This window comes from Drosophila elegans, unplaced genomic scaffold (assembly GCF_018152505.1).
Source record: "Drosophila elegans isolate 14027-0461.03 unplaced genomic scaffold, ASM1815250v1 contig_208, whole genome shotgun sequence".
NCBI classification, from domain to species: domain Eukaryota; kingdom Metazoa; phylum Arthropoda; class Insecta; order Diptera; family Drosophilidae; genus Drosophila; species Drosophila elegans.
In genome coordinates, this window is record NW_024545578.1 from 24,158,722 (window position 1) to 24,226,067 (window position 67,346).

General features: G+C 39.6%; 11 protein-coding genes and 1 non-coding gene across 18 annotated transcripts; 6 read left to right on the forward strand and 6 right to left on the reverse strand.

Annotated features, from left to right (window-relative positions):
• Positions 1-1,892: 1,892 nt before the first annotated feature.
• On the forward strand, positions 1,893-11,819 carry LOC108143150 (protein embryonic gonad). Of its 2 annotated transcripts, XM_017267397.2 has the most exons (3): positions 1,893-2,249; positions 8,427-8,504; positions 10,584-11,819. In XM_017267397.2, exons 2-3 carry the CDS (start codon positions 8,427-8,429, stop codon positions 11,637-11,639), a joined length of 1,134 nt encoding a protein of 377 aa, XP_017122886.1. In that variant the 5' UTR covers positions 1,893-2,249; the 3' UTR covers positions 11,640-11,819. The 2 variants fall into 2 exon arrangements, with proteins under 2 accessions (XP_017122886.1, XP_017122887.1); XM_017267398.2 differs by lacking the exons at positions 1,893-2,249; positions 8,427-8,504 and adding an exon at positions 10,333-10,449.
• Positions 11,820-16,848: 5,029 nt separating this feature from the next.
• LOC108143146 (cyclin-H) lies at positions 16,849-18,422 on the forward strand. The gene is made up of 5 exons (XM_017267392.2): positions 16,849-17,242; positions 17,552-17,753; positions 17,809-18,037; positions 18,099-18,210; positions 18,269-18,422. Exons 1-5 carry the CDS (start codon positions 16,929-16,931, stop codon positions 18,384-18,386), a joined length of 975 nt encoding a protein of 324 aa, XP_017122881.1. The 5' UTR covers positions 16,849-16,928; the 3' UTR covers positions 18,387-18,422.
• Positions 18,423-18,898: 476 nt separating this feature from the next.
• Positions 18,899-20,037, forward strand: LOC108143138 (matrix-remodeling-associated protein 7). The gene is made up of 2 exons (XM_017267385.2): positions 18,899-19,119; positions 19,177-20,037. Exons 1-2 carry the CDS (start codon positions 18,988-18,990, stop codon positions 19,549-19,551), a joined length of 507 nt encoding a protein of 168 aa, XP_017122874.1. The 5' UTR covers positions 18,899-18,987; the 3' UTR covers positions 19,552-20,037.
• A 522-nt stretch (positions 20,038-20,559) lies between these two features.
• Positions 20,560-23,709, forward strand: LOC108143255 (eukaryotic translation initiation factor 2A). Of its 2 annotated transcripts, none has more exons than XR_001774328.2 (4): positions 20,560-20,849; positions 21,024-22,188; positions 22,252-22,827; positions 22,887-22,917. XR_001774328.2 is itself a non-coding variant. In XM_017267565.2 (4 exons), the coding sequence occupies exons 1-4, from the start codon at positions 20,810-20,812 to the stop codon at positions 23,336-23,338; spliced, it is 1,938 nt and encodes a 645-aa protein (XP_017123054.1). In that variant the 5' UTR covers positions 20,568-20,809; the 3' UTR covers positions 23,339-23,709. The 2 variants fall into 2 exon arrangements, 1 of the variants encoding a protein (XP_017123054.1); XM_017267565.2 differs by having other exon boundaries at positions 20,568-20,849; positions 22,252-22,532; positions 22,887-23,709.
• LOC108143256 (small integral membrane protein 8) lies at positions 23,609-24,112 on the reverse strand. Its single transcript, XM_017267566.1, has 2 exons — positions 23,918-24,112; positions 23,609-23,855 (listed from the first exon to the last, which is right to left on the reverse strand). The coding sequence occupies exons 1-2, from the start codon at positions 24,014-24,016 to the stop codon at positions 23,697-23,699; spliced, it is 258 nt and encodes an 85-aa protein (XP_017123055.1). The 5' UTR covers positions 24,017-24,112; the 3' UTR covers positions 23,609-23,696.
• A 258-nt stretch (positions 24,113-24,370) lies between these two features.
• LOC108143269 (putative nuclease HARBI1) lies at positions 24,371-27,565 on the forward strand. 2 transcript variants are annotated; one of them, XM_017267584.2, is made up of 3 exons: positions 24,371-24,460; positions 26,309-26,536; positions 26,594-27,565. In XM_017267584.2, the coding sequence occupies exons 2-3, from the start codon at positions 26,322-26,324 to the stop codon at positions 27,432-27,434; spliced, it is 1,056 nt and encodes a 351-aa protein (XP_017123073.1). In that variant the 5' UTR covers positions 24,371-24,460; positions 26,309-26,321; the 3' UTR covers positions 27,435-27,565. The 2 variants fall into 2 exon arrangements, with proteins under 2 accessions (XP_017123073.1, XP_017123072.1); XM_017267583.2 differs by having other exon boundaries at positions 24,374-24,460; positions 26,062-26,536.
• On the reverse strand, positions 27,389-28,558 carry LOC108143271. Its single transcript, XM_017267587.2, has 3 exons — positions 27,967-28,558; positions 27,581-27,912; positions 27,389-27,509 (listed from the first exon to the last, which is right to left on the reverse strand). The coding sequence occupies exons 1-3, from the start codon at positions 28,298-28,300 to the stop codon at positions 27,492-27,494; spliced, it is 684 nt and encodes a 227-aa protein (XP_017123076.1). The 5' UTR covers positions 28,301-28,558; the 3' UTR covers positions 27,389-27,491.
• An 853-nt stretch (positions 28,559-29,411) lies between these two features.
• On the reverse strand, positions 29,412-31,080 carry LOC108143276. Its single transcript, XM_017267592.2, has 3 exons — positions 30,405-31,080; positions 29,643-30,339; positions 29,412-29,579 (listed from the first exon to the last, which is right to left on the reverse strand). Exons 1-3 carry the CDS (start codon positions 30,953-30,955, stop codon positions 29,448-29,450), a joined length of 1,380 nt encoding a protein of 459 aa, XP_017123081.1. The 5' UTR covers positions 30,956-31,080; the 3' UTR covers positions 29,412-29,447.
• Positions 31,081-31,518: 438 nt separating this feature from the next.
• On the forward strand, positions 31,519-35,021 carry LOC108143232 (nucleolar protein dao-5). Of its 3 annotated transcripts, none has more exons than XM_017267528.2 (4): positions 31,519-31,688; positions 31,904-33,361; positions 33,649-33,816; positions 34,640-35,021. In XM_017267528.2, the coding sequence occupies exons 1-4, from the start codon at positions 31,590-31,592 to the stop codon at positions 34,790-34,792; spliced, it is 1,878 nt and encodes a 625-aa protein (XP_017123017.1). In that variant the 5' UTR covers positions 31,519-31,589; the 3' UTR covers positions 34,793-35,021. The 3 variants fall into 3 exon arrangements, with proteins under 3 accessions (XP_017123017.1, XP_017123018.1, XP_017123016.1); XM_017267529.2 differs by having other exon boundaries at positions 34,092-34,754; XM_017267527.2 differs by lacking the exon at positions 33,649-33,816 and having other exon boundaries at positions 34,092-34,754.
• Positions 35,022-36,339: 1,318 nt separating this feature from the next.
• LOC108143233 (delta-1-pyrroline-5-carboxylate dehydrogenase, mitochondrial) lies at positions 36,340-41,082 on the reverse strand. Its single transcript, XM_017267531.2, has 8 exons — positions 40,960-41,082; positions 39,318-39,480; positions 38,634-39,107; positions 38,255-38,426; positions 38,003-38,190; positions 37,713-37,935; positions 37,277-37,644; positions 36,340-37,222 (listed from the first exon to the last, which is right to left on the reverse strand). The coding sequence occupies exons 2-8, from the start codon at positions 39,380-39,382 to the stop codon at positions 36,988-36,990; spliced, it is 1,725 nt and encodes a 574-aa protein (XP_017123020.1). The 5' UTR covers positions 39,383-39,480; positions 40,960-41,082; the 3' UTR covers positions 36,340-36,987.
• Positions 41,083-42,592: 1,510 nt separating this feature from the next.
• Positions 42,593-43,181, reverse strand: LOC108143191 (neuropeptide-like protein 31). Of its 2 annotated transcripts, none has more exons than XM_017267441.1 (2): positions 42,849-43,181; positions 42,593-42,768 (listed from the first exon to the last, which is right to left on the reverse strand). In XM_017267441.1, exons 1-2 carry the CDS (start codon positions 43,147-43,149, stop codon positions 42,698-42,700), a joined length of 372 nt encoding a protein of 123 aa, XP_017122930.1. In that variant the 5' UTR covers positions 43,150-43,181; the 3' UTR covers positions 42,593-42,697. The 2 variants fall into 2 exon arrangements, with proteins under 2 accessions (XP_017122930.1, XP_017122931.1); XM_017267442.2 differs by having other exon boundaries at positions 42,721-42,794.
• A 16,823-nt stretch (positions 43,182-60,004) lies between these two features.
• Trnac-gca lies at positions 60,005-60,076 on the reverse strand. The gene has a single exon. It is a non-coding gene; the product is annotated as a tRNA-Cys (tRNA).
• Positions 60,077-67,346: the final 7,270 nt, after the last annotated feature.

The window sequence follows — 67,346 nt, forward strand, 5'->3', positions numbered from 1 at the left end:
TTAGACATATGGAAACGCGTTGATTGTTCCACTGGCAATTGCAGCTGGTGGAAATTCAATTTAAACAAGGAAATAAGTTAGCTTATGGTTCTGGCTTTGTAAAGAAATGTACGGTTTACGGTGTTAAATTGGTTAAACAATTTTAAAAGTCATAATTAATATTGTTCAGTTCTTAAGGAAAACTTGACTAAAAATAATTTGTATTATATATGAACATAAGTAGTAGAAATTTTTGTGACATGATCTTGAACATTTAATGCTTTCTTTTTATTAGATTTTTTTTTAAAATAAGTCTCTTTAATCTTTATCTCTAACTTTCAGAAAAAGATTCACATTTAAAATCATTCAATAACATACGAGTTATACAAAAGACTCAGGCAACAAACTTGTTTTCACCATTTTGCTAGGCAAGCTACAAATTCCCCCGATGTTTTGTTAGTTTCTCCCAATGTTTATTTACACTGATCGCCGGGCATTAAGTGCCCACCTCTTTGCCACATTAGTCGTCCAATACGAGTTCAAATTGATGCACATGCACAATGAAAACAAAGCAGAGCCAGCACTCTCGCAGCCAATACACTCAAATGATAACAGTACCGTGTGTAAAGTCAAATGGGGGTAAAAAAAAAAACAACAACCAACAGCCAACCGCATTGAGACAATATTCAATGAAAACGAACGAAACGTTTTAAGATCGTGCCGGTGCCAACAGCCAACCACAGTTCAGCACCAGCACCAAGAAGAAGCCCAGCGGTAACATTTCAGAGAGCGGAGAGGTTCGAGCCTCAAGCTGAACTGGAAACCGGCAGCGAACATGTTCGATGGAAAGTCGGTAACAGTGTGCACTTAAAGAAAAATAGGGACTCCTTCGGGACAACATTTCATGCCGAAATCAATATCCTCTCAAACATCTTTTATGAATGTAAGCATGCCTTTGTCGAAAACGGAATTTGACTTAATTTAATTCACTTCTTAGCGTTTAGTACCAATTTAATTATACACCTTTATATTACCATTAAAACTGTTTTTAGTTAATTTACTTCAATTGGAAAATATATGGTATTTAAATCACAGTTTGTTTTATCGTTCCAAAAGTTTGCATTGATTTGAAAATACAATAGTAATGAATAAGTAGCAGCTCGTATCATTAGGATCATTTCCTTATTGGAAGCTTAAACTTATTTTTATGATTTCTTATTTTAACTAGAATTTTGCTTGAGATTATATTTTTCAATATTTTGCAATTCTTTTAGTTCTAAACATTTTTTTTAATACAAGTTTTTGATGATTTTTTAACATATCTACGCTTATTGTAATTCCCAAAGTCTAATAGACAGACAAAATCTTTAAATTACTTTTTAAGCTAAAAGAAAACTTCCTAGCACACTTGTTTAGATAATTTTTGTTTTTAAGTCATATTGATTAAGGAATAGTAAAAAACAAGTTAAGTTGAAAATTTTGTTGGCCTACTATACAGTTAAGTTAACAGCTCATACCAACATAACAGGGCCGCAATGCCGGCAGCATTGAGGTGCACGCAGCAGTTGCCGCAGCAGCTGTTCGCCAAACAGGATTTCCTGCGGCAGCGGCGGCCGATTAACAGTTAAGTTCGCCTTGCCCTGCCACTGTTACAAACGCACACAAACACAATCTTAAGACGCGTGCGCTTTGTTGTCGTTTGGTTGCTGCTGTTGATGTTGCTGCTGCTGTTGGTGTTGCTGCTGTTGGTGCTGCTGCTGTTGGTGTTGCTGCTGTTGCTGCTGCTGTTGGTGCTGCTGCTGCAGATGTTGCTGCTGGGATGAGATGATCTTTGAGGCCAGGGCCAAACCTGGCAGTCCGAGTCTGTTTGGCGCTCAGAACGACGGCGACGATTTAGTCTCGGATGGACGCTACGCTGCCAAGCACCGTCAGTCAGGCTTACGCTGCTCTCCCGCTCTCGCATCGCAATCGCAATCGCATTATATCCGACTGATCGCGAAGTTCTTCGGCATTATGTGCGCCACGTGATTGCTACAATATATTGAAAGCCGTCGCCATATTATCGCCGATCTTTCGGAATTAAGGAGTGGCATGTGAAGAATACATCTGATGTGATCAGTTGATAGTCATGCAGTGAAGCCAGTGTGTGAAGTTCAAAGAAAATACTAAAGATACTTAAAAGTAACATCAAAATAAAAAACAAATACAAGATAGTGCATTTTTTTTAGTTTACTATTTATGAAGTTTTGGAATTTTACATTCTGGAAAAGGTAAGATTATTGCCATTAATATTGATTCAATATATTTGAAATTAGTTTAGTTAAGTTTGAGCTCCAAAAAGTCACATTTGTGCAATGAAATTGTCATACTTAATTTAAAAACTTCCACACTGATTAATCAAAGCTTAAAAAAGGAAATAAATAAATACTAAAGAGGAAACATTTACATAAATAAAACATTTAATTCAATTACAAGCATTTTGCATAATTTGCATAAATTCAATACAACAAAGGCGTTGAGACGACAACAGATGTTGTCAGATTAAATTGTTAAACTAAAAATAGTTATAATGTTTGTAAGTAGATAAATGTATTGAATACAAAACAAGTTATGGACATAAAAGAAACAAAGCTGATTGTAAATACAAAATAAGTTAAATTTATACTGAACAAAGTCAAAACTTTGATATGAAAATTTATTAAATGATTGCTAAAAAAACATTGAAAAATTAAAAAAATAAACAAACACAAATATCAAGTGTTCAAAAGAATTATATGTATGCAAAGAAAATTAGAGAATTTACTTTGTGATCAAGACTCAACCCTAACTCCCAAGAGTTCATACCTACTTAACAATAAGGATGGCCAAGGATAACCAGATAAAGTGTAATAGTGAAGATAAAAGAAGCTCATTGACATGCTCATTAATAATGTTATTGCCTTTTGTGCGATAAGTGTCAAGAAATTACTACAAAGGGGCAAAGAATGGACCAAGTTGAATGATATTCAAACATTTAATTGTCCAACTGCTGTCGGCAATCAAGCAGAAAAGGGCCAGAGGCTGCGATTCGACTGGATCGTGGATCCTCGATCGCGGAGGATGGAGATGGAGGACCGAGGACCGAGGATCGCGGAAGCAGACAATTCAAACTAGAGCGTGTGACTGCTGAGTGGATTTGCATATTGCGAATGTCCGTCTCCAGTGGCTGGCAGGGCTAATAATAAAGCATATTACCGGCAATTGTCTGCCGAGTTCGGAGGAGATTCGGGTCGAAGAAGGGTTTGGATTGCAGATTGTGTCAATGCTCCGGGGTTCACCGGGCTGTGTGCTTGATTCTTGTTCTATTTGGTAGCCGCTTCAAAATATTTGAGACAATCGTGGTTTGCTTGTTTGAACACCTTTTCTCCCTCTGTTGCCTTTATCTGATTTGGCATTGTCCATCATTTTGTTTGCTTTAAAGGACACAATTTTTGTTTTTGGACCCTTGTTTATTATTCTTATTGAGAAAAATCCTACTATTTTTTCCAATTTTTTTAGGTCTGTCAACAGCAACTTGATGAGCTTGTTGAGAATGTAGCTTCGGCCAACTGATCTGGTTCTTATTGTCTAAGCCGCTCTGAACTTGTCCCCCCATCGAGTTCATCTCCAGTTAAACTCGGACTGGCATACAACATTTTGTAGATTTTCAGAGATTAGATCTAAACAATCATGCACTTGGCTTACGATCAAAAAGTATTTTCTGTAGCAGTTTAGGTTTCTAATTAATTGTCTGTTTCAGCTCAATGTGTAACATTAATCTCGACTTAATCGATAAGCCTGTCAGCCAAGATTGTTCCTATGCTGTGATCTGTTCGGTTCGATATACACTCAGAAATGAACAATGGGGATTCTGGTTTTAAATTTGAAAGGAAACGGCACAGGAGAGTCAAATTTTTTGAATTTGCACTACTCTCTGCTATTCATTGTCTTTCCACAATCGAACCAAATAAGCGGCAAGATAACATTCACCTTGTTTAGGGGCTCGGCTCGAGGACTTTTAATTAGCTCGTGGCATGGGAATTATGTCCTCCTTCATGACTTCTGTTCAATAAAATGAAGGGGTAACTGAAGATGCGTTCGGCTACTTTGAATAGTGGCCTTGGTCGCTGTCGTGATAATGCTTAAAGGATTGAGATGCCGCCTCCGGATACAAATCTGCAACTTTATTGCACAAGCGTGCCGTCGAATTGCATTTTCTTTTGGGTTCTCAATAAGGATCGAAATGATTTGGGACTTTTTGTTTATCGCAGGAGATCTAGCGAGATATGCTAAACTCTAAAATCAGATGGCAGATCAGGAAATTTAATAAACATAAATAAATAGTAAATAGTAAAAATAATTTTCTTAAACGTGAGTCGAAAAAGAATACATTCAAAAATAAATAGAATAAACTTTAACGAAATACTTTGCAGAAAAACCATTTATTGATAGTTTTTGGTTGAGATAAGTTTTATAGAAAACATTAAAGTCACAAGTATTTAAATTTAATCACTTGTTGTTAAAGAAAGATTTTTTATTGAGAGCCATTAAAAGTAAAATCCAGTTTGAAAATTTTTCTTAGTCCAAAAAAATATATTTAAAAAGAAATAGGATAACGTTAAAGTTATCTGTATTCTCTTCGTTTTAATACTTCGAAAAAGTTTTTGGTTGTGATAAGTTTTATAGAACACTTTGAAGTCAAAAATATTTAAATTCAATCACCTGTTTTCAAAAATAAGCTTTTATTGAGAGCCATCATCAAATGTAAATAACAATTTTAAAATTTTGTTTACAACTGCCGAAATATCACAAAGTTTATTGATCTAAAAACTGAGATCGACTGGCGATGCTGAAGAGAATATACTTGCCTTGTAGGACTTGCAAACATTTAATTGAATGTTTACAATATAGCCAAGTTTTTATGAAAATAATTTTTGGATAACTGCCCCTATCTCAAGGCGAACTTATCTTTAAGACCATTTGATTTATTGGCCCCTTTGGTCTACTGTTACTATGCTATTATCATCTTGAACTTCCAAAGCACTGTTTCACGCGTTGTTTATTCTAAAAACTCCTCCATTCAGCTGTATTTATTGGTGGCTGCCTACAGTCCAGATTATCAGTGCAGTGCCATCATGAGCTTCGGTTCTGGGTCTTTGAAACTCAGAGACTTTTGTCAGCGATGGAAGGTCTCCTCGGGCTGCAGGTCTGCTTGATGATTTTCCTGCTTTCTGGAAAAGCGCACCGCTGTGCCGAAAATTGTCACGGATTCGCGGTCGCTGGCTCGCTCGCTGTGAAGGTGCAAATTTAATGTTTGCCAATTTAGCAACGCTCTGCTGTCACCTTTGGTGTCCATTAGCGAGCGTTTATATGCAAAGTGCCGGGCATTGGCAGGCCAGCGTCGGATGTGGCAGCCGGCGGGGATCGGATGGGGCTAACCATTATCACAGAAGCAGCATCACGTTGTGGCTCCACCACCTGCTGGGCGCATTTCGCGGAGCAGCTCCCTGCCACTGGCCGCCCTGGCCGGACAATTTCCAGATACGGACACCTCAGTGGAGCACTTAACCTGGCTTTCATGGGAGGGAGTCAAGGCGCTCTCGCAGCTCCGGTTCTGAAGAGTGAGATCAAGACACATTTAAAAAAATAATATGCTACGCTGGCAATACAGCAATTCATTACAGCTTTTGAATAGCACATTTCATGCCAAAAAAATACTTGATTTTGGACGTTTTGTTGTGGAATCCAAAAATTTACTTACCGAAAAAAGGCCTTCGAAAAATCTACGAAGAGCGATGAAAATATATTTATAATGACTTATGTCTTGCCATTCAAATAATCACTTATGTAGTGCCAGGCAGTTACTTATTTTTGTGTTTTAAATTGTGTTTATAATAACAGAGGATAAAATATTAAAAATACCCCTTTCGTCCATTTTTTTCACGCTCATTAAAGAATTATAAAAAAAGAGCTTAAAAATAACAAAAGAATTAATTAACAATAAAAAACTAAAGATACTTTTGAGAACAGCAACCCCCTTTTCTTTTTTTAATTAAATAAAATTTATAACTAAATTCTTGGAGTACTTTAAGGAGTACGTTTATCTTCAGAAATAAGGAAAGAAAGAACATTTCCGACCATATAAAATATATATTCCTGATCAGCATCCGTCTGTCCGATTGTTCGTCTGCCCTATCTCGATGAAACATTACCAAAAGTCTTATTGCAGGCAGAACATGATTCGGATGTAGACAGATCGGACAACTTATCACTAGCTTCCATAGGAACAATCGGAAAAATAAATGAGAGAAATATAAATTCGCTTATTCTCAATTTATTCACGAAGTATATCGTGATAGTTATGGATTAATATTTCAGAAAAACGGTTAAAATAATGGTTTGATTCGTAAGTTTTAGTGTGCCGATAGATATTGTCCAAATAAACATATAACTCACAATAACTGGCCTATCCCACGTCTCAGAAATTACAATTTTTTAAATAAGCTTGCGTTGAATCCCAAATCTGCACAGGATTAAAATATAAGTATTAAATTCATATTAAATAATATATCTATACCGAAGAGTATTTAACTATATTCCATGGCTTAATGTTTAAGCCACATACATTTTTATTGATACTTCGGTGGTACTAATTTAATACGCATATTATTGAAAAATTGTTCATACACAATAGTTTAAAATTAATGTGTAACAATAGTTTAATTTCAATGACATTTTTTTTTGGGTGCAATTGTTCATAAGGACAGACAGGCGAACATGGATAAATCGCCTCTGGTAGTGATTTTGATCAAGAATATAATGACTTTGTGGAGTCGAAAAAGTACATTTCTTTCTTATTTTTACTTGTAAGAGACATTTATTTATTATTATTCTAGGAATGATGGAGAATCTTCTAAAAAGTGTGTAATGTGTAAATTGTAAGCAACTCTTAATGCTGAAAATATAAAATTAAACGTGCTAAAATTAAAATATATAACAACTAGTAATAATAAAGTCGAAAACTATCGACCAAAAGTTCAACAATGAAAAACACTTACCATATATTTAAACTTATTTAAGCAAATATTAAACGAGTTGAGGATAATATTTAAGCGTTTTATAATATATCAAATTTTCTATAACTGTATGACCAAGTTATAGAAAATATGATACAAAACGTTAATATATGCATTTTTATTTACTTAAAGCAAATATATACAAAGTATGTTCTAATTCCAAGGTTAAATGCTTTTGATCCTACAAAATGAACAAGAATTTTTTCCTAAACGCCCGTGCTTTAACAAATGTGACAACGAAGACCCCAATGTCATACATTATGGGCACACAAATGTATCTGAGGATTTATTTTGTATATCCATAACAAAATAGAGCCCTCCCTCAGATTCTTCATGCTCATTAAATAGTTGACGCAAGATTTTCGTAAATATTTTATTTGTTCGCCGCTGTATAATTATTCGCTTGACCTTAGGCTTTTTGGGCTGGAAAAACAAGTCACTATCAGTATAGTAAATGGCATTAGATGTGTGAACGCAAAGTGTGGCTTTAGCCGGGGAAAGGGAGAGAGAGGGATTCTCGACGTGAAAGAGAGGGGAGGGAGGATAAGCTGCAGGGTCTTCTGACATTGCCGCGACCGAAACTTTGATGGTGCAAGCCCAAACCGGTCGCTGCATACCTCAATTTCTATCCACGACCTGTAGCGAAATAAAAAAACAAAATTCCAAAAAAAAAAGAATAAAAATAAAGAGAAACGCAGTGGGTCATCGGTTATGCATGTTGTTGTTTTTGCCGCTGCAGTTCTTCTTCTTCTGCTTTTTGGCGTGGCTTTCGTGGTTGTTGTTGTTGTTGTTATTGTTGTTGTTGTGGCCATGGCCTCGTCTTGATCACAGCTGAGCCAAGAGGCAATGTGTTGGCTGGCCAGCAAAAACACAGCGAAGAGGAAAAATAATCTGTGAAAAAAAGGCATCATCAATAACAAGGACAATCGTGAAGAGGTCGCCAGAGTTGGATTTTTTCAATTAGGCTTTCAGCAACATGTTGTAGGCGCATAGCTATGGAAAAGGAGTTCTGAAAGAGGACCCACTAAAAGAAATATTGCTATAATGATAAAAGTGAAATTCAATTAAATATATTTCTGAAAGCGCTCAGAAATATCAATTACAAGAGGATACAAGCCTGCAGAAAATATTCCTCCCAATTTTTTAAAGCAAATAATTATCAAGGATATGTATTAAATTATCTTATATGTGTATTTGCATAACCTTACAATTCCAAAGTTCATTCATCAGTGAAAAATCCATAATAAATATTATAAGCTTTCATCAGACCTTATATATGTAACTCCAAAAAATTGTAAACAATTTCAATAATTTTAATGGAATAATAAAATACTTCTCCATTCTCCATTGCAGATGAACCAGCTGTGCAAAGTGTGCGGCGAGCCGGCGGCTGGTTTTCATTTCGGGGCATTTACATGTGAGGGCTGCAAGGTGAGTTCTTCTATTATGCCCATAGAGCAACCCAAATCGATATTTTATAGAATTTAATATCGAAAATTGTGAGAAACTCGAGAGATTCAATTTCGCACATTCCGTGGACAAAATGTGCAAAAAGTGATCCCGATTTTGGCTTTTATTTTTTCCACAAAGCAAAATCGAAAACATTATTACTGTAATTAAAATTCAATTCGGTAGATTAATCGATTTTTAATTGACTATAAGTAGATACGTGTGCGCAGCCGACACAATACAAGGCTCACCTTCAAATGGCATGGGAAAAAGTCTGCGAAATTCAGAGCAGTCCGTAGGGCGAGGGGAGAGGGTCCGTAAATAGAACTAGGTAAGCTCCAAGGCGAGCACAATTGTAAACTGCAGTCAATCAAATAAAAATTACATGCATATTAGATGAGTCAGCGCATTCGGAAACAAAAGTCGCAGACGCCCATCAAACACCACTCAAAGTTGAACTTCAAAATCAACTGGGGCAAGCTCTCCAACATGAGTTGGCACGGCTACAAAACAAAAGGGAACCAGCTGTTATAAAGTAAATGGATCAAAAAGAGTAGAGTTTTTCCTTTCTTAACAACTGATGCTGTCTTACAAGTAGTTGGCCAAATCATAAACGCACATTTTGTAATTGAAGCAAGTTCAATAGGCGGAGCAAGACACTGACAGTTGCAAATAAGCTATAATAAAAATCGTACTGTGCAAAGGTGTTAAGTGGTTTATCTGATACGATTTGCTTCAGTTGTAGACGTAATTGGGTACTTTGTATAATTTTTTGATTAGACTTGGTAAAGAGTGTAAGTACCTCGGTCCCAAAAATTTGGGAGACGCTGATTTTGATTCAAAACTATTAAAGTCTTAATTAAAATTAAGACGACACGAAAAAATGGTAAGCGCGAATACAACTATATGAGGCTTTGGAAGCATAGATAGTATACAAAGAAAACAACGTTATAAATTTAATAAAGGCGAGGGTCCGTCAAACTTGCTAAACCTGAAGCTCCGAAAGCATAAATTAATTTCTAAATAATACTGATTAAAAACTTTAAAAATATTCAAATAATTTCGGTTTTTAGGCGTGTATACTTCAAGAATTATTTTAGGATTCAAAATTTCAGTTTCGTCGAGCTAAGGCATCCTTATAACATAAATACCACTTCTAGTAAAATAATCTATAAGCAGAACTGAAGAGAAATAAAAAACGTAATTTATGCTATTAGCGCCATTTTCTGAATCAGGGAGTCCAACTGCACCTGAAAGTCAAGGTTTGATCTCTGGAGGATTTTGTAGATTTTAATTTGTAAATCACTATATTCAACTAATACACTAGCAGGAGCCTTCACTCTCTTTTTTAATAGGTTTTGTTTATTTTGCTCATTTATATAGAATATGTGAGATACTGGGTATATTTTAATAAAAATATTTTCACTTTGAAATAAATATTTTCCGTACTGATTTAGCCCCGAGGGGTGTTTTCTTTAAACCAAGGTGTGTTACACTTTTATTTTTATTTTTAGGTACGAAAAAATGTAGATTTAAAATTACAAAAATATAGAATTTAAGATGTTTTTAGCTTATGTTACATTCAAACATTTTGTTATTTAATTTCACTATGCCGGTTTTCTCTGGGTGTAAAGTTTAAAAACTTAAAAACCGGTCGCCGGTTTTGTAAGCACAATATTAAGATGTAGTTCGAAAGTCTAATTGATCGTACTGCCATAGGGAGAATCGGGTTTAATTTGATACATTTTACTGACTTTTGCCTTATCTGACATTTTCATTCCATTTTTTGAAACAAAACTTAGAGTTCGATATATTTTGTTTTGTGCGGACGCTGATCATGCCAAAAAAAATGTTGAATGTTAGGACGACTGCCGATTGTGTAAAATTAAATACATTTGACATCTGAGCTTTATTATAATACCACTCAGTAAGATAGTACATTTTAAACCCACAGTGGTTTTGAAAATAACCGTCATTTAGTAAAATCTTTTTAGTTAGATCACAATCAAAGATATTAAACATTATTTATATTTTAAAACATAAATTTCTCTCTCCTTTTAGTCCTTTTTCGGTCGTACCTACAACAACATTGCGGCGATAGCAGGATGCAAGCACAATGGCGACTGCGTGATCAACAAGAAGAACCGCACGGCCTGCAAGGCGTGCCGCCTGCGCAAGTGCCTCCTGGTGGGGATGTCCAAGAGTGGTTCCCGCTACGGTCGCCGGTCCAACTGGTTCAAGATCCACTGCCTGTTGCAGGAGCAGCAGACGACGACGGGCGTCGGAGGCGGGGGCTCGGCAGGAGGTGGATCTGGTGTCGGAGTGAGCACCGCGAGTCTGGAGCAGCTGGCGCGCCTGCAGCAGGCGAGTAACCAGGCACGCCAAACCTACCAGGACAAGACGAATCCCTGCATTAAGTCGGCCACCGCAACATCGCCCAGGATCGAGGGAGCGGCCGTGGGCACAGGAGTTGGTGGCGCCGCTTCACCCTCGTTTATGCAGGCGGCCAAGTTTCACCACCACCACCATCACCACCAGCGGCAGTTGAAGCTCGAGTCTCGCCTCAGCAACACGCCCAGTGACTCCGGAGCATCCTCTGCCGGGGATCCCAATGAGGATGGGGCCACCAGTGTGCTCAGCGGTCAGATACCCACACCGTCGTCCACCAACGCTAGTGCTCTACCGAAATTGGATCTGCGGCATCCCAACTTTGCGGCGACTTCGGAGCCGGATGCGGACTTGCAGAGGCAGCGCCACCAGGAACTGCTCGAGATCTTTCGCAGCCACTCGGAGCCGCTGTACAGCTCCTTTGCCCCATTCAGCCACCTGCCACCAGTGCTGCTCGCCGCCGGAGTTCCGCAACTGCCCATTTTCAAGGATCAGTTCAAGGCGGAGCGGCTGTTTCCCACGGCCAGCAGTCCGGAACTGGAGGAGCCCATCGATCTGTCTTTCAGATCGCGAGCGGATCAAGCCAGTCCGCTGGCCCACACCTCGAATAGCCCCAGTTTAAGTGAGCCACCCGCCGCGAGTCACTGTTTGGGGGAATCCCCGACCTTCGCGCGAAAGTCCACGCCCCTCGATCTCACCCTGGTGAGGTCACAGACACTAACAGGCTGAGGTCATCTCGTGATTGCCAGAGAATTCGTTCGAGTGCCAAAACAATTTCGAGTACTTTAGGCTTAGGTTGCACAAAGTATTTTGGTTTTGCGGAAAAGTCGATCAGTTTTGAGGGAATGTTTTTTGGAATCTATACATAAACACAAGACTTTTTACAAAAAAAAAAAAAAAAACAAAATTGTAACACTAACCAACAACTAGTAACGAAGAACCTTAAAAACTATTCGACTTTTTACATTCAAACCATACTTTAAGATGTAAGAAGAAATTGTAAATGTTGGTGCCAGTGAAATTATGTACAAATATCCATATTAATATGTATTACCTTAGCTCAATGAAAGTAGATAATTTAAAATTCATTAGGTTTAATTACTATATACAAGTATATAACATAATAACTAGCAAAATTTACAAATGATTGTAATTGGAGATGCGATGTAAATTTAATTACATTTTTTATTGTTTTTTAATTTATGTTTTAAAATTTGTAATGATAAATTTAAGAATTCTTAATTTAAAGCGTTGTTTTCGTATTGACCTTTTGTTTGTTTTATTATTTTTAAATAATTTATTGCACTAGACACTTAAGAAATTATAAAATGTAAAAAAAGAGATGAAATAAAAGTTTGTAAAATTGGAGTAAACATTAAGCAAATATTATTTTTAATTTTATAGTATTTTGCTCACATTTTAAATCTTCCAATCTTTACATTTAAAATCTCTATCTTTTCCCCTCTGGAGGCTGACGTAAAAAGCTTCATTCCATTGACACATGACCAAACTTTTGCCTGACCATTTACAGCAGAAATTTGTTCAGGTTACAAGTACATATCAAGAGTTATATATGTATTTTCAATTCAACTGTCACGGCATTTGTGTTTACGTGTATATCCATCAAGCGGGGACCAGAAAATCCTGGCCAGTCAATGCGTTTTTCATTACATAACAGTGCTGGCTGACATATTTCCAAATGCCAGGCTACCTAGATGTTGACTATATAAATGTAATTATGACAGGCCAAGACAGATGACACAAGTTTATATCCGCTCATTGGAGCAGCAAAGACGTGAACGTGAAATACAAGCCAAACCAAAACAAATGACTTAGGCAACGAACGCGAAATGAAGTCGATTAAAAAATTGTCTGACTTGGCTTATGAAGTTAAGTGGATAAGTTATCATTTGAAATATTTTTATTTAAATATATTACGCACTAAGAGTGACTAATGCACTAAGTAGAAAAAGTAGGTACTTGTATTTTTATTACGTTGCTAACTCAAGGTTTTCTATTGTTGTGTTTGGCATATTGATTATTAACCAGCCTACCTCATATGCATATGCATATGCATATCTGCTGCTGTCTACTCATCTTCGTTGATTTATACACCTTAAACACTTCATTCCACCTTCGCTTGGCCATCACTCACACTCCCAGGTGTGCATATGTATATACGAAGACATAACTCTCTTGATTGGCTGTGAAACGCTCGAATGGCAATTCACACGTCTACTCGATGGCACTATGTCTGTCGGTGTGTTTGGTGTGTTCGGGAGAGTATCTTTGGGAACACGCCCCCCGAGAGCGGCCAGACAAAGTGAGATACAAAGCTGAATAATTGCACGACACACGCACAATTAGCCCCGCAAACAGAAGCTGCTAAGCACAAATAATGCTCTGAGCAAAGTAAATACACCGAGGACCGGGGATCGGGGGGATCGGGGAAATCGGGGGGATCGGAAGAATCGCGTGCTCAATATGCTTTCAAATGCATTTATGCACAGTGATGTGGAGGAATGGGGCGGCGCAGGTAAACAAGTGGCCGCTGGTGTAGATGCTTGTTGCAGATACTCTGGCGATGAGTTTTATTGGTGTCGTCGATAGAGATCTACCGATCGGGGGTAAAGTCCCAGGCAGAAGGGATAAAGATAAAGCTGACTAATACCCCTGAAAGCCAAAGACCACCCAACTTATGTAATACAATACATGCTCCAATAATAATCATAACATTTTGTGACGATTTACGACGGCTGAACTTGAAGCATTCAATAAAATGAGAAAAATAAATAAATCTACGGCACAGGGAGAAAATGAAATCAGTTTACAACCCGATACAGACACAGCGGGCGAGCATTTACAAACAATGAAATTCAATGCAATAATTCAAGATTCAATTGAATTTTAAGTACGCCCAGAGCCGAGCTTCCTTTTGTATCCGTAACTAGAAACTGACGATAAGCTAAGGCCAACCGTCTGTCAGTCAGTCAGTCAGTCAGTCCCGCCGACGGCAATCCATCTCATATGTTATCTGTCCGTCTGTCTCTGTGGCATTTTTGCCTGTGTGTCGCGCACGCGCATAAACTTTTCAGTCCCGAGATTAAACAATCGAAGGCGTCGTCTCGCTGAACCAGTTAGCTTCCTAAGAGGGAATTGGCCCCAAAACTCAGTCATTTTTTTGGTATAGGTAAAACGTGAACAGTAGGTTAACTGTGGCAGCACTTTTCCAGGCTTACTAGTCAAAAATATAGCTGCAATTATAGGGCTTAAATGTAGGACTTACAGTAAAACTTCAAACTTAGCTAAAGTTAAAACGATCCAGTAAATTTGTATCCGATATTGTAGAAGCTGACCATCGAAAGATATTTTTGTGTATCCATAAAAAAAATAGAAATAACAAAGACTTGTAATAAATGCGTCTGCTTATAACTTCGCTTATTATTTACAGCTACAGCTACTTACTTCCATAGGTCGAATTTCTGAAAAACTTAAAAATACGAGCAAGGTTTAATGGATCCTTTAACTCAAAGAAAAGGAACGGTATAGAAGAGTGCTCGATTATTAGATATTCCTTACTCCGCTTATCAATTTTAACATTTTACAAAATATGGCTATGGAACACAGTTGTGTCTAATGCGACTGTGCAGGGTGACATGACAGACTTTCACGATTTATGGGCGTTAGAGTAAGAGTTGCGTGGCCCAATTTTAAAATAAAATTGTCCTGCATAAGCTTATCTGGAGTCTGCAATAGCTTTTATAGTTTCCGAGATCTCAGGCAGACGGACATGCCTAGATCGACCTATAATATATATAAGTTGCAGGATCGGAAACGCTCCCTTCTACCTGTCACATACTGAATACATCGTGAATACAATATACCTTTTGGTCTACGAGTAATCGCCATTGATTTTAAATAAAGTCTCCATCACTTTTACCTCGCTACTCAGATCGACGAAAGGAATATTAATAAATTGCATCTGGTATTTGAGGTGTACTCTCAGCGAAAGTTCGTCAGGCCCTAGTGAAAAGAATAAAAAGGTTTGGCAGTTGAAGCTGGCAGAGCAAAGAGTTTTTTGGTTAAAAAAATAGACGGAAAAATCGGCGACAATGTTTACCGATCCATTTTAATGTCACTTTTGTTAAAAGGGTCCCAGGATAAAGCTGCAATCATTTTTAAAAATTGAAATGAATAATTTAACAATAGTTAATGTTGCACCAGCATCATGTTTCGATAAAAGTTTCGAGCTGAGGCGTTAAATTTCAGGGTCCGCAAATGGCTCTCATAAGTTGAAAAAAATCATATAGTCAGTAGTCTACGTAAAAAATAGGGTAGCGGAACATTTTTTGTTTTTGTAGCGGAACAAATTTTTATTTGTCGAACTCGTCAACTGAAAAGGTTATCTATTTACAAATGATGATTTTTTAATAGCTTTCTTACTTTTAAAAGAAAAAAAAACACATAATTCAGAAAAATTAATGAAATCTGGATTTGAACCGATAGTATGGTTAATATAATTAAATGTTTAAAGATAGTTTCATTTAAATGTTGGCCGCGACTTCGCCTTAAATGCTTCATCCCCTTAGTCCAGTTTTGGCATACTCTTTTCAACATTTCTACCGGTATTGATAATTCACTTGGTAATTCTTTTTGGATTCTGGCCGCTACACCTGTGATGTTTTCGTCATTCCATCACAATACTCCGAATAGCCGACAGAGAAGGTCAACGAAACTTTCTTAACGAAGTATTTATTTTGATACTAAAATTGAATAATTTGCAGCCTTTCTTCGTTTGTTAAACGATTCATGATTAAATTATAAGCCTAGCTGAAAACATTAACCAGGGTTACAAGACAAAAAACTAGCATTAACTGTAAAAACTAGGGCTGCCAAAAAGAAAGTTGATAAAAAATCACCCTTTAGTTGTGTAAAAAGCTTTATTTAAAAATCATTTTATTGTTTTAGTTTATTCTTTTATTTCACTATATATACTTTTTTAAATATATTTATATTTTATATATACATATGTGAAGTAAGGGTCTAGTTACACTTGGGTTGCTTAATTGCGTCATTGCGTCTGGGGCTAGACGCATTATTGTTTTTACAAAGGTATTGTATAGGCAGATAGAGATGCGGAAAAAGTGCGTCAAAGTGGATTTTTGGATTTTTACCGATGTTAACTCGATGTTTAAGTCTAGTACTCAGATCGACGAAAACCGTTTGCAGTCTAATAGCCTGATTAGTGGACTTTTTAAATATGCCTGATTCTATTGGAGCTTTAGCATTAAGCTAATGCCACTCCGACATGTGAGTGGCACGAACAGCTGATCTGGGTTGTTTTACTTTGAATTGTCGCAAAAATTAACCCCGTATATGTGGGAGTCCTTTCCTGCCAGAGATGCAGCAGTAATGATTTTAGTTTTCAGTAATTTTAAAGTGAAATAGATTTTATATTCAAAAAAAAATTAAATATTGCGCCATCCTTGCAAATAGCCCAGCTGCTATAGTGTTGGCAATAACCAAATATCTTTAAAATCATTATTTTCCGGTATTTTTTTAAAATGTTCGGGGCGAATGAATTTTAATCGCATTTATTTATCGCATATATTTTAAAAGCGATATTTTGTCCCAAGTTGTCAAATGCCTCGATAGCATTATGGATAACCTGCTGAGCACTTAAGATATCCGTAAGCTCGCTCATATAGATGATTTGTAATTCAATTCGTTTTGATTTATGGCAATTCAAGAGTAAACAAACCCAGATCAACTGTTCGTGTCACTCACATGTCGGAGTAGCATTAGCTAAATGCTATTGCGCCAATGGAATCAGGCTATTATCCGCATTTATCGATTACAAGCCGATATAAGGTCCACGAATTCCCCTGCTATTTGGTTCGAAAAATATTCAGAAATTTCTCTTTGGTATTTTTTTGGGTCCTCCGTACGGTCTCACCATGCCGGCTTTGTGAGCGGTCCAGTTTCGTCTTCTTTATAACTCGCCGAATAATATGCAAAATGTATCCCGTGAGCTCGCAAAAGAGATCCTGGACGTTCGCCAACGAGGGTCAGTTGGTGGCCTTTCGCGTGGAGCAGAACAACAAGTACATCGAGGACCATGAGGCGGAGGCGCAGGGCCGCGACCTTGAGGAGCATTTCCTCACTCCACCCGAGGAGCGCCTGCTGCTGAAGCAGTACGAGATTTACCTGTTCGACTTCTGCCGCCGCTTCGATCCGCCGATGCCCAAATGCGTGGTCGGCACGGCTTTCAACTACTTTAAACGATTCTACTTGAACAACACGCCGATGGACTACCACCCCAAGGAGATTCTGTAAGAATGTCCTTTAACTAAATATGTTTTTCGGTCTTCAGTGTTATGTATTAAGTTTAAATTTGGTTTGCATTTAATGTTGTCGGTAAACGGCCTAAGAAATGAAAGATTGAAAGCTTTATTCACCAGACAATAGCCTGCTATTTAAAGGTATATATTTCCAATTGAAAAGGTATAAAAAGTTTACAAAGCTGAAATATTTTCAGCCTAAATGTGGAATCTTTTATTATTTAAGATCCTAAAAACTGAAAATCCAAACATGTTTAGTTATGTTTTTTAAATTGATATCAATGAAAAATATCTTTTCAGTGCCACATGTGTGTTTGTTGCCTGCAAAGTGGAGGAGTTCAACGTTTCCATCAACCAATTCGTCAACAACATCAAAGGCGATAGGAATAAAGCTACAGATATAGTCCTATCCAACGAGTTACTTCTGATTGGTCAGCTCAACTACTACCTCACCATACACAATCCATTTAGGCCCATAGAGGGGTTCCTTATAGATATAAAAGTGAGTTTTTGAGTTGGCCCTGAAAGTCATATCCTATACTTTATGTTGTTTTTAGACCCGCAGTAATATGCAAAACCCAGAGCGGCTACGACCACATATTGATAGCTTTATTGATTCCACTTTCTACACGGATGCCTGTCTTCTTCACACGCCCTCGCAGATTGCATTGGCTGCTGTTCTTCACGCTGCCAGCAGAGAACAAGAGAATCTCGACAGCTATGTTACGGATCTTCTATTTGTTTCCGCCAGGGATAAGTTGCCCGGACTCATAGATGCCGTCAGAAGTAAGCTGATCTGCTAAGATAGCGGTCCGTATAAAACATTTTTTTATATTTTTTCTGACAGAAATTCGAATTATGGTGAAGCAGTATCAACAGCCTGATCGGGATAAGGTTAAAGCCATCGAGAAAAAGCTCGATAGGTGCCGCAATCAGGCAAATAATCCGGATAGCGATCTGTGAGATAAATTAGACATTTAATAGCTAAAATTTTAAATAACCTGTATTTCTAAATAGCTATAAGGAGCGCTTACGAAGATTGTACACCGATGAGGATGATATACCCGCCGACGATGCATCATTCCACATAGCTGATGTAAGCTCGGATACATCTGCCATGAACATAAGCCAGTAGTTTTTAAAAATATTTATAATGATTGTTTTTCAGTGAATTTTTTTAAAATTAAAATATTTAAAAATATTAAAATCTTGCACCTGCCTTGCTTTGCTTTAAAATAATAACTTGAAAGCGTTATAAAAAGAACTAAACCGGGAGTTTTGGCAAACGAAGTTTTAATAAACATTATTTGGCTTAATCAGGGTCCACATCGGGAAAGTGCTGCGATTATGTCAGCCTTAGGATACAGTTATAATAAAACCATACAACTAGGAGTATACAGAATGATATGAACATAGTTACTTAAAAAATAGAAAAGTCAGAATGACCATTAATAATTTTTTTTAACTCTTTTACGATTGTTTCTATGACAGCTATAAGATATCAAAACCAACCAAGAGATTTAAAAAAAAAAAGATTAAAAATTAAATAAGCTGACAATAACAACGAACAGCTGTTTCAAATGTAGTGTGGCAACGCTCGAGCTGACGTCCAATGGAATGGCGAGGGATTTCCAAAAAATATTGTTGGAATATTCTGCTTGCAGTCTACGGTCACTCTGCTTCTAAAAGAAAACAACAAAAACTGAATTAAACAACAAGTTAAGAGGAAAAACATTATGCAGAATATATTCCCCTCGCTGGACGTCCTCTTCCTTGGACTACCAGGACACTATTCTGTAGCGCTAATCACTTTGCTCCTATGTGTTTTAATTGCTCTCTATTTCGCCAACTTCTTCAAGGACAAAACAGTGGGTGTTTTCCAAATAAATAGCGTTTCTTGGAATAATTTGACTATTCATTTGCAGGAACTGGAGGATGAAGGACTGGGAGCTGACGAGCCACGCGATGAGGAGGATTCCGAGCCAAGGACACCTCAAGGGGAGCAAACCGACGACGATGAGGCCTACGAGGAGAACTCCACTGAAAGCGATGTTGAGTTCGTTGAGGAACAGCAGCACGGCCACAACTACAACCACCTGATGGGCCAGTTCAAGGCCAAGAGGCTGCAGCACAAGATGGAAAAGACCTTGACTCCCAGCCAGATCGAGGAGGAGCGCCGAATAGAGCGAGAGCAGCTGGCGGCCATTTTTGACCTTCTGCGCAAACAGGAGGCGGAACTAAACCTCCAGGATCGCATCAGCGACCAGGATCTCAAGCAGCAGGTTCGGCTCTACCGCTGAAGTGGAGGGAAACAAAAGCTCAGCTTACCTGAATGCAGAAACTAGTGTGATCTATAAGTTAAATGTTCAAATGTCCCAGTTTTGCTGTTACCATATGCCGCTCACTTATAGTAAGGCTATCCTTAAAAAAACTAGTTTTAGGAGTTCATTTCTATAATGATTAACTTCATTTAGTCCCTTATGTAATTTTAATTTAAGTTAACTACGTATTTATTTATATCTTGTAGTAAGTGAGCGTTATATGATTTTTCTTACCTTAAAGTGAAGCTTATATCAGCTTGAAAACACAAAAATGTATATTTTTAAATGTAACAAGCATTTTCACTTTGAACTAAGATCTGAAAACAGCCTATATGTATATAGCGATAGCAAAACTTAAGTATTTTCGTATAATTAGTTGCCAAATCAGTTGGTTAGTTTTAAATTGTACTTACATAGTTTTAGTTTCATTCCAAGAACTCGTTGAATAAAGAATTTGAAATGCTATATAATCCGAGCTCTGGCTGCAATAAATTTCATTGCAGAACATAATTGTTAAAAGCTTAATACTGGTGTGTTATTTAATATTTTTAAGATTTTCTGAAAAACTTGGTTTTTCGATTGAAAAAAAAAAAACAGATAAAGTGACTGTGACGTAACCCGGATCTAAATTTGTGTGATTAGTTAATTCAAGTTTTTGAAAATGATTAATGTTTTAATTATTTAAGCTTAAGTAAAGTTATAGGTTGGGCTTTTTTAAAAACATAATTAATTATTCCAAGTTTCCAGAGGCCACCACTAGACTTACGCTGTTTAAGCGACAGTTGCATTATACAAATTTAAGCATTGTTACCGACAGAAGATATTTACCAAACTGTTAAGGTTTTGATTACTGCATGGTTTTAAGACCCTGTTAAAAATGATAACGAACAGAAAACATCGGCTATCAACCCACCTTTGGTTGAGCTTGAAATGACGTGTCAGTTTCAAAATGATTAGTACTAAAATGGTTTTAAATTCACGTGGAGCAGAAATTTTGTTGCAGTTCTAAATACGTTCGGTTTGGTTTGGTTGATTGTTAAACGTGTCGTTGTGGCGCCAATGCATGTTGACTATCGTTTATCGATACACCGCGTACACGGCAACCGTGTGTGTCCACACACAAATCCGTTAACCAACACTGACTGCAGCAGAACACGGCAGACGGCAAAAACAACAACAACAACGACAACAACAACATCGTGTTCCTGTGTGTGTGTCCGTGTGAGATTGGAAGACAATGGCTGCAGCTGCGGATCTGGTTGTTCCTACCCTTGCCAGTGAGTATATTCGCGGTTTAATCCTAAACCAAAATACCTCCAAAATGTGTGGGAGTGTGTGGGGCATCGAAGGCATCCATTTTTCTTGCCCGGCGCAATGGGAGAAGCCCCAAACGTGCGACCTCGTGTTTTTGAACCTGCTAATCGAGGCCAAATCTTGAATCTCATTCACAGTTCGCTCTAGCGTGGCCGTGGAATTGTGGTCCTCGGCGGGCTCCAAGCAGCCCTTCGAGCACAAGCCCCACCTGCCCCGCGAGGAGACGAAGAGCTCGCGCTCGATCTGCTTCAGCTCCGACGGCCGGTACTTTGCCTTCTCCAACGGCCAGGAGGTCAAGGTGCTGCAGGCAAGCCAGGACAGCGCCGCCAGCTGGCCGGTCAAGTGTGTCCTGCCCAGGCCCAAGGCCTTCTACCTCCAGTTCTCGCCACGTGGCAGCTACCTGTGCACCTGGGAGCACTATGCCATCACCAAGGACCGGCCGGAGGGCTCGCCCAATCTGCTCGTCTACGAGGTGGCCACCGGCGCCGAGGTGTTCGCCATCGTTCAAAAGAACCAGACGGACTGGCAGCCCTCCTGGTCGGCGGACGAGTCCATCTTCGCCCTGGTCGTCGGAGGCGAGGCACTCTTCTATGACCTCGGCGAGGGCACCGACAAGGGGTTCGCCACCACGTCGCGCAAGATCGGCGGCAGTCGCGGCGGAATGCTGTCGCTGGGCCCCGGCAACTGTCCGCCCTTTCTGGCCTTCTACACGCCGGGCGCCAAGGGGGCGCCCTCCATGTGCAAGCTGTACAAATACCCGGCACTCGGTCAGAACCAGACCGTCGCCTGCAAGAGCTTCTTCCAAGCGGACCGCGTCGAGATGCTGTGGAACAAGCGCGGCAGCGGACTGCTGCTCCTGACCAGCACGGAGGTGGACAAGAGCGGTGCCTCCTACTATGGCAACCAGGCGGTGCACTTCATGGCCACCAAGGGCGACACCTGCTCCGTGCCGCTCTCCAAGGAGGGTCCGGTGCACTGCGTCAAGTGGAGTCCCAAGGCAACTGAGTTTGTGGTCGTCTACGGCTTCATGCCCTCCAAGGCGGCCCTCTACAACCTCAAGTGCGATGTGGTCTTCGACTTTGGCGAGGGACCGCGCAACTGCGCCTATTTCAATCCGTTCGGCAATCTCATTGTGCTCGCCGGCTTCGGCAATCTGCCCGGTGCCGTTGAGGTGTGGGATGTGTCCAAACGCGAGAGGCTGGCGAACCTCAAGTGCGCCGACACCACGGTCTTTGAGTGGCATCCCAACGGCGAGTGGTTCGTCACGGCCACCACGGCGCCCAGGCTTCGCATCAGCAATGGGTGAGTGGTTACCCAAGTAATCGTCTTTATAACGCTAACAAAATACAAAAAAAACTCCTGCAGGTTCAAGGTGTACCACTATTCGGGCGCCCTGCTGCACGAGACCATGTGGCCGCAGGGCCAGGAGCTACTGGGCATCGAGTGGCAGCAGTTCGCGGACAAGACGTTCAGCGAGCCCAAGATCACCAAGGCCAAGCACGAGGGCATCAAGTCCAGCCAACCGGAGGCCAGCAAGAAGGCCTACACACCGCCCCATCTGCGGCTGCTGAAGGAGGGCAAGAATCCGGAAAAGTATCTGCCCCAGCCGAGTGTTCCCGGACTGGCGCCGGCAGCAGCAGCAGCAGGTAATGCGACGCGGCAATTTTGGCACAGGCAGTACGACCTGGACAATCCGATCATGCGGCGGAGCGAACAGGGACAGAGCCAGCTGCTGGTGGGCAATGGACGCGAAGGTCCGCCGGCTACCGGGACCTCGAGCAGTCGTCCCAACCGGCGCTACCGGCCCTACCAGCACAAGCGCTACTAAATTCACCGACTCATGCAGTTCCTCTCAGCTCCTTTCACCCCTTCCACACACACACACACACCCACACATATTATGTACTAACATGCCAATTAGGATTAGGGATTGACGCGGCCGTAAGTAGGTTCGGCTGTGTGTTTGCTAATTGCTGTTTGCATTTCTATTCCGCCTGCAGGTGGTGCCAATGGAAATGGAAACAAGAGGAACAACAACAACAACAAGAATAAGCCCCGGAGCGCTAGGAAGGATGTCATTGTTGTAAACGGCGGCGATGCGGATTGTGCCGCGGCCGAGGTCGCCGATTCAGCTGCTCCAGCTGCTCCGACTGCTGTGTCTGTGGCCGGAGACGAGCCGAGGCAGCAGGCCACTCCCAGACAGAAACACCAGCAGGATAACGCGGCCGATCAGCACCAGAATCCGCAGGGAGAGGGCCAAGGCCAGGCCAATGGCCAGAACATCAGCGAGAAGGACCGCAAGATACGCAGCGTTGCCAAGAAGCTGTCGGACATCAAGAAGCTAAAGGTGCGCCGTAGTCAGGGCGAGACCTTGGAGCTGAACCAATTGAACAAGATTAAGATGGAAGCACGGTACCTGGACGAGCTCAAGGCTCTCAAGTTGTCGGCCTAAGGGAGACGATGATGGCGACAACGACAACGACGACGGCGGCGAAGAAGGACGAAGAAGCGAGGAGTAAATTGCTCTTGTGATTGTGATACACCACCTACTCTCAGCTCCACTCCGTGTTCACCTCCAGTCCGTCCCCCTTCCTGCTGTTTAACGCTCACTTTGCGGCCCCCATTTTGCCGCAATAAGTTTCTAGTTAAAAAAAAAAAAAAACATTTTTCTACTATTGTGATTTCTAAAACTATTTTTTGGCAAAAAAAAGCACACAGTAACTCCCCAAACAAAACAAATTTATGTACCAAATTGTGCTACCGAGTAAATAAAGATGTTTCCACCAAGATCGCTCTTCCGCCGGGTGGACTTACTGCTCCCAATTCGACTTCTTCTTCACGAACTTCTCCTGTCCGTTCTCCTGGACGGCTACATAGTAGCCCAGACTCTCGTACTTGTAGCGCATGTAGGCGATGTAGCCAAAAACCCCGGCAAAGGCGGTCAATCCCAGGCCCATGATGATTTTGTTCTGCCAAAGTAGTTATATAGCTGCTTAGTTCATTCAAAAGTTGGGCTTTATTGCATTCCTACCGGTTTCGTGTACAGCTCAAAATTGATCAGCCGGAAGACCCCGGTGCTTCGCATGGAACGGATGCCATCGCCCGGATTCTGTTGCTTTCCCTCGCTCATCGTGTCCGCGTACTCCGCTCAGTCGCCAGTTAATTTATTGCACAATGAATTTGTAAATATAAACATGTGAAAAGGTTGGGGCATTGTGCGGGCAGTGTGACCGTTGCAGGGCAAAATACCTCTAATGTTGGATACGGTGAAGCTTGACCTGCAGTTTAAAACCAAAGTAAAAGGACTTAATTTGTATCTCTAGGCCATTAAGAGAAGTAGGGTGTACTTTTTTTCTACTACATAAACTTAAAGGTCTTTTAGGATTTAAAACAATTTTTGAAAATTTTCATCGACTGAATCTCTGAATTGCTGAAATTCGGTCAGCTGTTCGTCAGCTGTTCCATACATATCCAACTGGCTGAAATTTCAGCAACCCATTTTGTTGAATTGCTGAAACATCAGGGTAGTCGCGCTTTTCTACTAAAATTAAGAAGGCAACACTGGTCCCAACATGTAAGTAATGAAAAAATATGTGCATATTCGCATCGCTCAATTAGTTCGCGGCCCGACATATAAGGAGCAGTAGTAAGAAAACAAAGATATTTCTTAACGAAAGTGTCGATTATCATAAGCTCTGTGTAAAAATTATACAACTCTGTGACCACGTGCTTTTAAGTTACAAATTTTTAAGTAATACAACCTTTGGGTCTTTCTACAATATGGAAAAAAAGGAGTTTCGTGTCCTGATTAAGCACTGTTTTTTGATAGGAAAAAATACAGTAGAAGCAAAAGCTTGGCTTGATAAACATTACCCAGATTCTTCTCCGGGAAAATCAACCATCAAAGATTGGTACAATGAATTTAAACGTGGTCGTGTGGACACCAAAGACGCTGAACGCAGTGGTCGCCCAAAAACAGCAGTTACGCCAGAAAATGTGGCAAAAATCCGAAAAATGGTATTGGCCGATCGCAAATTGAAATTAAAGGAGATAGCTGATGCCTCAAAGATATCGGAAGGCAGTGTGTTTACGATATTACATGAACATTTGGACATGAGAAAGCTCTGCTCGAAGTGGGTGCCGCGATTGCTAACACCGGACCAAAAGCAACAACGCATCGATGCTTCCGAGACGTGTTTAAGCATGTTGAAGCGCAATAGGATCGATTTTTTTCGCCGTTACGTAACCATGGATGTAACCTGGATACACCACTATACTCCAGAATCCAGTCGTCAGTCTTCTGAGTGGGTGGTAGCCGGCGAAAGCCGTCCGAAGCGTCCCAAAACACAAATATCGGCGGGTAAGGTTATGGCTACTGTATTTTGGGATGCACATGGGATTTTATTTATAGACTACCTGGAAAAAGGTAAAACAATAAACAGCGAATATTATATAAAACTGCTGGATCGATTGGATCGCGTTATCAAGGAAATACGTCCACATATGGCCAAGAAGAAACCACTGTTTCACCAGGATAATGCACCATGCCACAAGTCTATGGCAACAATGGTGAAATTGAGTGAATTGAGGTTCGAACTTCTGCCGCATCCACCTTATTCTCCAGATATGGCCCCCAGTGACTACTGGCTTTTTTCAGATCTCAAAAAGCACCTCCAAGGCAAGAGATATCGATCAAATGAGGAGGTGATTGTCGATACTGAGACCTATTTTGAGGGTAAAAGTTCATCTTTCTACAAAAATGGCATAGAAAGGTTGGAGAAGCGCTGGACTGAGTGTATAGCCGTAGATGGAAACTATATTGATGAATAAAACAAAATTTTCAAAAAAAAAGTGTTTTTCCTTGTTAGGCCGGGAACTTATTGAGCGGTTTAGACAGTACAACCTATTAGTTTAAATTACTGCTGAATTTTCAGAAATTCAGAGGTTTGGTCGCTTAGGGCATACCAAAAGTGATTTGCCAGTCATTTTGGCTAATAATTTATATGTGGATTCATTTACTTTTTTTTAACGAAAAATGTACCTAAATCAATTATGGAATCCCCCCAATGAATAAGAGAAAACTATTTTATTTGATGTAAATATGATATAAGCTTCCTTGAATAATCTATAAAAATCCGTATAATAATATAAGTATAATTAAAAATTTTATTGCAGCGTTAAATTAAAATTATTGATTACAAATTAACTTTTCCGCATTAAATTACAAGTATTATACTTGTAGCGTTAGGACGAAGTTTTTAAATAAATTAGATTAAAAAAAGGGATGCAATTATTTAAAAACACTTTCGAAAAACCTAGATACAAATTTTGGGTAGAGGTTCTACCTGTTGAATATTTAGAAACAGCTGACAGCATTTTAGCCGTTCACATAAAAACCTTCTGCTTTCATTGTTTATGAAAGCAATTTAAACGAAATGAATTTGAGTCGCGCTATTTACCTAAACTCAATGGAAAACTCTGATGAAGATTTGGAGATACGACATCGTAAGCCCCGGGTATACGAAACGAGGCCCAACTTTTTGAAAGATATGGACGATGATGAGTTTATAACTAAGTTTCGGGTTTCGAAGGCTACTTGCTCGATGCTTTTACAAAAAATAGGATGGAAAATGGAGCACCTGACATCCAGGTTTGTTACATTTTGAACTGCGAAAGATGCCCATTTTAACGCTATAAATTTGCACAGAAACTACGCTCTGAGTCCGGAGGACAAACTATTGTTGGCCCTACGATTCTATGCCTGTGGAAACTTTTTAGTGGCCGTCGGTGACTTCTGCAATGTGAGCACATCCTCCGCTTGTCGAGCCGTAAAAGAGGTTTCCTTCCACATTGCTGCCATGTCCAGGGAGTACATCAAGTTTGGCGATCCCGATGACGTTGTGGAAGGACTCCAAAAGCTATCCAATTTTCCTAATGTGATGGGGGCCATTGGGTGCACACATATTCGGATCAAATCCCCAGGGCAGAGACAAGATGAAGCATTCCGCAACCGGAAAGGGCACTTCACATTGAAGGTCCAGGCCGTTTCCAGTGCGCAGTTGATTATCCAAGATTTGGTGGCCAGGTGGCCTGGCTCAACTCCAAACAGCACCATCTTCGAAAACAGTCGATTGAAACAGCGATGGGAAAGCGGTGAATTCCAAAATAGTGTTCTTCTGGGCAATGGCTACAAGTCAAGCAAGTACATGATGACCCCCGTTGCTAAGCCCACCACGGAGGCGGAAAAACATTACAATCAGTCCCAGATCGCCACTGTCAACATAGTTTCCAAGTGTTTTGAGGCTTGGAAACAACGGTTTCCGGTTCTGTCCTACGGAATGCACATCCATGTTGATACTGCCAAAGTGGTCATCGTTGCCTGTGCGGTGCTCCACAACATAGCCATCCAGGAAAAGGATCCACTGCCACCCAAGATTGAGGATTCGTCACCGGAGTCGTTTGAGGATGACGAGGAAATCGATGACATAGTGGATGCCTCCGATGGGTTTCACAGAAACGATTTTATTAATAAGTATTTCGATAGGTAATACAAAAATTGAATATCTTTATCTATTAGTCTTAGAGTAAATTGAGATTAGAGAACATCAATCCTTTGGAGCATCCTGCAAAGTAGCAATAAGCAGAAATATTACATAAAATTAGCAAGTTAGCAAATCAATTTCAATTTGCTTACAGAGAGTTTTTGTTTTTTTTCAGCTATTTCTAAGCAAAGTAACTCGCGTTTCGCACTTAAGTTTGCCATTTCCTCCCGGTGTTTTTCCTGTGCCCGAATATTTTCCTGTTCGTAGAACTTACGCTGTGCCCTGATCAATCGCAATTTTTCCTCTTCGAATAGACTGCCAATGTCACATCTTTTGGGTTCTGTTCGGGCAGACGGACTTCTAGGTGGTGCAACCAGTGTCCTTGGCTTGGAAGCCACATTCTCATCAGAGTTCTCCTCAATGAAATCGATTATATCCGAATAAGATCCCGAAGGACCCTCCGACGGCGTCTCAGTCATAACACCTGGAAGTCAAATGAAGGCGTGGTCTTTAGCAGCAATTAACAATCAAGACTTACAATCACTGTCAGAGTCCTCATCTCCAAGTATTGCCTTAAGTTTTTCGGAAACGGATATTGTGGGCGGCTGCCATTGGGGTAAGCCACCGCTAAGTTTCTTTTTTAAACTCTCGTACTTGGCTCGTAAGCTGTGACCGGAGCGCTTAATCCCAGACTTGATCGAATAGGTGGCCGCCAGATTTTCCCAGGCTAATTCCTTTGCTTTCCAGGTCACAGCATCGCATCTTTTATTTTCGAAAATCTTTCTCTGCTCGGCGGCTAAAGTGATGAGCAAAAACTCTTCGTCCGTAGAAAAATTTTGACCTCGCTTGAACTGGTTTCTATGCCTCTTCATTTCCAGTATTGTTGATCAAACGACATATGTACATAGGTACATATAGTTCACACCTTCGTCCTGAAGTCCGTAAGATAAAAATATGTTTGAGAAACTGCACTTAACCTCCAGGTTGACATAAAAGTAGTGGTTATTTGCTCAAATATGCACATATGTCTATGTTTCTGGTAAACTAACAAAATGCGTGTCGGAATGTGTAACAGCCGCAGTTAAGACTCTATCTGTTAGTTAAGTTGAAACAGATGTTTTGCCGTTCACGATAAATATTTCAGTAAGGGTATTCTTGCATAGCTATTTTTTTTTGGCTATCATCGGCTTAATTTTGAATTATTGCCTTCTCGGTTTTAATAAACGTTTTTAGTTTTTTTTTTTAAATATTCCGTAAAAATTTCAAGCCACAATTTCCAAAACTCTGGAAGTTATAGTTGATTTTCGGGGGAAGCTCCAGTAGACCTTTAAAGTAAAGGTTGTTTTCTCGAAACAAAGTTTTAGGATAAGCGGGTGTAATGTTCTAAAAAAAAATCAAGCTTATTTTTTATAAGATGAAATTAATAATATTCAATTTAATATTCTTTTTATAGTACAATTTACATAATTTTTTATTTATATTAAACGCGAAAAAAAATATATTTTCTGTCAAGTTTTTATTGTTTCTATGTTGCCACTTCTTATTTTTCAAAATGTTTTTATAGCTTTCCACTAATTGAACGCGGATATAATCCTTCTTAAATAGCTGACTTCATTTAAGCAATACCGTGTTTGACAGTTAAAATAACACAGTTATTTATTAACGTTCAGTTAAATTACCGGTTAACAATTTCTTTTGTTGCTCAGTTGGCTAGTAGTTAAATCGCACATATATTTTAACTTGACAATGAGAAACCGTCTCTAAAACTTAACTACCGGTTACTCACTAAAAAAATTCAAAAATTTAGTTAATTTAATAAAATAAAATGCAGTGTTAATCAATTTTTATCTGGCACTCGTTTGATAGAAAAAAATGTAGTCTCGAAAAAAAAGGCATATTTAAAATGGGAGGGCAGTTCTTTTTAAGCTGAACGTTCCTCAAACCTGGGAATAATACAAGCTTGTGATGTTTTGTGCAACACATAATATTTAATAATAAATATTTATTATATTATTTAATTTACATATTTAGAGGGCAGTCAAATTCAAATTGATAGCCGCGGTCCACAAAGCTCAGACCCCGCTCCGAACCGACGGGAAAGTCAGCTGTGAACACAATATATCCCCGATATTCTGGAGAACTTTTGAGATTCTGCAGTGGATCATTTGAGACCATTATAGAGAAATAGAGCAAGACTGGATGTGAAATACCTACCGCTTTATCCACAAAATCCTCAAAGCCACTGAGCTCATAGTAGAGCAGCAGCGGCGGCGACCGTCCAAATCCTGGCTTTTGTTTGTACGGTTCTCGCTGCTTAAGGACACTGAGGGCGCGGGGCAGAAATTGCGGCGTAAGATCGCGACAATAGGACACGTCCAGGTGTTCCAGTCTCGGACAGAGCTCCACGAACCTGACCAGAATTTCGTCGCTCAGATGGCTCCAGTTGCGAAGGCACAGCAGCTGGAGGTCTGTCATACAAGTGTAGCGCTCCAGGTAGTCGGCCGCATGGGTCCAGCTGCAAATGGCCAGGCGCTTAAGCCGGCGATGCGGCCAAATGGGCAGCTTCTCATCCCAGCCCGGTTCCAGGGGCATATAGTAGCCGTCCACGGCAAAGCCCACGATATCCGTGGCCTTGCGCTCCATGATCTCGTAGAACTCGCCGACCTCGCGGATCTTGTGGTCGTAGCTATCCGGGCTGACCATCGGTGGTATGTGCCACTCGTTGTCCAGCAGCACGACTAGTTGCCTGAGGGAAGGCAGATCCAGCACTGCCGGCAAAATGGGCTTCAAGGTGGCCAGATTCAGCTTGAGAACGGCGAGCTTCCTGAGGCTCTGCACACAGTTTCCCAGCTGCAGTTTGCTGATCATGTCGTATGTCCGAATGTCCAGAACCCGAAGATCGTGCAGCTTGCTGCGGGGCAAGTGAAAAGAATGGGCGAGTTGCAAACAGTCAGTACTTTAGACTTCTCTACTCACTGACACACTTCGTCCAGATACTCCTGCTGCAGCTCGTAGGCCTTGTGCTGGTCCTCGTAAAGATGCAACTCCTGCAGGTGCTGGAAGTGGGACAGATACCGCCCGTCAATGGGCGTGGTGAGGCGCAACTTGCGCAATCCCGGCAGCAGTTGGGCCAGCTTGCGAATGCTCCGGTTCGATGGGTAACAGTCGACGTCCTCGGGATCGTAGTAGAAACTTGCCACCAGGGGCAACTCAGCGATGTGCATTTCGTCCAGGTCCTTCAGCAGGGCGCACAAACAGCTGCTCACGCACATCTCCCTGATGTGCGGCCGCATCTGAGTGAGGAAATAGACCAGATCCTCGTAGTTGGGCAGCAGTTCCCGCCACTTGTCCAGATCCAGTTGCTCGTAGGCACGGCTGGTGCGCCACTTGGCCAGCGAGATGTGTCGCAGTCGCTGGCAGGTCCGCGCGAAGGACACTTCGGTCGGCAGGTCTTGCAGGCGGTCGAAGATCTCGTCCAGACAGTCGTCGTTTAGTCGCAGGATTTGGCAAACCGCCTCCGCAGCCATGGCCGTGGCGAGTCCTCGTTACCGGATCCGGATTAGCAGTAGACTTGGTAAAATACTCGTTTCTGAATCCTTCCACACAACGCTGCCCAATTGAATAACAAACAAAAATACATTACCCCCCTCAGTGTGACCGCTCGCGGAGCGCCTAAATATACCGAAAAAAAAACGTAAAAGGTCTCACTACACTTGTTCTTTATTTATTTATTTTTTGATTTCTTAAAATCGCACATTTTTTAATTCGAATTAGGGACAAAGAAAAAATTAGAAAGATGTAAAACTCTTACTTACATTACCATCTGTTCGGGGCTTTTAGTAATTTACATATGTATTTATTTTAATACGTTAATTTATTAATATTAACTTTTTCAATAATAAAATATTAATATATATTTTATTCTTTTGGTAAAGAAATTTTAAAATTTTTTTCGTAGCGGATATCTACTGTACTACAAATGTTGCGAAACGCGTAAAGGCCAGATAGTGCAGGGTGGCCAGACCGTGTGACCGTCGTCTTAAGTTGCCAGACCGTTTAACTGACAAAACACGTGTGTGTGCGCATTCTTTTTTGTGTGAACGAGCGTGCGGCTAGGAATTAAACGCGGATCGAAAATAAGAATAAATAGTTGAAACAATCATGACGGACCTGCTGAAGATCACTGATGCAATCGTTCTGGAGTACCTGCAGTCCAAGGACAAGAACCTGGCCAAGGTTTACCAGCAGAAGACGAAGGCGGTAAGTTTCGTTGCAAGGCGGCAAGTGCAATGTGTCTGCTTTGGATGCACTAAAAACCTGTGACGTCTGCCTCCGCAGGGCGGGATAAAGAAGCCGGTTTTCTATTCAGTACATGGTACATGCTTCGTGGTCCGTCCACCTGCCCGTGCCCATCTGAACCACCTCTGTGACCACGTGTTCGCTAACCAACAACTTTCCACTTTTCCTTCCCACAGGCCAGCGTAGCTAAGAGCACGCCAAAGCTGACAGAGATTGTGCAGTTCTACCAGACGAAGAGCACCACCAAGATTCCGGCCATCAAAGCGACGGCGGCTAACAGCAGCGATGAGAGCGACTCCGACTCCGATGCGGAAGAGGCCCCCAAGAAGCCAGCAGCCGCGGCGGCTCCACTGACCAACGGCAAATCCGCCAAACCGCAGGCCTCTAGCAGTGAGGACAGCAGCTCCGAGGAGGAGAAGAAGCCAGCGGCAAAGGCCACTCCGGCCAAGGCAGCCCCAGCCGCCAAAAAGGCAGATTCGTCCAGCGAAGACAGTTCGTCGGAAGACGAGGCACCCAAAAAGGTAGCGCCAGCAAAGGCAACTCCCGCCAAGAAGGCAGCCTCGAGCAGCGAGGACAGCGATTCCGAGGAGGAAAAGAAGCCTGCAGCAAAGGCCACTCCGGCCAAGGCGACACCTGCCAAGAAGGCTGCTTCCTCCAGCGAAGACAGTTCTTCGGAAGACGAGGCACCCAAGAAGGCAGCGCCAGCAAAGGCGACTCCCGCCAAGAAGGCAGCCTCGAGCAGCGAGGACAGCAGTTCCGAGGAGGAAAAGAAACCAGCGGCAAAGGCCACTCCGGCCAAGGCTGCTCCGGCTAAAAAGGCTGCATCCTCCAGTGAGGATAGCGATTCCGACGACGAGCCAGCCGCTAAAAAACCTGCGGTCCAGGCTGCCGCTAAAACTGCCGCTAAGCCTGCCGCTTCCAGCAGCGAGGACAGCGATTCCGATGATGATAAGAAGCCCGCAGCAAAGGCTCCGGCCAAGGCAACACCGGCCAAGAAGGCTGCATCCTCCAGCGAAGACAGCTCTTCGGAAGACGAGGCACCCAAGAAGGCGGCTGCTCCAGCCAAGGCCACACCAGCTAAGGCTGCTCCCGCCAAGAAGGCTGCAACCTCCAGTGAAGAAAGTTCGTCGGAAGACGAGGCACCCAAAAAGGCTGCTGCCACGCCAAAGCCCACACCAGCCAAGAAGGCCGACTCATCATCCAGTGACGACAGCGACTCGGATGAGGCTCCCAAGAAGCCGGCAGCGAAGCCTGCTGCAAAGGCTGCTCCTGCCAAGAAAGCGGACTCCGAGGACTCTTCTGACGATAGCGACAGCTCTGAGGACGAAAAGCCTGCCAAGGCAGCTGCTCCCAAGGCACCGGCCAAGGCTGCCGCCTCGAGCAGCGAGGACTCTAGCGACGATGATGAGGCGCCTGCTGTGAAGCCAACTGTCAAGAAGACCGCTGCCCCCGCCAAGGCGCAGGAGAGCAGCAGCAGCGACGACTCTGGCGAGGAATCCGGCGAGGTGAAGCCCAAGGCGTTGGCCAATGGCGGAGCAAAGCCCGCCCAGAAGCGCAAGTTCAGTGGTGGTGACCAGGACGACGCTACTCCCAACAAGAAGTACAACAACTTTGTCAAATCGGGAGATCAGCAGGTGAGTCAGTTTATTGTATTTTCAGGGCATGCGAATTCTGGATTAGTTTCCTAAACAAGAGAAGTTTGGGTTGTCCAAAAAAAGATCTCAAGTTAGTCGTCAGAAATATCTGAAACATGCTGGTTAAAGCAGTTTATTGTATTAAATTATTTGCCTGTTAACTACGAGTTTATAAAGAATGATTAAAATATGGTCAAATCGAACATATTGTTTGGATTCCAAAGTTCTTTACACCTTGTCCGAATCCTGTGAAGACAGTTGATTTTCTATTTGTTTAACATTCGCAGAACAATAGTTTCACCTCCACACCCAACAACAACAACAACAATAGCTGGAACAATCAGTCCAACAACAGCGGAGGGGGAAGTGGCCGTAGACGGTCACCCTTCCGGCGGGTTCGCACCGAGGAGGTGCTCGTGGACAGCCGTGTCCAGGACATGTCTTTCGAGGCGAAGGTGAGTGCCGCAGTGGATTTGAGTCGCGCATCTGGGTGGGTGTGTGTGTGTTCGGGGTGTTCGGAGTGTTCGGGCTGAGAGGGCTGGGGGCTGGGGCAGGTAGGGTTTTCCGAGAGGCCGAGAAGAGGGTGACACACAAATTAGCATGTTTGCGCCGCGTAGAAAACTCAAATCACTTGTGGCACTTTCCACTTATCCATTTTGCAACCCAACTTGCATTTCAAATCGTTGCTAATTTGTGGTTTGCCCTCTTTGGCGTTTCTCTCCCATTTCAGGACGGCGGCTTCAAGAAGCACAACAACAATGGACGTGGCGGCCGTGGCGGATCCGGGTTCGCCGGACGTCCGGATCGCAGCACCTGGGAGACCAACAAGAGTAACGGCGAGGATGGCGGCGAGGGAGGCGGCTTCAAGAAGATTGGCGATCGCAAGAGCTTCGGAGGCTTCGACAACAATCAGCGCGGTGGACGCGGAGGACGAGGCGGCGGCGGCGGACGTGGAGGAGGTGGCTTCGGCGGACGCGGAGGTGGTGGCCGTGGAGGCGGCGGTGGCTTTGGCGGACGTGGTGGAGGCGGCCGTGGAGGCGGCGGCTTTGGCGGACGGGGAGGTGGTGGCCGTGGGGGTGGCGGACGTGGTGGTGGATTTGGTAACAAGTCCTTCGACTCGTCGGCGCCCAAGCCAAACAAAAAGATCACGTTCGACAATTAGAGTTAGTTTTAGTTAGCACCTCCCACCCGTAAACACCCATACACACACAAACACATCCTTGATGCAGTAATGTTGTTATCGACTAACCTGTTTATATTATTTGTAAACCACGATAGAAAAACGCTGCCGGCTCTTGGGGCGAGCGGGCCAATAAGGACCTGAAGCACACGCGCGGCAAGTCCTTCAAACACGAGAAGACCAAGAAGAAGCGTGGCAGCTATCGAGGCGGCCAAATTGACACGGGAGTCAATTCAATAAAATTTGACTAGATTTATACATACACTATGAAATAATCAATATTCTAAAGGATACGTTTAGTCTGTAAGCAAGCGGAGTAACTATATAGAATAGTTTCTTTATGCAATACTTTCGCCAACATGTAAAGTCTTTCCAAACTTTTGATTTGATTTAAAAAAGTCCTTTGCTTTTATATCCTAAGTTTTAATTTGAATTTGATCAATGCGAACTGGCGGTCAATAAAACCGTGACCAAACTAAACTTCTTTAGCCATCTTTTTCCTCATCCAAACTAGTGCTTACTATTGCTATAGCGGATAAAACCCTTTCTTTTCCTGATCAATCTGGATGTAACCGGAAGGCCTATTGCTGACTTTTTATAAACCTTTTTAGACTTAAATCCTCAACCATTGTCCTATCACCTTTATTTAACTAGTTTTGAAAGGTTTACAAAAAAATCCAAAAGGATACGAACTAAAGGATTTGCCAGACGCTTGGGTTAAACGAAGGGTTGACAATTCCGACTAGTGTTTAAGCTATTTTCCGATTCGGATTCGGATTCCAGTTGTAAAATTGTAATATCCCTTCAGAACTTCAATATGTAAACGAATAAATCACAAATTTGTCGAAACCGGCAAGTAATAAATTTTAGTTCAAATTAAGTAAAAGGAAAAAAAATTGTTTTTTTATAGTTGAATGGGTTGTAGTTTTAATTAAAATTTTAAAATTGAATGATGTAGGTCCAGAAGTATGATTCAATTAATAATCAGAGGGGACCACTGTTATTCAATTGTGTAGCAATGCATATGGTTCATTTCCCATAAGTTTAAATTTAGAAGTGCATTAAAACCATTTGGTACGACTACTGTATCGTACAAATGCAATACAAACATTCTTGTTTATTCAACCATTGCAAATTTATAAATTTGTTTAATACTTTATAATGTGTATGCTTCTATACCAAACAAAATTCGAAAAGGGATAACACGGTAAGTTTCATCTTGAATTTGAGTTTACTTTAATTAAAACGGACTTGTAAGATTATTAAATAAATTGATCGATGGCAACTTCATGATATGTTCGGACAATTTGTATGTTATTAAAGGCGTATTTCTGAAGTAATAATATTACTTTATCTTCAGTTCTATGTTTAAAATAAAAACAGCGATTATATGTCGTTCCAATGAAAACTATATGGTACAGTTGTCCGATCTCGAAATGTAACCCATTAACAATTGTAGAATTTTGGAAAAGTTTAGTTTTAACACCCTTAAATCTCAAAGAGTTGTTGGTCAGAAACGGATCTTGGCGATCCTGGTCAAGTATATCTCAAAGATCTCCATTATAACACCTATTTCATAGCTATTAACTATGCGCTGTCATATCGGTTATTGATTATGCCAAGCCAAAACATTTGGTTGAGATGGGTTTTTAGGGAAAAATATTACGAATCAATCGACCCGAATATAATTTTACACAAAAGAAAAGTCCTTACGCAAACTCATTTGGATTTACATATTACATCTATTATTGTTTCTATAGCGCATAAAAAATGCAGTGTAAAGACCTTTGTAAGTGAATCGTTTTGAATTTTAAATGTTTATTAATATGAATTTGATGCTTACGTTTTATGTATGTATCTAGGTCAATTTATCATATCGTGATGTTTCACATTTAGTAATCAAAATGTATTGTCAAGTGTTTGCTTTCACATACGTAGGTGTGTACATCAACGCGCAATATTTAGTTCGTAACCGGGAAAAAGTCTAACAAAACACAAATAATATCGATAAAGATTTAAACAAAAGACGGTCCATGTAATTATAAATTATATAATTAAATAATCACATTGCGTATAAATTTTATGTTAAAATAATGATACTACATATTATTATTCTTTTAAAATATCCATGTTGTGGTGTGTGTGTGTGTGTGTGGGGTTCGAAAGGTATCAGCATATCAATTTACAACATTACCCGAGGCATTTTTTTGGGTTCTGAGATTCATTGAGTGTGTGTTTGTAAGAATTGTAGCTATCTGAACTTGGTAGGTGTTACGGGGCAGGGGCTTTGGGGTGGTGTTTAAAAATATTTCAACAAAATACATTTATATATATGTATGTATATATATATAGTTAGTAGTTATATGAGATTCCTGTCGGTTCTATTTAGCTTCTTCTAATCCTCTTCCCACTCCCCCTTCATATGCTTCATCTTATTTCATCCTGCTTACTCGCACATGTACGGATAGTTGACGTCCCGCAGTGGCACGAATGTCTCCTTGATGGACTGCGGAGAAGTCCAGCGCAGAATGTAATGTGGTCCGCCAGCCTTGTCATTGGTGCCAGACATTCGACCGCCGCCGAATGGCTGTTGACCCACCACGGATCCAGTAGACTTATCATTGATATAGAAGTTTCCAGCGGCCATTTTAAACTCCTGCAGGGCGCACTTGACGAATTCCCTGAAAACAAATGTTATAGAATAAAGGTAACCCCTAAAAGAGGATTATTCTTACTCGTCCTGGCCGAATACTGCTCCGGTTAAAGCAAACTTTGTTGAGGTGTGCACCAGTTTCATGGTCTCAAGCAGATCGGACTCCTTGTAGACATAGATCGAGAGCACGGGACCGAAAATCTCTTCTGTCATGATGCGGTCCTTCGGGTCCTTGCTGAGAACAATGGTCGGATTGACGTAGTACCCTTTGCTGTCCGAGTACGTGCCGCCGGCGAGAATCTCCAGGTTAGAGGACTTCTTGGCATGCTCAATGTAGCCAGTAATGCGTTTAAATGCTTTGTCATCAATCACAGCCGACGAGAAGCTGCTGAAGTCTTGCACGTCCCCGATCTTCAGCTTCGACGCCTCGCACAGCAGACCTTCCTTGATCTGCGGGTGAGGGGTTAAAGCAGATCAGCATGGCGAAAACATCGTAATCTGATGCCTCTGGAACTTACTTGTGGCCACAGAGACTCCGGCACATACATGCGCGAGCAGGCGGAACATTTCTGACCGCAATACTCGAATGCCGAACGAATCGTGGATGTCACCACGGACTCAACATCGGCTGATGCATGCACAAAGTGGAAGTTCTTGCCGCCACACTCACCAGTCAAGCGGGGAAAGTTAACGTACGTGTCAATATTGTTGCCCACCTGCTTCCACAGGCGATTGAAGGTTCTGTCGCCGGAAGGGATGGGATGGGATGGGTTTGAACAGGAAAATCAATACTCCGGCAATTACTTACGGTACAGAGCCGGTGAAATTGATGCCCGCTAGATGGGGACTGGCGGTAATCGTGTCACCGAACACGGGCCCATCGGCAGGCACAAAATTAACGACACCATCAGGCACTCCCGCTTCGCGCATAATTTTGAAAATAAGCCAGTTGGATAGCATGGCCGTGTCCGAGGGCTTCCACAGCACACCATTTCCCTGCGAAAAATGAAAGGTTAATTTATTGGGAAATTTCAGCGATAGGTAATAAGGGCTAGCCTACCATCAGAGCTGGCGTGTAGGACAAGTTGCCGCCAATGGCCGTAAAGTTAAAGGGGCTGACAGCGGCGATGAAACCATCAATGCCACGATAACGCAAAGAGTTCTTTGTAACTTTGATGTTCTCGCTGATGGGCTGATATTTAGTGACCTCCTTCAGGAAATACGCATTCATCCTGTGAGGTGGATTTGGATTTCAATTTCAGAAAGAATACTTCATATAACACAAAAAGGACCAAAAAGGATTTTAAAACAAGAAAGAATGTTCTGACTATGAGACACCACACACTTCTTTGTTTTAACATATAGATTACCAACTATTTGTTTGAAATCTAAATCTAAATCTTTTATAAATTAAAGAAAGTAATCAGATATGTACTCACCGTATAAAGTCAATTAGCTCCGCTGCCGAATCGATTTCCGCTTGGATAGCCGTTTTGGACTGACCCAACATGGTGGCCGCATTCAGTTCCTGGCGGTATGTCGTCGCCATTAGATCAGCCGCCTTCTCCCAGATCTTCAAGCGGTCCGCAATCGGCACGCGGTCCCACTTGGGCTGCGTGCTCACGGCTGTTTTGATGGCCTTCTCAATGAGCTTCTTATCGGCATAGTAGAAGCTGGTCAGTTTATGTTGGTGATCATGGGGCATGACCTGGTACCGCACCTCCGACGTTTTGTATTCCTTGCCGCCGATCACAATCGGAATGTCCTCGCAGCTGGAGGCCGTGCTCTTCAGGGCCTGCTCAAGGGCTTTGCGCTCCTTGGAGTCTTTGCGATACCCCAGAATCGGTTCATTTACGACCGGAAAATCCTTGAGGTTAAGGTCCGGTATAACTGAGCCAAGACTTCGAGTGTAACTGAGGTGAAAAAATGTAATACGATAATCAAAACGTTTAATTGTACTATTATTGAATGTTGGTAATCAAAATTATTTAAGAAAAAACAAAAAAAATTATACGAATTTAGAAAAATTTTTAAAGTATTTGGATCTTAAGTTAGCTTTGATAGATTTCTTTCTGTCTAGAACTTGTCAGACTATCATTAGAAGTCTATCAACTTAAACTTACCTTTTAAGCACCGTCTGCTGCAGACTGGAGCATCTGGAGGAGGAACTTCGCAGCATTCGCAACATCTTTTCGGATTTAGGGGCCTGCCTCCTTCGTTGCCGGATTATATAAGCTGTCTGTCTGGATCTTCGGCGTCGGCTCGCACCACCTAGAGTTTCGCTATCTGAGCGATAAGGCAGCGAGACGAACAAACTTTTGATTAGTATTCATTTATCAGCAACCTTGACAATTCATTGGGGGTCCGCGTCGAGTCGCGTGATTTTGATAAGCAGCCAAACGTGAAGCACGACACACCCCCCCAGATAAGGCTACACCGCATCGGAAAATCTACATATGCATGTACATATGTACGTACTGTCGAGTAATTCTAGAATGTAGACCAACTTGAGCAGATTGTCAATTGATGACTGGTTTCGCTTAGTTTATTTTTTTATCGATATCTAAAGTTCCCTCGCTCACCTCACTCACACTCGCACACTTAAGAGCGCTTTTATATACAAACAGAAAGCAAATAAGCAAAATTTGACGAGCATCAGCTGTTCTGTCTACGATGCGCACAGTGGGGTAGGTGGATTTTATATGATTTTTGTATTCATACTGAGTTTAAGTAATTTTACAATAAGTGATTTTTTTTTTGTATCTAATTGATTTTAATGGTGCTATACATCTTTACATTTTTTTTTAAGAAAAATTTTTTTTTTCATTTAATTGTTTTTATACGCATTTTATTCTCCGTTAGGAGAACACTATTGTTTTTTTTTTAAAGAATATACATAAAAATTTGATCGCATTGTGTGCTGCCTACACAAATATATTAATATTCTTTCCTTAATTTCCAAATTAAATAGAATGTTTGGAATATTATTCGGTTCGGTTAAGTTTGAAATGTGAAAATTCGACGGTTTTGCGGTCTAAATATGGCGGGCTTTAATGGCCAGTCTATCATGTAATTTCGATTGTGTGCTGTTTGTCTTTTTCCACTGTGCGGTGGCTACGGAAATTTCCCATTGCCGAAACCAGAAAGATATGTACATACAATAGGGGCTGAAGGGGGCTCGAGCAAAAGTAGTTCTTGTTGTTTTTTAACTGACGCTGCCTTGATTTATGAAATTAAGCGGCATGTACAGTGGGGAAGGGGTCGCGCAAAGCGGAACAAAAAAAAAAAAAACACCCCACGGTGCGCGTGAGCAGCCCCCGTGGGAGGAAAAGAGATGGGAAAGTGTGAGGGAGAAAGGTGGCGAAAATGTGGAGCAAGTTCTTTTTAACGTAAGCATACTTTTGCTGTTTTGTCTTCCTCTTTCTATTCACTGCGCGTCAAGTGCTTAATAATCTACTATGAAATTTAACAGACATTGATTTTTATCCACTAACAAACAGGCTGCAAGTGCAAAACACAAGTTGAGGCCAAGTTAAAAACAAATAAATTTACTGCTCAGCTGTAGATACACACACACACACAGGCGCATTAGAATGCAGCCAGTTGGCTTTGTTTTTGTCATCGTTGTTGTTGTTCATGCTGGCCCCAATTACGCAATGAAATGTTTTTATGCCGCCTTTTGGCCTTTTTCTATTACTGGTTATTTTTTTCATTTTACACCTTTATTTCCCTGTTCGGCGATATTGGCACTGATTTTTGGCTTACTTTATGTTTGTTTCGGTCGACGGCGGCGGAATTTGGCGAACGTCAATGCCTTTGTTTTGTGTTTTTTGCGAGACTATTTGGTCGAAATGAAAGTGCTACGAATTTGGATGGTTGGCTAACGGCCGGGAGCTATCGACACCCCGATATGTTCACAGTCCTGATGCCGCGCACTTTTCAACACTAGACACAGCTATCGATTGCCCGCGAACAATGTGCAGGGTTCAAAATTAAAGCACCATTACAATTTTTTCGCATTTCTTCAATGACTTTATAATTTATAACTTTCTAAATGTGATAGACAAGGTTAGACTTCGCAGTCTGTTAAATGTCAAATTATTTTAACAAGATTATTTATACAAAAAAAAATTAACATTATTTCGACCAAATATACAAATCAACTAAATATATGTCAAAATATCACAATCAAGGTATCAGGTCAAATATCAAAACTATTTTAAAATACGTATGTTGCTTTTATACCCTTGCTGAGGGTGTTATAAAATTTCCGACCCTATAAAGTGTGTATGTTCTTGATGCTGACTCAACGGGTTGATATATAGATTCTTGAATCTTTCAGACTTGTATTTGTTAATGTGGATACTGATCAAGTTAAACAAAAAAGGAAGCAAAAACTAAATATTCTTGAAAACATTAAAATTATGATTTACTTGCCTATGTTTAAAAACATTGAAGCTATAATGATTTGCAACATAATTATTCTATAGTTCCTATGGCAGCTATACGATTGTTCCTATGGGATCTATATGCTATAGTCGTCCGATTTTGATGAAATTTAAACCGTAATTCTGAAATATTTAACCATTACTAAATCTCGAAAAACTAAAAAAAAAATTAAAAAACACCAAAGTTATAATTTTTTTTATTAATTTTTCCGATTGTTCCTATGGGAGCTATATGCTAAAGTCGTCCGATCCGGCTCGATCCGACTTATATACTACCTGCAATAGAAAGACAACTTTTGGGAAAGTTTCATGCAGATAGCTTTAAAACTGAGAGACTAGTTTGCGTAGAAACGGACGGACAGACGGACGGACAGACGGACAGACGGACAGACGGACATGGCTAGATCGACTCTCCTATATGCTCCTATGCTGATCAAGAATATATATACTTTATAGGGTCGAAGATGTCTCCTTCACTGCGTTGCAAACTTCTGACTGAAATTATAATACCCTCTGCAAGGGTATAAAAATCTTGCCGATTGTTCGACTACATCCTATAGCTGCCATAGGAACGATCGGATAAGACTTGATAAATTTGGTGGTTTTTTTTAAGAACCATACGTTTTTTTCGCGTTATATAATGGTTTTATTTAGTTAGGATCCATCCCTAGACTGTAAGGGTATTAAAACTTCGTCTTGCCGAATTTATCTACCGTTATTGTTTTATCTAATATACGAACAAAAGGATACGGCCAATGTAAAACTAAATGTTATACATTTTTTAAATGTAATTGCCATTGTATGAAACAATAAATTATAAGTTATGTTTTGTTTACCGATTTTGGCTCAGCCAATGATTTATAAATATACAATTAATTTACTAATCAAATTTTTCGTAGAACTGAAGCGCCTTTACTTTTGTAAGCCAAAGTGTTAAACAACGATAACTGTTTGATTACATATTACATAACTATTATATTTCTTTGCGTCAGCACACTAACATAGTAGGAAGTCTTAATCAATATGTACAGTTAAACTAGCTTATCATTTATCTTTCAGCCGTAATATCCGTTTCCGCCCGCACTGGCTGTTGCGAATCCCCCACTGCTGCTGGCGTAGGCCACGTCTAGAGAAGAAAACAGGTCCAGAACACTTGTAGATTACTTGGTTGCAAGGGACTAAGAGACACGGAGACGGATTACTCACTCATGCCGTTGCCGCCGTAAGGATATCCTCCGTAGGGGTACCCGTATTGGCCGTATCCACCGCCTCCGCCAAACATCGAATACGGGTTGTAGTTGGGGTACGAGTAGTAGGGATATCCCCCGTAGCCGTAGGGGTATCCGTACATGCCGCTGCCGTAAGTGTTGCCGTACGCCGATCCCGCCCCCGCACTTGCCCCTCCGTAGAAGGGATACCCGTAGTACTGGCACTCGGAGAGCTGCAATAGCACCGCGACCAGGAACATTCCCAACCAGAGGCCTCTGCTAGTCTTTTGCGCTGACATGTTTTTTTGCTGGCCGTGTTTGTCGTGTGTAATCCTCGAACGTTGACTGACTGCGAAAACTCCGGCATTAACTGTTTTTATAGAGTTGGCCGCCGAATGTTTGCAAATTTTTATTAAAGCATAAAACGCTTTTTTAATGAAGCTTAATCGGCCGCCCATCGTTTGCTCGTTCGGGCATGACCCAAGCGGCGTATACGTAATATTTTGAAATCTGCCCATAACAGCATTTCAAACGTATATACATAGTAAGCATAAAAAAAATGAAAACAAGCATAACAAAACTATTTAGACCCTTATTGGCCTATCGCCTCGATTACTCATCCCACTTGTTCCGACTGCCGTTTTGCTATCAATTTAAATTAGTTAACCGCTTTTTTGACAGGGGCTTGCAATTATTTTGCGTAAACACAGTCATTAACCTTAAAATTGGTTGATGGTCCGCTTAGTAATGTGGGTGGAAGGTGGTTTCCAGTTCTTTGAGGTTCATTGCCGGCTCGGAACGTGGTCAATGCTCATCAACGCCCTTCGGATGAGGTCAACCATAACAATTCTGATACAATTATACCCATATTGGTTTTCGGATTTTCCATTGCGATTAGCTTGACAGTAGTGGCCGAGAGTTCATTGTGAGGGACATTTTTGATTCAGACTTTTACCCTTGGTCATGGATCGATGATGAACTATTTAAAATAACGAATTTCCATATATGTATGCTTGGATCGTCCGATCAAAACTATTTATTTATTATTTTGTATATAAAAGGTACTCTTATTTGGTTCACAAGAAAGGGCGGTGAAAGTAAAATGCTTAATTGTTTTAATTGTAGCTTATGGCTTACTAAAATACTAACCTTTTTAGCATTTTTCCAGCAAATGACACCTCAATTGCTGGAATGCGATGCTACGTTTAAAAGTTATTCTAAAAAACTTTTAGAACGTTCCTATTCAGAACGCTAAGATAAAAATCAAAAGAAGCAAAACTGTTTTAATGCAGCAGTCATATGTTTTAACGTAACATATGTATGAACCATTTTTGTTTAACCAACAAGTAAGTACCGACTTTCTCATACACAGTAGTATGACAATTTGTATACCCTTGCATATATTTATTTCTAGAACTAATGTTTAAAATAAAATAAAATATTTTTCATGTCCTACGACGAATTGTGGACAACTTTATCAAATTTTGTTCCCTGTACTAGTATGAAAAGCATACAAAATTTCATTCATAAATATTTAAACCCTTTCCCTCTGTTCTGTGCAGTACTCATTCATGTAGGTGTGTGCAATTACACTGGCCAACAAGAGCAAATGTCACAATTGGTATCGTCCAGCCTTTGGGTTCTCATGCAGCTGACGTTTGTTTTCCGCCCGCTCGCACTTTCACCCACTCTCCTACCCCCTTTTCGGGCTCTCTCTTTGTTTGTCGCATTACTTTAGGTTGTCCAGGTGTGTTTTTGTGCCGCGTAGGTGTTGCGTTCTTTGTGCTCTCTAGTTGAGTGAGTTTTTTCGTTCTGAGCTTCGACTGCGCATGCTCAAGCCTGGATGTGCACTGATTTCGGGACACCCTGTTTTCGGTTGGCTTGAGTGATTTGAGTATGAGTGATTTCGGCCTTGCAGGTTGTCTTCGAATTATACCGCTATATATTTTGCCCTTCATTTTTTCTTTAAGTAAATATGTATTTTCACTTTCAACAAACAAATTATATTTTCATTAAATATTCTTTGGATTTTCATTTGTTCTCCAATTCATGTCTTTTTCCTCCTATTGCTGAAAATTTTAAAATAAGTTTGGAAAACATACTTAAAACATAAACAAAAGCGGCCACGCTTTTAACATACTTTAGGGGGCAGGATGGTTTCAGAGGCTAAAAAAAGGAGAATTTTGCACGGTAAATGCCTATATTCGAAGAGTATAAAGATTTTGTTGTTTTGTGCGTAAAGCCTGGACTTACAAAGATATTAAAAAATAATTAAATTGATTTATTGAATATAACAGTTTATTGTGCGGATAAACGAAACTAAATTGAAAAACATGCGATTTTGAAATTTTTGAAGTGGTTTTAAAGTCAAAAATACCATTTTTACATTAAAAATAAGCCTATTATTGTATGTTAAAATATTAAGAAAAAAAATTTTAAAAATAAAAAACTTATGTTTATCCGCAAGTATTTGTGCAAAATTTCATTTAGATCGGACCATTTCTTTTTGAGTTACATTACGAACCGACTTGAAAAACGTAGTTTTGAGAGCACGTTTACGGGATAATCGGTATCTCAGCGAGTTTTGGTCCGAGCGAGAATAATTTTTCAAAGAATAGTCCTGAGACGTTGTACTTTTATTTAAAAAATTATTAAAAAAAATTTTTTTTAATTCGCAAACCATCCAGCCCCTTTAACAAGACAGCATTAATATATCAATAAATACAAGAGGTAAAAAAAACTTAATATGATATTTCCAATTTTTGTCAAAATGATGAATTTGATAATATCCCCCAAAACTACTTGTATTAATATAAAATCGGGATTCTTTAATGCCAAAGTTTTACTAGAACTGACACTAGCTGCAAATTCATTTGATGACCAATGTTGTTTTGTTGATGTATTGCCACTCGCACTGGAAATGTTCGTACTGAATTGTGTATTAATTAATCCTTACTAAAAAGTATTGATCAGGCGTAAGTGCAAACAATTTCATCGCGCTATGTTAATGTTCCCTAAAGTATGCTACGGTATTATGTTAACTTGGTGCAACTGAACTAGAAAGGAAAAGGTAAATTCAAAAAAGTATTTTAAAAAGTGAACCCATATAAACATTGAAAAATATTATTTAATGAAAAAACTCCATAAAAGTTGATCACATTCTTGGCTTGAATCAATCGGAAAGGGTACATTTACCAGCCCTAATCCAATCACTTAATTTTCTCGACCCCAAACGAGCAATTTTCATATTAAAAAGTTTGTCTATACCAATACTTACCCCCATCCATTCTTCCGTTCAAAAAAAGTGAAAGCTATCCTTCAAAAAAACTTCTGCTAACTTTTCTTTCATTTAGCCTCATACTTTTGCATTATTTTGGGACACTGAAATGCTAATTGTTTGTCCAAAACGAACGAACCTCCTTGTGGGCATCAATTTTTCAGCATTCTTACGTGTAATTAATTAAAAATTTGATGCAGCAGCAACTTTTGTTTGCCGTCGAAATTACAGCAGCAACAAAAAGCTAATTAAAACTTAAATTTATGGAGCAGAGCAACTGGAGCCGTGACCCACAGGAGATCGCCCACTCGCAGCTCACTCATCGTCAACCGAGTTTCACTCAACTCGCCGAAATGCAACTGAAATGTTACGCATACGCCGCGTGGGACCGAGCGAGATGCGAGCACTCAGGCCATCCTGCTGTGAGTGCAAGCCCGGGGGGAAAATAAAGAAAAAAATCAATTAAAATGCACTCGGGTGCACCGCGCTTCTCTACTCAATTTTTGGGTTTTAGCAAATTTGTAAGACATTTTTGAACGAAAATAAGCGAAGCAGGGCATGCCTTCTCGCTTCCTCTCACCTTTTCTCTCTCTCTCTCTCCGTCCCTTGCCGTGTGTATGTGCGTGTGTGTGTGCGAAAGGCGGGGGGATATTTCAATTCAGTTATTTGTGCAATTTCGCTCAGTCAAGTTGTGTGTTTCTTGTGCAGTGTGTCCGCTTTTGGCATCTATCAATCAGCCGACCGCATTCGACGAAAGGAAATAACTAGAAATTACCGAAAAATTACCAAAAGTTTCCCTGCTTTCTCCCGATTTGCGACCGATTACTACGGATCAAGTGCATCGTTCAAAACGCCGCCAACAGCATACGATATCTCGGCAGAGGAAAAGAGATAGGGATACAAAGAGTGTGAGTGAGACGCAGAAAGTGCGAAATAACAGTTTCGACAGCTAATAACAGTCGCTCTGTGCGTGTTTTGCATTTGTGTAGGTGACTGTACTTTTTGGCGCCCAAAAACATTTTCACGCGACAACAAACACGAAACAAACAAACAAACGGCAAACTAATTAACAACATTTTATCAAAGCGAAATTTAATGTAAACTCTGCTTAACTATATTGAAAGGTGAGTGAGCTTCTGCGCAACTACTCAAAAATGATTGATTTGTAAAGCCCTATTTGAAAATGTCAGTTTTATGGCGGTTTTTTGCTGATATGGACATGTCATATATAGTGTTTTAATGAGCGCAAGTACTAAGTAAAGCATATTGATTTGGTGCTGATTATAACAAATATTCGTTTGGTGGGAAAATTTATTTGTTAGTAAACTTTTGATATTACATTTAAATATAAAATAACAATTCGTATTATTTATTATAATCATTATTAATTGAATTCCATTAAAAATTAAATTACATTTTTTTTTCAACAAACTACGATAACCAACAAGAAAGGAAGCAAACTTCTGGAAACCGAAGTTTATATACCCTAGCAGCTATTCCAAAAATTATATATTTTTTAAAACAACAATATTTTAATAGATTAGAAACGTTATTGTAAAAAAAAATACACCATTAATTTGTTTCGAAGTATTTTCAAATTGATTGAAAAACAGCGAAGTTATAATATTTTCATATATTTTCCCGATTGCTCCCATGGAAGCTGAAGATATAGTCGTGCGATCCCGCTCGTTTTTCCTAGTACTAATAGCTTTACTAACTAAATCACGACATTCTAAATTTGAGATTGAACGTTCTCAACCCAAGTAGTCAAAAGTGCTAAGAAGGATGTACGAACGATATTGGTAGAGTACGAAAAATTCTTTATGCAACTATGTAAGCTTTTTAAATTAACTTTTGCAAATGAACAACTAAAGTACACAGAGGGAAAAAACAAAGAGCATTGTTCTTAATCTTAGAACATTTTTTGTAAGCATATATATAAAACAGTACTTTTTTGTCTTTTTCTCTTTTTTTAACCGGTTGCTCCACACTGGCAGCATGTTTTAGTTTGTACTAAGCTCGTGTAAGAATTCGAAGGAGTATGTTTGCAATAAAATTCCTTTTTTAGCTAAACTTTTGAGGTCAATTAGTACAACAAAATCAGAAAATATAAGAACCAACAAATTAATAAATTGATTACTTTGTCTGGAATTTTGATTCAGGATCCTTATAGCTTATCCAATGTTTAATGTCCAATCATTTTAAGAACGGAATGTTCTTGGTTTAAGTTAATAGTTTTTTTTTTAAATTAAAAGTTTTTAATAGAGTTTACTGTTTTTATTAATTCTGGTTTTATTTACAAACACTAAAAGCAGGATTAAAGCGAAAAATATCGTTTTTTTCTGTGTATTAAAACAACATTTAAAAATATTATTATTTAGAACGATCCGTACTTAATCTAATTAAATTTCGGGCGATTTTTAATAATCGTGTAATAATACTTAAAATTTAAAGAAAATTATTATTATTATTAATTATTCCTTATAATTAGGAATATTATTCCTACTACATGTTTCTGGGTATAGAACAATATAATTTTTTTAACGACCTGCCCAACACATAAACAATTATTCCAGAATTCTAAAACAACTTCTTTACATTTTTAAAACTGGCAACCAGACACCGAAAAATTTTAATGTTTGGATATACCAAAAAAAGAGTATTTTGTGAATATTTTTGAACGGAGCATCGGATCCAATTTTCTTTAAATTTCACCGCTCTTTCTCCTGAACCAATTAATTTTCCTTAAGTCTTGGTATGCATTCCCTTTTCGTTAACTGGTAAACAGATGTAAAAGTAAATATAAGATCTTATATTTCACTCTCTGCATCGGTATTTCTTATAATGATAAACTCTCAGTAATTAGGAGCCACTTCTGTCCCTTTGTTTCGATTATTGTTTATCTCGTCATGCGAGCAGGGCTCCTCTTAGCCCATGTACTTTAAAATAATTCACCGAGTAAATCACATAAAAATTTCAACAACTTTGGCTATTTTGTTGCGACGTCATAATGCACTTTGTTCGTTTCGGGGCAAGACAATGGCTCATACACAAGGCCACAAGCAAAACAAAGCGGAGAGGAGCCGCAGGATCGGGGATGCGGGAGCGGGGTTGGGACTTAAGTGGGGAGGGGGTAGTACGAAGACTAATTAAAACTCCGCTAGACGTCATAATTGGAGGATGATGGTGGTGAGCTCTGTGGCGGTGGTGGCGGATCTGAAAGGATCTGGAACAGGAGCCGGCTACAAGTACATTAACTAGGCGAAGACTATGAAAGCATACGCCCCGTGGACCGAAACATTTTCACTTAGTAGCCATGTACCAAAAATCCAGAAAACAGTAAAACAGATTGCAGATGAAAGGGGCGGCAGAAGAAAGCGAATGGTGAGCACAAAGCAACGTACAGCACATTTGCACAGAGCAAAAATGTAACAAGAACTAAGAAACAGCCGACACTAAATGGTGAAAAGAGAAACCAAGGGATGGCGGCATAAAGGGGAAGACAGAATAGAAGAGTGAAATATATATTTTTACCGTGCACAGTAATGAAAGGCCTCGGGCATAAGTTTTAAATAAATATTTGTCTCTCTGTATATGTGCATGTAATTCAACAAAAACAAAAAAAAAACAGCAAAAACAAACAAAATTGCACGAAATGATAGAAGAAGCGGACGCAAAGCAAAGAAATGGACGACCAGGAAAACTAAAACCAGCGGACTGAAAATACTGCATATCACAATTATGAGAGCCAAAAAAGTAAGACCCAATGTGAAAGTGTAAAAGTTTGTAGTGCTCTAGACAATGATATATTGACATCTTGGATGCTTATCATAAACAAAACACAATTAAAAAATGAATAAATTTTATTGAAAAATTGAAATGTTGATTATTATTCATTAAATCTAAGCTAACAGAAAAATATAACTTGGGTCGGACAATATTTCAATTTTATGTTAAAGCAAGCAAAATCTTCGGCATAAACATGTATTAAAAACTTTGAAATGTTTTTCACTTTCTAATAAAGTGCTTCAGAGTCTAATTTTATAATTTTCCATAAAATCCTGCACAACGGCAGTGAATAATGAAACTGGCATTATGTACTAAACATTATACCAACATTTTATTATTATGTTAGCATGCTCTAACACGAAATATTATATGTCCCACTCATTTGTAGGGTATAATTATAAGGGAAGGCACATGATGAGGCGGCTCGACGGGGTGGTCCTGTGGGGTGAAGAAGGGGTCGCGGGTAGGTAAACATGGTGAACACAACAGCGGCAAGAAAACTGGCTGACTGACGGCGCCTCTTTTTGTTGACTTACTAAAAGGGGGCGTAACTAGCGGGGTTGGGATGAGGGGCGTTTGCGGGTAAACGGGCACTATTAAAGTCTGAGCAACATCGTTCAGCTACACAACAAAATATTTTTATGTTTTGGGTATCATCTTTTGAGAGGGGTTTTCCTTTGAAATGTAAACAATATTTGTTCCTTTTTGGGCAGTTAAAAGATAGGTACAGGTCTTCAAAACAAAAAGAATCTGTAACAGAATTATAAAATGACAATATTCTTTAAGATCAAAATGACTAGTTTGGATAATCCAACCTTTTAATTCGGCTACCATTTCCAGCGACATAGTTTTAAGTCAAAGTAACTAGACAAACTTCCCTTATAATTTCACCTTCCATAAATATTTTAATGTTTCTGTGTAGCGAGCGAAGGAACCAAAAGTAGGTTGAGGTAGACACTGTTTGGCGCCGCCATGTTTAGAAAGTGCACACAAAGCGTAAGGCTAACAAAAAGGCTAAGAGAGGCAGAGAGAGAGAGAGAGAGGGAGAGAAACATTGAGAATAAGAGAATTTTCTCTGTTAGACAGCGAAACAAAAGATTTGCTTAGCTTTCATGTAAAGCGTAAAACACAAACAATTATGCAGCTGCCAGGCTAGTGATCTTCCAACCTCTTGCCACCAACTCATTTCTCAAAACACAGAAAACTTTTATTATTGCTATCTCCATATTTGTGGTTGTATAAAATACAACATTTCTGTATTAATAAACAATTAAATGCCCAAAATAGAAGCTATTTAATTATGAAGAAATTATGCATTGATTATACATTTTAGGCAATGATTTATTTATGAACACAGTGAGAGAATTCCTACTTAAATTGAAATATTTGGATAGACTTCTTGATATCAAATATTGTTGTAAGGTGCGATGTCCGTTTTATGGATAAAAGTATTACCTTTTCATTAATGGTGAGCTACTTCTTTAACCTGATATATTTCTTTTAGTTCAAATATAAGTTTACTAAAAAAATTGGACATCATTTATTTTTGCAATTATTAAATATCTTTTTCAACGGCTTTTGAGCCAAAAAATATTTTGAGTGAACTATCATCCCCCGCATTTTCCATTTAGTAGGACGTCAAGCCACTTGAGTCCGAGGCTTCGCTACTTGAAATTTTGGACAAAGCAGCTGTGACCTGCCCTCCAAGCCCCCTTTCTCTGCCATCTGCCACCCCACCCACTTTCTCCTGCCGTTCTGTGTAAAGTGCAACGTTGTCTGACTTGAGCCGAGGCCTACAAAATATGACAAATTACAAAATAATTGTGCGCACAGTCAAAACGTTGTCCTCGTTTGCTGTTGCTGTTGCTGGTGTCCTTTCTTCCATTCTTTGCCTTAACCCCCTTTGCCTTAACCCCCTGACCTGTCCCATCGTCGTCGTGAGCATACCTTGCAATATTAATGAACTCTTTTACATCGTCTGTCATTTCCATGGCGGCTCTGTAAACCGCAGCAGGTCGCCTCATCTCACCCTTCAGTTTCCCTTCTGGGCCATGTCCCCCATGTCTACCTCTTTCCAATACTCATTTGGCTCCTATTTGCATGGCTTTGAATCCTGAATGGGCGGAGGGAGGGGTCGGCCCTACAGAGCCGACTTCGACAGAGGCCGGAAAACATGCTGTATTTACTTTGGAGCAGACCTAGCGAAAAAAATAATACGTTTATGCGTCGAAAAAACAGTTTAGTTGAATCTATATGCGGGTTGAAACGAATCTGTTGAATGTTATGTAACACCCAACATGCTCTAAAAGAAAATAGGCTGAATACAAAACTAATTTTAGTGTCTACTTGATTGTACACTAGCTTTAAAAGGGCAATTGGATACTAATTAAAACTTACTTTGTTGAGAACTAATTCATAGGTAACTTTGAAACTTTTTGAATTTTATTATGAATTTTAAAAAATTTAAATATCGCTAGCTAAATTATTGCCCTTTTTCTCATATCGTTCACACGCAAAAGTGCCTTTATAAGTTCCCCCAATTCTATGATTATACTTCGGTTAGTGTAAAAATAAATTAGTTTAAAGCATGCCACTATTGTCCTGCAACTTTTCATCATCACAATCATCCATTTTCTATCGTTGGACTGCATCGTAAAATCATTTCCCATAAACATGCATTTTTACATACCATAATTGGGGTAAAATGGTGCAGGCACAACTATTCACCCCCTAATGTCGCGCTAGAAGTTCCCCAAAGCCTCGACCCCCGGAACCCCCCATACTCGGGTCCCCAAATACCCAGATCCCTGCCACCCCTTTGGGGAGCATCATGGCGTCCCAAATGAACGCGTTCGCAGTGTTTAAAGTTTGTTACTCGAAATGCATTTTATATGGCCCGTTAGCCGTTACAGTTGTGTTTGCATTGGCCCGCGGGTATTCATTAAAGTTGAGGGATCCGGTTAGTGGGTGTGTGTGTGTGTTCGTATTGCCGGCTTTAAGCTGACAATATTCCGGCTCTACGGGACGGACGGAAAGCGGGCGGATGGACGGATGGACGAATGAAGAGGAGCTCGTTGTGGCAGGGCATGGCATGGCAAGTTAGTTTGGCGTCGAAAAAAAAACTAAAAAGGAAATTAAAGGAAAATGTTGCGTCGCTCGCCTGGTTTGAGTAATGGAAGTTTTGTCGAATCGAGTCAGGTCGAGTCGGAAAATGGGAATACAAGGGGGTCTGCGACTGGGGCGACGAATGGATAGACAGGCCAGACGCTTGGAGTTGGCTTATTACATGGGCCAACTCCTCTACGTGTGAGTGTGCTGGCCAAAAACTTATTAGACAGTCGGAAATTGAATATTGTTCCTGCAAAATTGTTAAATGTTTGTCCTGGTCTCCTCTCTGTCATGTTGATGTTTCCTGTTTCGGCTTGATTCCATCTCCTGCAGGGATACTTTGTCCTGTGTGTGTGCGGTTTTGCCTCCTTTGCCTCCTCCCCCCTTTTCGATCATCACTTATCTGACTTTCAAATTGTTTTGTTATGCCTCGTCGTATGGGGGCAAGTAATTAGAGCAATGTTCAATGTTGTGCAGTCAAAGTTTGCCACACTTGCACATTTTCCGAAGTCCTGTTGATAAAGTTCTATCTGTGGGCGCTTGGGTAAAGTGTTAAAATTGTTTGGATTAGCACAAAGTGCACTGAAGCATGATATAAGGGGTAATCCGAGTTAGAGAATAGACCAGGATGTGCGGCAACATTTTTTGTTGAAGTTTCGGAGGTTTTTAACAAGTTGTCTATACACGAGTGTAGGGATTTTAATTAGCTAGAACATATTTTTAATTAAATCTTTTTAAATTCAGTTTTCGATTGAAACTTACAGAAAAAAACGCGCATTTCGTAAATGATCAGTTTAAGTGCAAAAGAAAAGTTTTGCAAAAAATTAAATTAAATTAAACTATTTAAACGTATTTAAACAAGATATTTTCTTGGTCGTTACTTCGGTAGGGCGTGGAAATAAGTAAAGTAATTTTATTTAATTGTAGATATGGAAAAAATTTTAAAAGAATGACAGTGCGAGAAGCTTAAAGGTTGTTTTGAAGCTATTATTAAACTAAACATACAAAACTTATTACCAATTAGATTATAATATTTGCAGCAAAACATGTAGTTGATAAGAAGTTCATTCTCCTTGAGGATCACCTTAAGGAAATACATCCCAAAAAACTTTTTATACTCATGCACAGTCTTATAGATAAAAATTATGTTATTTTATTATTTTTAAACAAAAAAAAACAATTTAAAATAACAAAAATAAGTATAATAAGTAACCTAAATTCGGACTGGAAGCTTTCTCAAATTTGTAGGTCGCAAATAACCTAAGACTTAGGTCATTTTTTTATCCCAAACTTAAAGTCTTGAGTAGGCTATATTTTTCAGAAAAATGCTGGTTGTTTATAACCTAAAATAAAGGCATTTTTTCTTTAAATTTAGGCTAGATCTGGCCTGTGATGTTTAGGTCATGGATTCCAAAAATTTAGGCCACAAATGTTGGTAACGCCCTTTTATATCATTCTTTCTCTGGGTGCACAAAAGCAAACAAAATTGTAAGCCGTAATGTTCTACAAGTCACTTTTAAGTCCATCTTAATTTAGTTGATATTACTTTGTGGTATCCTGATATGTTACTTAAACTGCATAAATCTGCCTTTGTTGCCATGACCCCTAAGCTCTCTGTGAAGATAAATATAAACACACTGAAATGGCGCAGTCGGTTCATTAGTTACATTGGAGGCCCTGATAAGCTCATTAGCGTAATGCAAGTCACAATGTTGTCATTTCGCCACATTTCGTTGCATAACGATCCGGAGGTGTCTGAGGGGAATATGCTGCGTATACGCAACGTGGGCGGTGGGCAGGTGGCTTTAAGGAAGCGGCTGCTTAAATTGTAAGTAAACCATGGAAACCACAGTTTGCCCCAGAGCGTTCCCCGAAGTCGTGCACCCACTCACCTGGAGCTTATTAAAGCCCTTCCGTTGCAGACGCTTTTCAAAGCGATTTTCATTCCACAGCTCCCCTCCATCTTTTTCCGGCTATCCAGCTATCCAGCTATTCAGCTATCCATCTATCTATCTTCTTGTCTGTGTCTCTGTCTTAATGCCTCTTGAGTGCTTCGCTTGGCTGAGCTTAAACTCTTTGCTGGCATTTCAACGCTGCAGCAGTTTGCAATTTCACCCCCCACCACCTCCAACCCTCAACCCCTACCCCCTGTGCGCCCCTTTTCCCCAAAACTATGCCACTTTGCATTTGTTTCACCCACACACTCACAGAAAAACTCAAAATTGAACTTCAATCTTCCCTCTCGTACAACAACAACAACAACAGCACAAAAACAGAAACGCATGTAAATTGGCCAATTTTGTGTAGCCGCCTCCCTCTGCACAGACACGCCTCTCCGCCCCTTTTCGCCACCCCGCTGGCTGTTACTTCTGCTTGGCATCCGAGCAGATCACTGCAAAAAATACATTTTCATGTATAAATTTATAATTAAATTTACCACTTTTTGATTTTTGTACAGAACAACGTTTTGGCAAAATATATGGAAATTGATATATTGTACATATAATAACTCTTACTTTATCATACAATTTATCAATTTCCATATACTTTTCTCTTTTTGATTAATATGTTTTTTATACTTGTAGTTTTAGTTAGACTCTGCAGCGCTTTTCCTTTTTCAATGCATTGTATATTTTAAATTAATTAGAAATTTAACCATGAATTCTTTGTTGCAAAGCATATTTGCTTTGAAAAGTAATATGCCATCGCATATCCTAATAGCGGCCACATAAAACTGTTTCTAATTTACTAATAATAAAAATCTTTGAAAATAAGTTGTTAAAGTAATTTTTGTTAATTTAAAAATTTGTTAAATTAAGAAAACGAGCTACCATTTGTTTAGGCGTGAATTCATCGGGTTGACCGATTCTCAAGATCTCGTAAAAAAAGCTATGAAAGGTTCGCACCTTAACGATCGTCACATAAAACAAAAAGCTGCTTGTTATTCATATAAACGTATGTATTTATATGAACAATGTTTCTACCGCATTCATTTTCAGCGCGAATAACATTTCTGTAAACACTCGTTTATGGAATCAAATTTCCGCACTATAAGCTATACAAATATTGTGTAGATAAAATTGTTTAAAGTACAAAAGTATTGTTCGAGTTTAAAAAAAAATTAACTTTCACTTTTGAGTCGTACAAATTTTCTTGTAACTTCTGTTCTTGTTACTTTTTTTCTCTGCGTATCAGTAGCAGCATCAGAAGCGGCGAAAAAAATGCATAAAAATCCTTTTCTTTTCGGTTTCTTCTTTTGATTTGTAACTGGCGCACTTTGTTGATTTCTCTTGGCCTCCGCCTGGACTATTCCTCCAGCTCGTCCTTCGCAGCTCCCCTTTGCATTCTATTTGTTATTTGCTTGACAGCCGCTGAGCGACGCTTCTCACAAAAACTGCATTTCCCCCAAAAAAAATGCTGGAATATGAAAATTGGCAATTGGAAAGCTTTCACGTTTTTGTTAGATACGATATCATGAATGGGAATTGAAATAGTTGACAAACAATTCTTAGCTGGCATTCTCATTGCTATAGCTATGATCAATTTTATCTGCTATTAATTGGAAAAAAATAGAAAAGACCAGCAAAATAAACAGAAAAGAAATATATTAAATTTAACACTTAATTTAGAACTTATTAAAATATAGACAGAAAATTACTGCCATTCCAAGGTATGGAAAAAATTACCCTGCAAATTTAATGGATTACAAATTGTACATATATGTATGTATTATACTGATACATAATGGTATCAGTCGTATCTTTTTTTCTGAAATTTATATAATTTGTCTTTCTGGTAGAAGATTCCCAGTCTCAAAATTCCTTACTTGTCTTTATAATCTACTTCAAGCTCACCGTAAAGTGGAGAGCAAAGATACTAAAATTTGTTATCTACTTGACAAAGAAACCCTTTTTTTTTATTTGTCACTTGCTTCTAAACCAGAACTGGTATTTTTAACGAAGCCCTTCGCTGTGTTTACAGTCTATCACTATCAGGAAAGCAAACCGATTTCGATTTGCATTGCAATTAGAAATCCTGCCACATCTTGAGCCGTGTTGGCAGCCTGAGCGGTAATGAAAAGTTGCGGTTTTCCTTTCCTGTTTTCAGTTCTAACGCAGACCGCAGCCAATCGCTGGCTGCAGAAATGCGGAACGTGGTGAGGTAGATGTTTTAATGAAGCTGCCGCTCTGCCTCACCTGAAACCGTTTTCGGTTTACGAAAGCCATCAATCGGGAAACGGGAAAGGGGGGCGGCGTTACCAGCCGCACTACAATCCAAAGCTGGGGTAAAAGCCTTCCTGGACTGACGCTAATCAAATTAGAATGCCAAAGCTCTCGGTGAAAAGCTGCCTGCTAAATTATGAGACAGCTACTTTCTGCGGTCAACCGAAGTTTGACGAAGGCACTTCGTTTGCTGCCTTTATGCTGCTGGTGTTGCTGATATTACTTTCCATTAATTATTTGCACCCTCGGCTTTGCCCCGAACCAGCATAATATTTATTTAAAATTTTAATGAGGCGGTGCGAGTGAGTGGTCCCGGGGAGACGGCTCCTCCCTGCGGTTGCCTTGACAAATCTAGCCAAGAAAGCAGCCAGCATATTTGTGCGGTTTCTGTGGTACGCAACAAATCCACGCACACACAAATTGTGGCTGCACAAGGAGCAGAAGAGTCGGATTCGGATTCGGATGCTTAAGTGCACACATCGATGCATACTTTTCGGTGCACTTGGACAAGGACACGGCACATGATTGATGTGGCCGACAATCCCGCTTGAGGGATGAAAATAGGGACCGGGGGAGGTGGTGGTGCGGGGCGGGGCGGGGGGAGAGCTTACATGCTCCTTACATGGCCATTAGATATATCATACGTGTCTTCAGCCACGGCTGACAGGGAAATAACATTTCTAGCTTGACTCCTCAACTCCGCTTTCCTCAGCCTTTTCTAAGGGGATTTGTGTGCGTAATATATTTGAACTGATTTCACTTTGATGCATCCAGGGGAATAGAATTCTGTGCAGGATAAATAGCACAAATACTGAATTGTATGGCTCTATATCCATTTAATGTTGACTTTCCCTGCAAGTTTAGTTATCCGACATCCAAATATAAAAATGTCCTACATGATGCGATTTAAAAAAGTGTTGTGTATAAAATTTGGATTTAAAAAAGTTTGTGAACATTATGGTAAATATTAAAATTTATAAAAATTCAAAACGTGTTTTTTAGAAAATTATTTTTATTTACGAAAAAGTTTTCTGTTATATTTCTGCTTGAGAGACTACTTTAGTTCACTTACTTTGTTTTATTACTACTTCAGAAAAAAATGGCCTTAATTGATAATTTTTAAAGATACCTAAATCAAAATACTTGCATGGCAAAACAACACCAGATCGCGATGTCTATCTGTTTAAATATTTTTTGCGTAGCAATCAATTAAATTAACAACTATTTTGTGTTGTTAAGCGATACAGAAAGCATACACAAAAATCAAAAATAATTACACAAATAAATTTATTTGTTTTGTTTTGCTGTACTTGCAACTTTGCATATTTTTGCGTAGCCATGTAAATGGCAAAGGAAAATGCTGAGGAGAAAGAAAAAAAGCGAAAAATAAAAGCAGAGAAATCTTGGCTATAAATACACGACGTCAGCGAACGGCGACAACGACAACGTTGGCACTCTAAGTGCCCCCCAATCTGTCCGCCTTTCCCCAACACCGCATCCCCAACTTTGGTGGCGGGACGGATCGGATCGGAAGGACGATGGTTCTCCGCTCTATGCCAAATGTAGTGGCCTCAGTACCACAGCAGCGCTCAAGAGTCGTCACATGGCTGGGGGCTACAGCTTGGGTCTGTCCTCGACGGTCTCTTCTCCTCTGCACAGTGGAAAGGAATACTTTTTGGGTTACACTAGAGAACCCTCCTCGAAAAATGCACTTGATTTCCCAGATGATAGCATTAAATGATGAATTTTTCTTATTAGAGGCAAAATATTACCACAAAAATATCACCTTCTTTTAAAAAAGCCCAGGAACTGGAGCAAATATTGTTATAAGTATTTCGTACAAAACGGTTTCGACAGACCTGATTAGCTTTCCATAAAAAATAAGGCTCAAACTATATTCACAATCAGTACAACTTATAAAAATATTCCTATAAATAAAGTGCTGGAACAGGCAAACATATTGAGTCAAAATTGCGAATATGTAATTTTAGATACCGCTTTAAAGATTATATTATATTATATATATATTATTATAATTTAAGATATACAGCAAAAATAAAACAGCTAACTAATAACCAAGCTGACGTCAAACAAGAAGGAAAGCGAACTTTAACAAACCGAAATTTATATATTGCTATTGCAAAAATTATATAAACATCTAAATTTCGATTAATTTGCATATAAGCTTTAAAAATTAAAGATATTGTTCATTGAGCTATATGATATCGCGTTCCGATTTAAATACAAATAAAAGCGTAATTTTAAACAAATAGTAAATTTAAATATTTTTTTTTATTTATTTTTAATTAGTATTCCGGTTGTTCCCATGGGAGCTACCTGAAAAATAAATAAATCTTTGAAAGTACTATACAGATTTCTTTAAGCTAGTGATGCTGATAAAGAATATTTATAGGGCCCCTCACTGTGTTCCAAACTTCTGACTGACAGGTATAAAAGACAATTATATTTGCTCAGAATGTTTATTGTTAAGAAAAATATGTACTCATTGCACCAAATTACAGCCACTGTGCAAAGCATCCATTTTGAAGTGAAAATATTTACGCAGCTCAGGACAGGAGAAGTGGTTCATGATGCCACGGCAATGGCAACATTTTAAGCTCCATCGGACAGGGAGAGCTTGGCACTGAAATAGTTGTGGAAAAAGTGAGGAATGTCCGTGGGAATCGTTTTGAGGTCAGAATTCACCAAAAATATCTTCAAGTGTGCGGAAAAAAATAACAAACATCCTTCAAAAATAGGGGGCACCCGGATTTGAACCGGGGACCTCTCGATCTGCAGTCGAATGCTCTACCCCTGAGCTATACCCCCAACTGTAGGAGTTGATTTTATTTCTGCTTACAGCTTATAAAGTTCAAATATGTAAAGAAAATGGTCAGGGGCCTATTGACCTACAGTCGAATGCTCTGCCACTGAGCTATACCCCCAAGTCGATTTTATGAACTTAATAGATTGAATGGGGCAGGTTATTTCCTTGGCATTTAAGTTAACATTTTCCATTTCAATTTTCTTGTTTACTTGGCAAAGCTAAATTATTACTGTTAATAATATTGGCCACGCCAATAAATTATAGATATTAAAAATATTTTTAAATTAAGGAATTATAATTGACGCACTCGCGTACATAGTTATAATTTGTTGTTACGACAGACATGAACAAATCGCCAATTCTGCGTTAGTTAAAATGTAACTTTTTAGAAACGAAATAGTTTATTGTTTATTGTTTAGCTTCATTTCTAAGATAAATAACCATACTTCAGAAACATTTTTCACCTATTGTTCGTAAAGGTATATTGTATTTGCTAAAAAGTGTAGGACAATTAAAAGACAGCGGTTCTGGCCAAACCTATATAATGAAGTCCATCTTGGTGTCCGTATGATCGAGATATATGAGCTATGTATTTGGGATTTAACATGAGGATTCTAGTTGTGCTTTCGTGGCACAAGTTTATTTTAAATTTTGGCCATGTCATATCTAACGCATTCAAATCCCGAAACTCTAAAGAGACAGTTATTGGGCGATATATATTGATTCGGCCGATGTCCATTGATACACAAATTGGGTTAATGTATGATTACCACAACTTCTGATCCTATCAACTTTATAGTTTCTTTGTATTCTACTTAGGATAGATCTTAAGTTTTCAACAATGTTAATCATGTTATTTTTTTTTGTGTATAAAAGTAAGGTTTTAATTTTTACGAGTGTGTCAAATTTATTAAGTATGCAACCCTAGCGGATTTCTCTCTCTGTTGTGTCTGCATCCGAACAGCATATAGGTTGTCTATATATTATGTACTAAATCTGTCGTTTTCCTTCAATATGTCAACGTTGTCGTGTTATAGCCCCTACTCCTCTCTCTCAGTCTGGTTCTGTTCTGTTGGTTCTGTTCTGGTTGCGTTGTCGTTGTCGTTGTCGCTGCTGAAATTTAATTAATGTGAAAATTTGCACAGACTCAGGCTATTTATAAGTTGTTGTAAGTGCTCGCCATGACATAGCCAACCCCTTTCCCCCCCCTCTGATGCCGCAGTGCCGCCGGTAAATGCCATGTGGAAATTGAAAATTGGGAATTTTCCCTGGAGAGCTAAAAGATAAACTTGGCTTTCCGAGGTCGGGGGAATATTTTTTGGGTTTTTGGCTAATTTAAATATGCAAAATGCTGCATGGATTGATTTTCGCTTCTGTTTGCCAAAGGTTGCTCTCATTTTGGTGGCCGTTGATGCACTAGGAGTGGGAAAACGGGAAATGGGAAGTGGAAAATGGAAAATGGGTAGGTGTGCGTGCTAGTGCCACAATCAAACACTTCAAAGTGAGCCTGAAAAGCCTCTGAACTCTGTCACTGCCAGGCGGCTCCTCTCGACACAATTTCGATCGACCTCCCAATACCTTTACCCTTATCGCCACGATGTGGATGCTCAGGTGGGCTTGGGGAGTTGGGGCTGGCCATGCCCCCTGCTGCCCCACAATGCCTAAGAGGTATACGGTGCGGCAGGTGTGGAGGGGTAGAGTGTAATTGAATTTTGATTTAAAGTCCTTTGATATATCAGAAACAAAGTGAAGTCTTCGACTCACTTACGCCAGCGACAGAACCGGGCTGGTCCAACTTAGGTCAATTCAATTCAATTTGGATGCCTTGCCCCTCTTCCCTCTCCCCCATCGCCCACATTTCACAGGCAAGTTAATCGATAAACCCTCATTCCTCCTACCAAAATCCGAAAGACCGAAAATCCAAAAATAATAAAAATTTTGGTGGAAGTAAGCTGAACCACATTGGGTGGGATGTGTGTGGGAAGTTGAAAAGTTGTTGCAATAATTGATTTGTTGCAGATGTTTTGGGGCTTCTCTGGCTTTGTCTGCACTCGCCAGGCATTTGCCAAATGGAATTGTTTCATTGAATTCGCTCTTTATCTTCCTTTTGTCTTTGCTTTTGTTGAATTGTTGTGATTATACAGTAATTACTTAGGTTAAACGAAATTTGTCTGTAAAGAAATGGTCGTGGACATTTAATTGCATTTAATATTGAAGGTCCGCATAAAGTCAACAATTCTTGTTCGAGATCTAATGCTGAGTCAAACTGTCGTTCTATTTATCCGTACAGACCTCAAGATCTTGTTAACAGACTGTTGTGAGATTGACCACTCCAACTTCCGAACTCATAAAAAGTTACGCCAACGTTAAGGCAACTATAATCGACATCGGAATAAAATATCGTTATTTAATTTTTTTTTTACTGACTCCTTTTAAGTAAAAGCTTTTACTTACACTGCTTTTTTATATATTACATTTTTAATAATTTTCCAAGATTTTAAAAATTCATACTTTCAAAAACTAAAGAGGATGTAATAAAGCGCTACTTGACTTCATTTGCTTCAGTATTTATTCAAGGACAAAGATAGGACTGAGCAAACAATGATTTGTTAAAATTTTATGAATCAAGCGGTGTTAATTAAGAACAACTGAATTTATTTTTTGTTTGTAAATTGTGATATTTGTCATATCATACATAGTGAAAAACTATAGTCAAAGCGAAGGTCTTACCTTTTATATAATCGTAGCTTTATCTACCGCTTTCAAATAAATATGCCAACAAATTGGACTGCGCGCCAACTGTTGTATATATCGACTAGCAGTTCATTCCAAATAAAAACAGCGAAATGTAACAATTTTGACCTGATCGTTTTATTGGCAGCTAAAGCGTATTGACGTCCGATTAGCGGCATTTTTTAACTAGATCTGCTTTATCATGGTTTTTAAACTGAACTCGGAAACTGAAATGGCTATACCAACTTGTCCAGTCTACTATCTACCTTATATGGTCGAAAATGACTGCTTTATTGGATTAAAACTTCTTACCAATTTTATAGTACCTTTTGCAAAATTATGCAAATGCTATGCAAATTTGAGAGCACGCACTCACGGTTGCCAAACCATGTACACTGTCCATAACACTTAATAATTCAAGAATAAGAAGATACAGTTTTCATAAACTTTTTACTTGTTAGACCGCTTTATCCCCATCTTCTTCACAGGCTTAGGTCAAGCACCCACTAATAGAGCCCTAACCCGAACCAAACTCATTATGGGCTCATTAAAGCCTAATTTAAATAAATTGCTTGAATTTAACCAACTCAACCCTTAGAAGTTGCGGAGTACTGCGCAAACTGTGGCAACTCTGGCGAAAAATATTTTTGTAATTCAAGGCGGGCGACAGAAAACGAGAAAATGAGACCAGAAACCATTCCCAAAGCGAAAATTCGTTCACCTTCTGTGGTGGCTCAGCCACGCCCCGTTTGGGGATGCTTTTCTGGTTTTCCATTCTCTGCTGCTGCAATGCAAACGATAATAGATCCACCAAGCTCTGGAGATTCCCACTTTTCCTCCTGCGTCAGGACCAAAATGTGTTTTCGAAAAAAAAAAAACAAAATTTAACAGGAAAAACGAATATAACGAACGGAAAACCCCCAAAAGCAGTGCACAGTTATTTTAATTAGAAACGAAGTAATTTGCATATTAAACACGAGATAGACAAAAAAAGAGGGGTGGCATACATGAGATAGAAGAGAGAGAAAATAAAATGAGATAGATGGATGCAAAATTTATCTGAAATTGAAAAATTACCAACTTAATTGGTAAAATGGGAAACAGAAACCAAAGCCGTCAATATAGCGAAAATAAAAATTTCACAGGTCGTTTATTCTCAGTCTCTGATTAACTTATAACCTTGCATAGTTCAAATTTGCACAGGGAAGTTCGATGTATTTTAGCGGCCATCAATCTAAAAGGCTCAAATTCAATTACATTTAGATATTTAGACGCAAAATAAAGAATTTAAAATGCAAAAAGCCAATCGAATTAAAATCTAAACAGGATACAGAATAATGTTCATAGTGAAATTAAATTAATGGGTTTACTTTACATCCATCGTTTTCAATTGACTACAGCTTTCAACAATACGTGGCTTTTGAAACTATAGCCTCAGTGTGCCCATATTAAGAGGCGTTGAGATAGAAAATAACTATTGTTCAATAGTTATTGTTCAAATGTATTCAACTGTCTTAACATTGTGATTAAAGTAGAAATTCTAAAGGAAATACATATATAGAATCTTAATTTAAATTATATAATATAATACACATACATTTGATATCCCAATTTAATTATTATTATTATTTAATTTGAATTAAAAAGATCGAAGTTTTCAATGTGCCTTCCTTTCAATACATACCAGGGCCATACATTGAAAAATAATAATTCTCTCTTTAATAGTTACATAGTGTACAGATATTATCCGAAAATAAGTAACGTTTTGTTTTTTTCTATCCTAAACTGTTTTGTTAAGCTGGAATTTCATACAAGTAATATTTAAGCAAGATATCCGAATCACAATAGTAAACTTAATCCGTAAAATTAATTTAAAGTACATTTTCAATGACCCTACGAATTACTTTGCTCTTTTAACACAGTTACACAAAGGAATCTCCCCCTAAGCCAAGCATTAAGGGGATGCCTTTAGATTAAAATTGACACTTAGTTGCGATTATCACGAAAAAGCTTTTTAGCCTGGCCAACTAAAACGGGCCGCAGGCATCTAACTGCAAAAGTGAGAGAATGAGCCAGCTGACATGGGGCACAACTTTGCCAGGGCAATCAGTCAATCACTCAGTTAGCCCATCACTCATTCACTCACGCATTCAGTTAGTCAGTCAGTCAATCAAACGAGGAGGAGTCAGAATGCCAAGTATCGCAGGTCGCTTGCGTCCCTGTCCTCAAATGCCCCAAAAGCGTTAAGTGTCCTATGTTTTGTCCTGTTGTTTATCCTTGTTTAGGAACGACAACAGCAACATCAAAGTGTCGGTCCCATCGAAAATTCAATTTCGATTCCGCTTTCTGCCCCAAAGGACATGCAAACCAAAACTGATTTCGAATGCAGCTCCTCAAACGGTAATCAAAACTCACCCGGAGCAGAGGGAGGCTATAAAATTTAAAAGAACCTGATGCCATGTAAACGGAGAAGTTAGTCTTGACCAAACCTTGAGTCCCTCAACTTTAGTGGTTCGGTGATAAACTTAAAGCAAGAATTTGCGGAAAACTGAGAGCGAAGTGGACAGTTGATATCTCTGATATTTTTGCAAGGCGTCTAAATTTAAAGTAAATTAAGATGTTACGATTTTTTGCTATTTAAAATGCAATAATACATTAAAGAAGAGAAGAACTGAAGAAAATTTAGAGTAGGGACTACAATCTCTTCGCTCTATTTCGTTTATTTGTTTCTGAAATATTAAAAATGCCTACTTAAGTAAATATTATTCATACCAAAAATGATTTTTTGATTTTCTTTTTTTAACTAAAAATAATATTTATTAAACGCATGTAAAAAGTCATAACTTTAACCTCAAAAAAAGGTTTTTCTAGCTTTTAGAAGTTTTCCCAAATGTCCTATTATTTTTTATGAATTTTAACTGACCACTTTTGGAAGAATATATTTCCTCTACATCGTACACCATTTTCATCCCCGGAATATGACAAACTATAAAAGTCCTGGTTACAAAAAGTGTCACAACAACTACCGGTCAGACACGCCCACAGCCCATGCAACATAAAAAACCAACGGAATTTTCGCATCATCATTATATAAACACAACCGTGAAAATTATCTGCTCAAGTGGAGCGGTCCACGGGGAAGGAGTAGCCGCAGGAGCAGCAGGACCTGGCCAAGTCCCAACAATGCCACGACCAAGCCCCCCACCAGCCATCCTCCCAACCTATCCACTAAAGTGCTGGCCAAAAAGCATTTAGAGGCAAACTCTGCGACGCGTCAAATGCCTCACGGGCAACTGAGTTGTACTTCCCCGTTCTTTGCCAGTCTCCTCCATTCTACATTCTCCGTGTTGGTTGTAACACGGCAAATAAAAATTGAAAGCAAATGAGACAGGAGAGACAGACATGGGCCGTGTGTAGTCAGCCTCCACGTTTACACTGAGAGAAAAAATCAACATATATATATTAATCTTTTATTTTGACAAAAGGTTAATCCTTCAAACTTAAACGTATCACCTAAACACACTTGACAAAATCATCTTATAAATATTGACTTATATCTATATAATATATATATATATAGTATTTTACAAAATTATTATTTAATAAAAGATGTGCATGAATTTTAACAAAATCGAATTAAGCTCTTTATTTTTGTTTGAAGAGTAGGTTTTTTTAATAAATACCAACTAAAAAACTAACTAAATAAAATGCATTATTAATTTATTATTTAATACACTGACCATTTACTATCGTTCAAATGGATAAGTTGTGTATTGAATTTATAAGGAATCTAAACTTTTGAATTACTACCCATCCAACACTAAATAGACCTGAATTTTTTAATGAGAAACGTATTGATCATAATAAAATTTTACTCTATAACCGATTCTCTAAAAAGTTTAGTTTTGAATACAATATGTTCTCGGTACATGCCAGCCGGCGTGTGCCTTTGTTCCTCCTGTGCTCGGTGTGTCCTGTGCCTTGACAGCTTGTGCTAAAAACGTTGAGTGTCTTCTTGGGGGGGGGATTGGGGGGTTTGCCTGCCCCAGCTCCTAGTTAATGCGTGACAGAAACACTCTCCCGCCGCACCCCTTCCCCATTTTGCGAATTCAAATTTGATGGCGGCTGCGGCTTCCTTCCACGCCCTTCGATTACCCCTCCCCATTACCATGGCCGGATGTGAGGCAACGGCAGCGGAGCTTGTCTATGTCGTCCTCGTCCTTTGTGCCCCTTCCCCTTCCACCGCCCTGCCCCTCAACTACCTGTCGCTGTCCTGATCCTGACTCAGGCTGAAAGTTTAAGCGAATTAAATTATTTGCTTTTTAGATTTCAATATTTCCGCAGCTGAGATTTCAGTCAATATCCATGGAGAGGCGGGCCGGGGAAATGTTTGCCGACTGAGGGTGTGGAGGCGTGTCTGGTATAAATTGGGTTTTTATGAAGTGTCCGTAATCATAAAATGCTTTAGGGCAAGTACTAAACATTTGTTGAATGTTCATTGAAACCCATTGTTGGTCGGAAAACATTTCATAAGACATG

Coding starts and splice junctions, on each gene's coding strand:
- LOC108143150 (XM_017267397.2), top strand. CDS start 8,427: ATGAACCAGCTGTGCAAAGTGTGCGGCGAGCCGGCGGCTGGTTTTCAT. Junction 8,505..10,583: donor TTACATGTGAGGGCTGCAAG/GTGAGTTCTTCT, acceptor CTCTCCTTTTAG/TCCTTTTTCGGTCGTACCTA.
- LOC108143146 (XM_017267392.2), top strand. CDS start 16,929: ATGTATCCCGTGAGCTCGCAAAAGAGATCCTGGACGTTCGCCAACGAG. Junction 17,243..17,551: donor TACCACCCCAAGGAGATTCT/GTAAGAATGTCC, acceptor ATATCTTTTCAG/TGCCACATGTGTGTTTGTTG. Junction 17,754..17,808: donor GGTTCCTTATAGATATAAAA/GTGAGTTTTTGA, acceptor TGTTGTTTTTAG/ACCCGCAGTAATATGCAAAA.
- LOC108143138 (XM_017267385.2), top strand. CDS start 18,988: ATGCAGAATATATTCCCCTCGCTGGACGTCCTCTTCCTTGGACTACCA. Junction 19,120..19,176: donor ACTTCTTCAAGGACAAAACA/GTGGGTGTTTTC, acceptor ATTCATTTGCAG/GAACTGGAGGATGAAGGACT.
- LOC108143255 (XM_017267565.2), top strand. CDS start 20,810: ATGGCTGCAGCTGCGGATCTGGTTGTTCCTACCCTTGCCA. Junction 22,189..22,251: donor AGGCTTCGCATCAGCAATGG/GTGAGTGGTTAC, acceptor AAACTCCTGCAG/GTTCAAGGTGTACCACTATT. Junction 22,533..22,886: donor GCCGGCAGCAGCAGCAGCAG/GTAATGCGACGC, acceptor TTCCGCCTGCAG/GTGGTGCCAATGGAAATGGA.
- LOC108143256 (XM_017267566.1), bottom strand. CDS start 24,016: ATGAGCGAGGGAAAGCAACAGAATCCGGGCGATGGCATCCGTTCCATG. Junction 23,856..23,917: donor TTGAGCTGTACACGAAACCG/GTAGGAATGCAA, acceptor CTACTTTGGCAG/AACAAAATCATCATGGGCCT.
- LOC108143269 (XM_017267584.2), top strand. CDS start 26,322: ATGAATTTGAGTCGCGCTATTTACCTAAACTCAATGGAAAACTCTGAT. Junction 26,537..26,593: donor ATGGAGCACCTGACATCCAG/GTTTGTTACATT, acceptor AAATTTGCACAG/AAACTACGCTCTGAGTCCGG.
- LOC108143271 (XM_017267587.2), bottom strand. CDS start 28,300: ATGAAGAGGCATAGAAACCAGTTCAAGCGAGGTCAAAATTTTTCTACG. Junction 27,913..27,966: donor TGAGGACTCTGACAGTGATT/GTAAGTCTTGAT, acceptor TTTGACTTCCAG/GTGTTATGACTGAGACGCCG.
- LOC108143276 (XM_017267592.2), bottom strand. CDS start 30,955: ATGGCTGCGGAGGCGGTTTGCCAAATCCTGCGACTAAACGACGACTGT. Junction 30,340..30,404: donor TATCTGGACGAAGTGTGTCA/GTGAGTAGAGAA, acceptor CTTGCCCCGCAG/CAAGCTGCACGATCTTCGGG. Junction 29,580..29,642: donor AGGATTTTGTGGATAAAGCG/GTAGGTATTTCA, acceptor GATCCACTGCAG/AATCTCAAAAGTTCTCCAGA.
- LOC108143232 (XM_017267529.2), top strand. CDS start 31,590: ATGACGGACCTGCTGAAGATCACTGATGCAATCGTTCTGGAGTACCTG. Junction 33,362..33,648: donor TCAAATCGGGAGATCAGCAG/GTGAGTCAGTTT, acceptor TAACATTCGCAG/AACAATAGTTTCACCTCCAC. Junction 33,817..34,091: donor ACATGTCTTTCGAGGCGAAG/GTGAGTGCCGCA, acceptor CTCCCATTTCAG/GACGGCGGCTTCAAGAAGCA.
- LOC108143233 (XM_017267531.2), bottom strand. CDS start 39,382: ATGTTGCGAATGCTGCGAAGTTCCTCCTCCAGATGCTCCAGTCTGCAG. Junction 39,108..39,317: donor CAGCAGACGGTGCTTAAAAG/GTAAGTTTAAGT, acceptor TTTTCACCTCAG/TTACACTCGAAGTCTTGGCT. Junction 37,223..37,276: donor GCAGTATTCGGCCAGGACGA/GTAAGAATAATC, acceptor ATTTGTTTTCAG/GGAATTCGTCAAGTGCGCCC.
- LOC108143191 (XM_017267441.1), bottom strand. CDS start 43,149: ATGTCAGCGCAAAAGACTAGCAGAGGCCTCTGGTTGGGAATGTTCCTG. Junction 42,769..42,848: donor TTACGGCGGCAACGGCATGA/GTGAGTAATCCG, acceptor TTTCTTCTCTAG/ACGTGGCCTACGCCAGCAGC.